The sequence below is a fragment of the Vidua macroura genome, chromosome Z (genome assembly GCF_024509145.1).
Source record: "Vidua macroura isolate BioBank_ID:100142 chromosome Z, ASM2450914v1, whole genome shotgun sequence".
NCBI classification, from domain to species: Eukaryota; Metazoa; Chordata; class Aves; order Passeriformes; family Viduidae; genus Vidua; species Vidua macroura.
In genome coordinates, this window is record NC_071611.1 from 37,001,525 (window position 1) to 37,073,613 (window position 72,089).

A 72,089-nucleotide genomic window follows, 5' to 3' on the forward strand; every position below is an offset into this window, starting at 1 on the left:
TCTTTTCTCTCCTTTCTAAATGCCGTGCATGGTAGTTCTGAACTACATCCTAAATGGTTTACACATACAAGCAGATTGCATCTTCTGTTTCTGGTGGTCCACTGTAAAATGCTGCAAGCATTATCTACTTCTGATTATCTCATCCATTTAATTCCTGCAACTTTCACTGGTTTTTCTGTGTATGGACTTGTTTTTATTTACCACTATGTGATAACACAATATATAGTCAATAAAAATAAATTTTTTATTTCACTTGGTTTGGTCTTGCATTTTTAACAGTATTTACCCTGCCTTGAACATTCCTAATTTCCTAATTTGTCTGTGCTAGTTACAACCCCGAAGCAGACTTGACATCATCCAAACAATCTTCTGGAATGTTTTATCTATCATTACTTTTTAGTGAAGATTTTAGTTAGACTGTTCAAAATTTTGTATTCAGGCAAAGGGCTGTGTTTTCTAACAAAACTATGTAGAGTCATGAAGTATCTGACTGCCTCAAAAAACTTCTCATTCCTTTTTTGACAGGACTGGGAAACATAACAGAGGAGAGGTTGTTTTGTGTCTTTCAAGCTTTTTTTAAACTAAAGGTAGATATTTTCATGTTGATAAGGTCTTTTGTGACCATGTCAACACTGTGTTGGGATGCTACAAGGATTATGATCAGCACTGATGCTTCCTTCTGCATTGCCTGTGGTAAGCCCACCACTAAACAATCTCGTATTTTTTTAGTTTTCAATAAAACAGCAGTTTTCTATCTAGAGAATGAGCTCACATTCAAATGCTTGAATCAAGCTTTGTCTGCAAATTCCTAACTGTGCCAAATGTGGAGCCTTCAAGTCTCAGGAACACTTACTCATGACAAAATGTTCATGAGTTTCTACAGAAATCTTTTAAACATGACCAAGTTGGTCTAGAAATAAAAAGCAATCTCTTTCTCACCTTTCCCTGCACCAAATTTGTATACTTTGCTGTCATCTGATAGCACTGTCTCTAAGAAAATAGGATTTTTCATGTTCTGCCACTGTTGTTCTTGATAATGCCATTAGTCTTTTCAGTAATGCCAACACAACCAAACCTCTTTGTTTTTAACCAAGTAAAAAGGTAACCACTGGTGTGCTTTGATGCTAGGTGAGGCCTAGTAGGATTCTGCTTGACAAAGTTAAAGAGAAAAAGACAAAATAAACCTTCTTCCAGAAACCTGAAAAACACTCTTCAGAAAGAAGTAGCTAAGGTGAAACTCATTTCCATCTGAGGACTGGATACAAATACTCTAATTTGCCTTTTATCCTGTTTATTTCAAGCTTCCAGAATCTGGTTAACTATAACAATCTGTCTTGTTATACACTTTAATTATTTAATTTTCTGTATATTTTTGTAATGTCTTTGCTTTGGTTATAAAGTATGCAAGTAAAAACATGTGTTATACCTTTATATTAACCCATCATCTTCCCAGTCAATGTAATTTACCACAAGACAGTAGGGATAACATTAGCATCATCCTGCCATTTGTCAGCTGCTTGGAACAAATATTGTTTCTTCTCAGATTCATTACTGGCACAAGCAAGGATGCTCTGGTTTTCTTAGTAGAGAATAACGAATCAGAGTACAGAATAAACCACATTTTCTTCTGCTTGAAAATCAGAAACAGATTTATTCTTTTACATAAAATGAAGAAAATACTATTTTCCTGTTTCTACAAGGTTTCTGACTACTGGAGAATTTTGTAATCTGTTTTGACAGGACAAATACCGCTAAACAGAGATTGCGTAATGAATGCAGGATGAGATTCTCCAAGTAGCCACGCATAGTATAAAATGACAACAAAATACCTGTCACAACTTCTAGTCACCCATATGGCTATTGAATAAATTATCTCATTCAGTCAATCCTTGACTCTTTGAGATTTTATGTACTTGTCCCACTTATTACACCTGTTAGCCATAGAAAGTAGCAAAACTGAGAATACTGTATATCCACTGTCTTCCCAAATAACAAAAATATAATTAGCAACTCAGCTGCAAACAACTGCAAGGGCTTTACTGCCCAAATGCTACTGATAGAGTCACTGAAAGTTATGACAGATGCAAACATGGGATGGCAACCAGGATTCGTTCTGAAAAACTTCTAAAAATAGAAATGAGTAGTAAGAAGGAGGAAGAAAGCAACATCAGAAGCAGAATCCACTGAAAAAGTTCAAATATTTAAATAATACCAATTCTTCAGTTCCAAGACTAATTTTGAATTCATTAACAATATATTTAAAGTAAATAAATAAATATTCTATATAATAGGACAGTCACGGAAATACAATGCCCCGTTAAGTAATTTTTTCTTTTACCTTTCAAAGTGGAATGTACTTTATGTAACTTACAGAAAAAGATCTTGTCAGTCCTTTGTTATTCACATGATTAAAATAGATGCCAAGGACATATAAAAAAGCAAACTATGTGATTGCTGAAATGAAAAAGTTTAACAGTGAATGTATAGTGTTAAAATGCTATTTTTAGGAGAATAAAAACAACAGTAAGTCTTTTTTAACAGTGTAATCAGTTTTGAATGCTGAAGCAACATTCCTATTGGCTAAATTACTCTATTTTGCCATTCCATGGAAGCAGAGGTGTCACTATTCAGACACACTGCAGACTGGAAAGAACACAGCACATGATGAACAGATAGCACAATTTCAATTTTCCATAGTTGTGAATAAAAGAGCAAAGATGGTATTTTCTTGTATCTTGCTTTTAATTTTCATTTTACCTGATATTTTTAAGATTTTAAATGATTTAATTCCCGGAATCTACTTTCTTTAACAGTTCAGACTTGCTATGTGTAAGGATTTCAATAATATAGCCAAAAATGTGATTTTTTTGTTTCTTACTGTTTTTAAATAGGATCAAAAGCTTGTATGGATATTCTGCCTTTGATTTACAGGCTATCATTTTTTATAAATCAGTGAAAATTAGTCAAATGACAGGTTCAAACTAAACCACAATAAGCTGCTATTTAATCAAGATAAATGTCTTGCCTTTTTTTACTAAACACCTCCCAAGCAGATACACAGACAAATGCTTTTCATACCACTGAAACACTGAAAGAAATACCTTTTTATCTGAAGTCAAAGCTTCCAAGTCAGTGTTTCTTAGCTTGCTCTGTAAATGTTTCTCACTTTCTGTCCCATAAAAGTCTCCTATCCTATCCCACCTCCCTTCAAATTATTTAAGCCTGTGATTCCCAAGTTCCTAGAGACTCAATGACAGATTTTAAGCCTGCTATCTTTGTAGTTACATTGCACTAGAAGCAGAGGCAGACCTCTTCAAGCATGATTTGTGTGAAACACGTTAGAGTGGGCCAGTTTTCATGAAGCAGAATATCCATGGTTTTAAAATCCTGACTATGAAGAATCTTACTTTGGGTATTAAAAAAAAAAAAAAGAAGATACAAAAGCCCGAATTACTTGCAGAAGTAAATGTCAACAAGTTTCAAGTCAGTACAGGTCTTCATTTACAGGTCTTCATCAGAGTAGAAAGCACTACTGAAAGATAGTTTTAATTATTATACATATTAATACATCTTAAAATGATGAGTTTGCTGGTATTTGTTTTATTTTGCTCTGAGCTATCCCCAAAGCTTCAGAGACCATAAGAGATCAACAACAGCACTAGCAACATATTTAATCTTTCAAAAAGATGTATACTTCAGTTTTCTCTCAGAAGAGGTAGGCCATATAGTGAAATGGATGAAAGTTCGTCAGCAATTTTCCAGGTGACCAGTGCAATTCATAAACAATTTTGCTCCTTTAATAAAAAATCTGATTTGATTTAATCATGTTGATAGCAACATTAACTGCGCCTTACTGGAATGCTCTTTAAAAATCTTGACATTTTTACTAAAATTTCTTCCATTCTTTGAAGATGATGTAATGTAACATCTTCCACCTTTATGTGAGTAATATCTTCCATGTTTTTTGTGAGGTTTATGTCTTCCTATCCAGGATGTGGATTTGTCTTTTTTTTTCATGCTTGCTAATACCAGTGATTTTGGAAGGGGCAGATTACCATCTTCATACACAGGATGCAGGACTGCAAAAACTTAACAGGCCTTGGTGGCTGTTTGTTTTCTCCTCCCCCTTTTTCACATATTGTTCAAATTAGACTCAACATCTCCCCCAAGGTCAACCATATGATCACATTTCCCCAGTCAAATCCCACCTCAAGAGCTATTCCTATTTCAAAAAGTGAGTCAGCAAAATTTCCTTTATTTAAATACTTCAGAAATACTCACTCTTCAAGAAATTGTGGCCAAAAGATGAGTTTCTCATCATACTTGCTCTGGAAACTTTATAGACAGAAAGAGAAGGGAGGGCTATTATTAGTCGTTCCTTGAAGTTTTTCAAACCCAGCTGTTATAGAAGGGTTTGAGAAAGAACACAAGCTACAGAACCAGAGCTGACCCTCATAAGAATCTAAGATGAACTGATAAAGTGAATCTGCCTCAATCATGGGTGTCCCTAGGCACTGTTTTTGACAGGTCCACCATATGAACTTCTACACAAGTATGAACAACTTTCACAAAAATGGGTAACACTGAAGGTGAAAAGACCACGTTTGTTCTAACAGTTCAAAATGGCTCAGAGAGCTTTACAAGGTTCATTCATTCATCCATCCACGCAAATGCTTCCTTACTGCCAATGCTAAGGTGTTTCTCCAAAGACAGGCTGGACATGATAATAGAAGATACTACTTTGGATCATCTTCAAAGAATAAAAAATTATTGCCAAGAAATTAGATCTCCGCGGCATGTTCAACTAAGGTGCACTGACTTTTTTTCGTGTGAACAACCCATTGCAAAAAGAGATGCTCGTATCAGGGGCAGATGAAGCTGCCCAGGAGCCGGCTGCGAGGGATGTCGGGTCCCGGCGCGGAGCATTCAGCCGAACCATCGTCAAGGTCAGGGAGGTTCTGCTGAGGCCCAGGGCCACCAGCCGCCAGCCGGGGTTCCCCTCGAGCGCCATCCCAAGCACAGAAGCCCGGCCGGCGGCAGCCCCGCGCTCTCGGGGCGGGCTCTGCTGCCGGCCCCCAGCCCGGCCCGGCCCGGCCCGGCCCGGGGCGCTGGGGCCCGGGGCCGGGGCGGTGCGGACCCGCCACGGCCGGGCCGTGACGCCGCTCCGTCCCCAGACCCCTGCCGTACTCGGGGCGGGATCGCCCACCGAGTGCCCGGGCCGAGCCCGGCGGTGCCGTCCGGCCGCGCTCGGTGCCGGCCCCGAGGGCTCTCACGCCGCGCCGCGGGAAGGCGGCGGGGACTCGGCGGGGCGGGGGGAGGCGGTGCCAGGCGGGCGGGGCCCGGGCTCGGCGAGGCTGTGGCGGTGGCGGTGGCCGTGGCCGGGACTGGGCGAGTTGGAGCGAGAGGCGCCGGCGGTACAGCTGCGGCGGCAGCATGGCTTCGTCGCAAGGGAAGAACGAGCTGCTTTTCGCCGACTGGATGGCAGCGCTGCCTGACAGCCTGCACAGCACCCCGCTCACCAACCTGGCCATCCCCGGTGGGTGCTCCCGGCTGCCCGCCCCGCGGCCACCCTGCGCCGGGAAGGCGAAGCGCTCGGCGCGGTTCAGCGCCCCACGCCGCTGGCGAGGCGGCGCGCCCCGGCAGTGCTGCCGCGCGGCTCCGCGGAGATCTCTTTCTGCGCTGCCGCGGGGGTCCGTGCCTGTCCCTTACCGCGCTGCCTTGCACTGCCTGTGGGAGTGGGTGGGAGCGAGCGGGGCAGGTGCGGGCAGAGGCGGCGGCGGGACGCGGCTCCGGCGGCTCCGCGCTGTGAGCGGCTGTGGGGCGGCGGGTGCGGAGTGCGTGGCGGTACCTGGTGTCGGGGAGGGAAGGGAGCCTGTTCCTGTACCGCCGGACTGGCGTAACAGCCCGAGCAGTAAACCTCGCTTAGGATCTAAATGCCACATACTGCCCTTTCCCCCTAAACTTGTGCGGCGAGGTCGGTCGGAGCGGGGACGAACGCAGGGCTGCGGCTGCGGGAGGGGAGGCAGGATGCGGCAGTGTGCGGTTTCATGTCATGTCGCTGTCAGAAAACGCTCGATCTCAACACAGTTTTAAATAAGATGAGGGATAGCAGGTGATGATGTTCAGACTACGAACTCTTTCCTGTCCTGTCTCAGTTTTTTGTTTTTTTTTTTGGTAAGATATTAAGTATGGTTGTAGACTTAGGCAAAATACATGTTAGAATGCAAACCAGTAATTGTTTCAAATCATCTAGGGTTTGAGGGAGCACCTCAAGGGTTTGCAAGACCTCTTTACCAGCATCCTTCCTCTCTAAGGTGTCTAACTGGAATGAGATTTCAGAGATGCTGAAGCTCTAATGTCTTTTAAGCTTCTTATGAGAAATGTTCACTTCTTGCAAGTTTCACGTAGTAGGTGCTTGTGTTAACACCAGTTTTTATAATACTAAAGATACTTTAGGACAATATAATAGCAACTGATATTTGGGAGAATGTATTTTCTATAGTTTCATTTAGACACAGGTATGCCCTTCTAAAATTAAGTGTCTCTTAGTTTCTTATAGTTTACACAAGCTATATCTAGCATTTTACTTGCTACACTGAGTGTTGCTGTTGGTTGAATATATCCTCTATAAAATTGTATCCCTCCAAGGCATAGGAACCCAGCATCTGCAATTCTTCCATCATATTCTGTTGGAGCTGTAAAAATCTTCCAGTGTAATAACTTTTCATTAATCCACAAACTGTGAAATGCTCTTATGGAATATTGGCATGAGGAGACATTATTCTCTTTTGGATGTGTGGTGGTTTTTCAGGTTAAATGTATTGTTTTAGAGACTTTTTCCACGTTTGAGGAGACATGATGAAACTTAACTTGCATCCAGATGCAAAAAATTGCCTTTGCTATGCATCACCATTAAGTGACTTCCTTTACCAAAGGAATCATCATGAGGCTGTTACTGGTACATCTATCTCACCAAGATCTCTCTTACTTTCTTACAACATCTTTCTAAAAACTGTCCACAGTTTTGCGAAGTGGACATTTCTTAGAGCTTTGGCATTAATAATCCAAGTTTTCAGACCTTGTTAACATGTTTAAATTAAAAACAAACAAACAAACCAATTTGTGGGCTGTGCTGGTTAATCCCAATATAGCAATTAGCAGTGGGCAAGTTCTGCAGGCTGTAAGTGCAAAGATTGAGCCCTTACATTGGCAGAACTATTTTGTTCATGTAACAGCAATGCACACAGACTTGCTTTTTGTGAAATTAGCAAAAAAATTTATATGATTTGAGTGGCATAGTGTTAAGACCTTTGAAATTTGTCCTTCTGTTAGTGTAAATTGACACAGACCTCTTATCTGCCTGTCTCACTTTTAAAATGCCAGTTTCGGCAAAGAGAGTCTTATGGGGAGGGTGGCAATATAGTTTGTGTGAATTTGTCAGCTAGGGAGCATGGTACACAGACTATAGGTATCAGTGCAGATTAAGCACTATCTTTTTACAGTAGATTTATTATTATATTCAACATACAGTATGGACATGCACAATTTTAAGGAAAAGGGCTAACATGGGATTGATTTCATCCTTTAAGAAGAAATAACCTTTCAGACATTCATAAAATTTATATAAAAGTTTTCTCCCATATGTCTACAGATGAGCATTAATAATATGTGCATAGTAGTTGTTAGCATATGCTAGTATTCAAAAGGAATGGATGTAATCCAAACCTTCATATGTCAAACCTTCGTAGTGTTAACTTGTGAATTTTTCACTTTTTTGAAGTTAGTGTTTAAGTATTAAAGTATTCATAGCATTTTATATACATTGTTTTTTTTTCTCCTCACCAGAAGAAGTTTTTTGGTTGGTTTTTTTTTTTTTTTTTTTTTTTTTTTCCCCAGCAGGATTTAAACTTCTCTTGCAGAGTACAAATACTGATTTTTATCTTATATCAGCTGGATGAAATTCAGTTCTGGAGCCAGAGTCCAACAATGCTAATGTTGAAGAAAACAAACTATTAGCTTGAAAATGTTAGAATGAATTTTCCATTACAAAGTGTGTTCCAGTGTATTAGGGGGGAAGTGTTGTTTTAAAAATCATTAGTACATTTCTCATTGTCTAGAAGGAGTGCTTGGAACTGAGGTGATGCACTCAGTTGTGTTTGCACAGACATGCTTGGATCATTTTAGCTGTTGAAAAGAGAAGCACAAGCCCATAATACTCTGTCATGATTGTATTTATATTATATTCCTGAAGGAATTTTCTGTTCATAATATGTTTAAAAATGTTGCTCACACCCTTTTATTTTTCAGTTGCTAATCGTATGCAGGTACAAATTTATACTATTTACCACCTCTTATACTTTTGTAAATAACAAATCTGTGCTGGATTTTTCTAGTATTTCAGTAAGTTCATCTATTCATTTAATTCTTCACAGTTCAAGCTGGGTCCTTTTGTTTTCCCAACTGCAGGAACCCTCTAGATGAGACAGAAATCTCTAATATAGCATGTGCCAGCTTTGTCTGTCAGAAACTTTTCTGTTTTAATTTCTTCCAAATATGATGATGAAGCATTTTCTATGAGTTTTTCATCTTTCTTTGAGCTGACTATGTCTGTGTTCTCTTATGCTGCAAGTGGCAGATTTTCCTCAAGTGATAATGGTAGAAAATAACAGTATACACTCCTCAGAAATAAAATGATCTGTTAGTTTCCAGAAAATGCCACACAAATTTAATCTTCTATTGCTATGATGATTAGAATAATGAAAGCATATATTCTTAGGACTTTGGGTAAAAGGTGTACGTCTTCTAGTGCTTGCAGACTGCCTCTTGTGTTAAAGGGTCTGCCTGGCTAAACTCTCAACAATTTGTCTAAGAAAAAGGTGGAGGACTGTGGATTATAGTCTTTGGCGGAAGGATATCTTTCAGTAGTTGATAAAATATGGCTTTGTCAGTGCCTGTGCCTCTTTGACCAGGATAAGAAATAGGTTTTTGGAGGCATTGCATGTTTATAGGGCTAAAATCTTCATGCTCCCAAGCTGAGGCTGAAAGGTGAGGTATGGAGAGCCTGTGTATTCTGCTGTGTCAATGCACCTTCCTTAATCTGAGCTGATCATATCATTTATATGCAGTGCAGTAAATAGACATCAGTAGGCAGCATTTCCTTATGAATTTTTCCACTTACTGATCAATAAACTTTCTCACTGACAGTCTTTAAATATATGTCTAGGTTAATATCAGAGTCTTTGTACAAATAATTTGTGCAATCATTGTTGCCTTTTCCCCTGGTGCTAATATTCCAAGACTCTGAGAAGTCCATGAGAATAATTTATGATGGAAAAGAGTATTTTCTTCCATAAGTAACTCATCCCTCCACCAAAACTGGTACTAGCCCAAGATCTGCGGTATGAGCAATCTTGATGCATTCTAGGTCCATGTCTGTAAAATGTGGGTAAAACCTTCTGAATGAATTTAAGACCTAGAATATCTCTTGAGTGCATAACTTTCCAGAGCTGTGATTCCTCAGGCTTTTGTTTCATAGGAGAGTTTCTGATTTCCTTGTGCAGATCAAACCTCTGACCTCAGCATGTGTTCTTGTTGCACAAAGATGCAATATGAACAATAGAATTCTTGTGAAAAGTAGTTTCCCAGGATCTCATTGGCTTCTGTGGTTTTTCAGATGGGATTTTTTTTTTTTTTGACATGTAAATTTTTTTGTCCATCAACTGGAAAGCAATTGCTAGACACAGCATAGCTAGCTTGGCTCACCTCAAATAAGAAGCAAGTTGTCAGGTGGAATTTTTTAATACTACCCATCTTTAGAAAAAGGCTCTGAAACTTGAAAATTCTATTTACCACTATCATAATACTTTGCAAAGACAGAGCAAGACCTCATAGGGAGTTATTTTACAATAAGGAGGATGTGTGGTAGTGTCAAATGTCAAAGATGTATTAGGATGTTGAAGACGGTATGGGGAGACTTGGGAGAAGAAAGTTAATGCAACTGGAATATTTTAGCCTTTTTTGTGAACAGTAGCACTGCTGTGTTAACATAACAGGTCTGTTTCAAATATTTTAACTTCCATTGTAACAGCTTGCAAATGTTCAAGTGATACTTTTTTTCTTGGACAGACATTCCCCGTTCTCAGCCCTCCGGGGAAATTCTTTCATCTTAAAAAAGGCTAGAAGTTCTTCCTTTTGGTTATGTAGACACACAGCATTTTCACTGTTTAAATGTTATTAGGAAATCCTTTAATTTTGATCTTGAATAGCCAATGATTTGGATTTGGCTTAAGAGTGAAGGGTGATTGTCTTTGAGACGCAGGATCTGTTTCACTCTTGTCTGTCTGCTCCCTGTCAGCAGAGTACCTCTGCTTCACTTGCCTGGGTCCAATTCTGTACAAAATTAGCCTTGCCTAAAACTTTAAACTGATGAAGCAGGTAAACTTATAAATAAAAGTGTAATGCAAGCCGCCCATTAGCTTTTGACATGTATATGTACCTAGAAGACTTCTTTCTTTTCCACTGTGCCTTGCACTCAATTTTCAGTGATTTTTCTACCAGAAGTAAGTACCTTATGCTTTCTTTTTTTTCAGATCAGAAAATGAGCAAATATCCTTATAACTTTTCTTTAGGATAGCTCTTTTTTAATTTGTTGACGATCTTTTTACATCAATCACTTTCATCCACAAAACATTTTCTCACTGGCCTTGCACGTGCTAATGTGTCATTTCCAACCCTTTCAGAAATATTTCTGTGTGATACAGTTTCCTGTGGCATTCACCATTAATTTGTGCTGCTGTGACATGTTTCTAGCACACACAAAATAAAGCTGTTTGTTTACTCATACTCCCGTAAAAATCAAGCAGTTCAAACCCTTTGGTTACTCGCCCATATGCTACCGGAGGTAATTCAAAACTGCCTTTGCTTGGTTTCCCAACAGTGGCTGTTTATTAGTCCAGCAATCTCTGTCCACTGTGTCTCCTGTGGCTCAGTTCCAGCAGAACTGCCTTCTCCAACCTGCCTTGCATCCTACCACTGTGGCAGGTGTGGCAGAGGGAACAGCTTTGTTGCCATCTGGAATTATTTCTGTCTTTCCAACTCAATGAACTGCTGGGGTTTTTAATCTCTTGTGTGAAATTTTCTTGACTGTTCTGTGTATCCAAACTGCCCTTACCTTCTGACAGTCTTTAACTTTGTGTTTGATGTGTGTTTTATGTTTGATCATTTCCTATGGTTCTTACTGTACTGCAACTTGAACTCTTGTCTTTCATGCAAGATGGATCTTGCTTTGAAGATGCTCAACTGTGACATTCACTCAACTGTGTAAGTAGTTTAAAATGCAGATCCTAGGTAGAGAAAGTTAGGCAGACTGTAACTTTAAACCCCCTAAGAGTGCTGTGCAGTATCTTCTACTGCTCTGGATAGAAATAATAATTAAACTGCTCACAACTTTTTAGAAATTAATTGTATATAATTTATAAGCAGCATTCAGATTTAGTAGACAGATTTGTGTTTAACCATTCTATTCTTCAAAGAGCAGCCAGTTCCAGGGAGAATAGCTTTCATTCCCGTCTTATATCCTTTCTTCAAAGTACATTCAAATTATAAGTATTTAATTTGTGAACAAATCTCCTTGTGCAATCCCTACAATATAGCCCTTGGGACACTGCAACCAATATAATTGGCAAGAAATGTGGTTCAGAATCTGAAGGTTTGGATTTTAATCTAAATTTTGCAAAGTTGAATGGTTTTTCATTTGACCCACTGTAGCAAACCTTGGTTTAATTTTTCCATTATTTTGAATAGCTATATAGTGTCAGCTAATAACGATACATAAAGGCTGAATTATATAATTTCATTTTAGAAAGTCCAGGTTTCTATTTTTCTGTCTATTTTAACACCATTTCAGTTTTCACCATAATCTAATTGAAAACAAATTGCTAAAACAGTTTTCAGATGCTTTGCCATCTTTTAAAATGGTGTCTCTATAAAGTTAATCTTTGGCTCATCCAGTCTCTTACCTGGTTAGCTTATATGCCTCATGCTTAAATACTTAAGTGTTTCAACTGTGAAAATAAAATGTTGCAGAATACTGAAAAAAGATAGAGGATGTAAAGAAGAAATGGATTTCCTTTGTTTTGGTTCCAGGCTTTGCTCCTTTCTGTCTATGTCACTTAGGATGTTTCAGATGATTGGAGATACGTGACATGTGCTGCTGCCATCAAGGCAAAAACCCATCCATGAAGTCTACTGCATTATGAATTTTGCTTGTAATTTAAAAAAGCCAGGATAAAGGGCACTGAACTAATCTAGCCTTTAATAAATTCTGTAGCCATTTTTTTAACAAAACAAACTCCAGTGAGATGAATAGTATACTTCAAGCTTTAGCTTGTTGTCATGCTGTTGTCCATAGTAGTTTTGATTTTTAATAGAATCTTTTTTTAAATCCTATTAGACTATAGGCTACCCTGGACCGAGTCCCGCAGGGTAACCCTCAGTCGGCTAGTCAACAGGTGCCTGGATAGTGTAATTAAAATCCCCACCAGGAAGATAGAAGGACTCTTGAGCTGCTGGAATCCAAGTGGATTTATTCAGAATTGATCGAAGGAGTGGGGAGGCAGAAATAGGAGCAGACAGACAACCACACTCAGGGGAGTGAGACTCCGAGAGCCCCGAGGAAGGAGGGGCCAGAGTCTATAACTTGGGAGGGAAGGAGTAACTAGGGTACAAATGATCCAGTGGGAAGAGGGTGTAAGGGTTGGGGTAACGCAAACTGGGCCAATGAGGGAAAAGGGAAGGCATGGTTTACAGATGGAACCATTAGAAATAACGAGAACGGGGAACTTTCCAGAACTTGGGGAGATGACAACCATAAACTGACAGGTGATGGGCATGTGCTCATTTGCACTGGGGGGCAGAGGACTCTGGGGAAATGCCTTATGTTAAATGACTGTAGTTTCCCATAGCATTCCCACACTGTCCTTCCTATGGGCACATCCTACATTAGACACTTGGCTTTTATTTATACATTGGCAGCCATGCAGTTTGGTTTTATAATTATGAAAGCTTGCTCAACTGGGATTTAAGTGAGAGTAAGAAAAATGTAGAAGAGTTACATGTAGTGCTATGCAATCAAATTTATGCTTTAGCGCTTCAAAGGTTATTAGTTTGTTAGCTTTCCTAAATCCTGCTGTTAGAACTTGGACCTTCAAAATGCATATTTCAAAAATACATGCTTCAGGCTAGTCTGGGTGTTCACACCAAAACCAAATGGCATGTTTGTACCTCTCCTGAACCAGCATGTGACTGGAACGGTCTTCTGGTGTTTCACTTAGATACCTGCCACTAAAATGTGGAAGAGATATGGAAAAGTTTGACACATTTTAATTAACTGTGAAGCTGCTGGATGATCTTAAGACAGCTGTTAGAAATCTTAAGACACCTGCTAGTAATCTCTGCCATGTTTTCTGATTTGTCATCTGGGTCTGGTAATCTCAAGGAGACCACTGATACAGAGGCTGGCCTTGCTCTTAGGAGGAGAGCTGGGTTAGGAAATCTGCTCAGTGGGTTGTGGAAAATTTCACTGATGCCTAGGCTGTGCTTTGGAAGAAAAGGTGTTTGTTTTATACTGCAAAGCTCACAAAAACTTTTGATGGAATGCTGCTTTCCGTCCATTGGGCATGCTACCCAAAAGTGCTTTGTCAATGGGGAAGTTTGAGCAGGTGCTCATTCTAGGTGCTACCACAGGAATCCCAAGAGATTTGCTATTTTATGATTAGTCTTCTTTCTTTCTGTTGAAACTCTCAAATTTTGTGGGACTGTTCTTATTGTGTAGATAATGTCCACAAATACTGTATGAGAAGCCATGCAAGCTGAGGTAGTGGTGTCTCTTGTATTTCATGTGTGAGGATGTGTATTCCTATCATGTGATCCAAAAATAGGAGACACTTGGATGGATTTCCTCAGACTTGAAGTGCCTGCATCTCCAAAGGGGCTCATCTGTGTGTGGTGGGCAGATCAGAAGGATCACTTTGAAGCTGCTGCAGGAGGCACCTGCCAGTTGCTTTTTCCATTGCTGGAAATCAATTAAGATTGTGTTGGCACTCTGCATGCTACCATGGTAGGAGTAATTACCTTGGGGTAGGAGTTTACCCTGGGGTAAACAAGCTGGATGAAGCTGGTTTTGGACAGAAACTCCCCAGTTAACCTAAGCCACGTAAAGGGAGAGGATATTAATTGGAAGAGGCAAAGATCTAGCTTGGACACTTGAGTAGCAGATGCTGTCTTTGACTGCGTTCATCTGAATCCTCATTGCACTAAAAAAAAAAATCAGTTTTTTTTTTTTGTTTTTTTTTGTTTTTTTTTTTTTTTTTTGTATAGACAACCTGTATATTTAAATTCAGGACACTTAGACCATGTGAATCCAAACCTGGAATTGTCTGGCTTGGGCCATGTTTGTGTGTTTGTTTGGTTTGTTTTGTTTTTAATGCTTTAACTTTTCCTCCACCTTGTATAGTTATCTCACTGTTTCCATGGTTGAAGTGAAACTTTGAAACTGAATATGGAAATACTCAGTTTTGATGAACTGTAATCTGCAAAGCCTTGCTCTGTTGAGTTCTGCCTTCCTTTGCTTCTGGTGCAAAATTGACAGCCATTCTTCTTTCAAGTAGGAGAGATCACCTCAAAACAGGTGCTGTCCAGGATGGGAATGGGGAACACATGTGTAGACATGCCTCAAGGCTTATCTAGGAGTGCAGGTTCTTGCTGTGAGTGGGAGCTGGTCTCATGCCGTTAGCCAAGTGTTATTTAGTGCATGTGCCGAGTGAGTGTTTTGAGAAACATTTTATAAGTTGACAATACATAAGGAGAAAACAAGCCAGCTTCAGTAATTTTTGGATGTAGCTGTATAATGGGGAGAGAAGCCAAGGGACACTGTGAAGGACATGAACAGCACATGTACAAATGAATGCTGTTGCTTCTGGTGTGCATTAGGCAGGATTTCCTTTAGAAATCACAGTGTGGAATATGGAGAAAACTGGGATTTCTAAGACCAATTTTAATGAACTGGCTAGCAATGCGTCAGACTCTCTTTGCTGAAAACAGTTCATGAACCATTAAAATCAATACTGACTTCTTGGAGAGCTTAGGATGATGTGGTGATGGCGGTGCTGCAAAGAAATAGTTGGCTTTTGTGCCATTATGTATTTGGCCTTGTCACATCCTCTTGCCCTGTAGGGGTTGGAAAAAGTCACTGTAAGGTTGGGTGATCTGGTCCGTGTTGGGATTTCAGTTCCTAGTTGCTTATTATATGCTTTGTTCACGACAATTCTGACTGTTTCCTTTGAGGCTGCATCCTTCACAAAATCAAGAGTAATCTCTGCTATCAGAAAGTGACTTCAGTTTTGGAGGAGAACCCTGTTTTGTGTCTGGATTGAAACAGGGTTAAACTGGGTGAAGGTGGAGGTCTAGGGTCAGGGAGAAGTGCTGTGCTGAAGGGAGATCAAAGGTACAGTAAGTTCAGTGCCCTGGCTTTGGTATCATCTCTGATCTATATCATGGAAAAGGCTCAAGGACAAGGCGAGAATAAAGGCATATTCCCCCCTACACTTTTACTCTTCTGGCCTGTGTACTTTTCAGAACTGTATTTTTACCTTTTTTCAGCATGGCTCTCCCAGATATGCTAAGAGAGATAAGGTTTCTTAATCTTCAAGCCATCTATCTTAGGCTGTGAATTACCTTGAATTTTCCCATGAAGAAGTAAGGTGATGGTGTTTGGTTGTAATGTTTAGGTTTTATTAATTGGTTTTGTATTTCAAAAGGTATTCAGAAGTGCTGATAAAAAAATTAAATTCCTTGGAAGCAGCTTCTCCAAGTCAAGTGAGAGATAATGCCTTTTCATTTTGAAAATGCTATTGTCTACAAGAGCATACTGTTCTTGCAACACAGAAGCCAAGAAGCAAAATGCAGTCCCTTTTACATCTCACTTTCCATCAGGTGTTACTTCAGCTCTGTCTTAAGAGTGGGATACAGGCCAGAAATAGTAAGGGGATATGTAAAACCAATAAAGATATGGAGAAGTATTCTAATTGGAAATGACACTTGAAAGTAAGTGGGGATAGGATAACATGCCTGTTTTTCTGCCTGCTAGATTAAAACAGTGCTCACAAGTTACTATGTAAGACAAAATAATGTGCTTTAAAAATTTGCACAAACTTACAGACAAACCAGGAAGGATCCAGGATGAGAGAAGGGAACTACTGTGTTTAAAGTGAACTTTTTTCTTAAGTTCTACTCAGTTCATGGTTCAGGTGCTCTTTTTTCCTTTGGATTAATTTTCAGCAGTTTATTGGATAACAGGATTCACTCACTGAGAGGTGAAATTTTAACATGAATCCGAGTCTGGTTTTCCACTGCCTTATACCATGTGTAAATGCAGATCTGTATGAAATGTCACTCAATCAGAGCAGAAACTGTATTTTTACTTTATGCACTATGCAGGGTGGAACTGAGTGTGCCTCAGTTAGCCCTTGATGAATAAATTGCTCTGAACAGCTGAAGAAAGCAATGCTGACTACATGATGAGCTTAAATATGGCCCTCTAAAATACCCATTGTAAAGCATTTGTCAGAAAGAAAAGTACCGGCTTGTGTTGCTTATAGTCTTTAAGTGAACCATTATTAAATAGCTACATTAAAGAAAATACAATCTATCTTCAGAGTGAAAAAATGACAAGATTTACAGTTCAGCTTTATAAAAAATTCCATTGTCTTTGCTTATGATCTAAATATAAACCACGGAACAACAAGAGAAAAGCAGGTTTGGGGATTTTACCTATTGCATTGCAAAGTCAGCTGACACATACACTGTGATGACTAATGGTGCTAGATCAAACCCTTATGTACAGAAGAGGAGGAAATAGCATATAGTCTAATTGATTATTTTGAGGCTGAAATGCCACTAAGTAGTATTTTGGGTTTTGTCTGTATTTTAATGGTGTTTGAGGTAGCAGGCCTTTCACAGACTTGCTCCTTTTTACTGTAGAAAATATGGTGTATTAACATTTATTTGTAATAATATGCTTTAATATTTAGACCAAAGTATTTCAAAGACAAGCTAGCTTATTTTCGAAGTCTCAACGTATCTTTTAAGATGTTGACATTATTGAAGCCTGGAGAACTCTTGGATCAAGAGTAAGTAAAGGTTGAAATTTCTGGGTTTTGTCTCACAGTGCAGATGTAGTGATTTTTGTCCCTGGAATTATTATGGAATTGAGATAGGCATTGAAACAGAAAACACTCTTCAAGAAAGGGCTTTAAAATTTGGGTTATTTAAGGCTGCATACAGTTGTTTCATAACAGCAATATTGCTCTGTCTTCTGAAGCCCTCGAACACCAAGATTCATCATACCTCTTTTGAACAGCTTCTTCCAAAAGACCAATCCTCTTCCTTTGGTCTCTGATCTAGGCTGGATTTTCATATTGCATTTGTGTGTGATGGCTTGAAAACAGGTAGTTTAAATTATGCTGGGGAGAACAGAAGAGTAGCTGTCAAAAACACTGCATGGATTTCTGTATTGCATAGAAGATAAGGATTTATGGAGTTTTTAATACCTGGACTGGGCACTGAGAAGAGTAGTAGAGCTGGAGATTCTTGAGACAAATGATCAGACATGGTGACTTTGACATTAGTCCTGCCAAGCAGATAGAGCTCTATACCAGCATGTGAAAACACTAGTGACTGGCGGTGGGGCTGGTCTAGGACATGGCTTCTCACTTCTGGCTTTTGCTAATGCTTGAGCCAAAGATATAGGCTTAAAGCTTGTCTGAAAGAAATGGTCAGAGCATGGAAGGTGTGTGCATGTTTTAACCATCTCCATAGCCTCCATATTAAACACAAATTATAAAGGATTCATTTTCTCTATTATGACAGGATGTTTTGCATGTTTTGATGACAGGAAAACGAAATTACTTGATTAAAATAAGGAATGCTGAGGCAGGAATAGAAAATGAACCTTTGTCTTATAGATCTTAATTTAGTGACTTGACCTTTAAGCCATGCATTTTCCCAAGCATAGAGGAGAAAGAGGCATACGAAGCTTCTCATGACAGCAGACGTGTCAGGTTTTTGTGTCTTGTACATGAGATTTGTTGCTTTGCACTATGTCATACCAGCAAGGAAAGGAAACATTTTTTCACAGAAAAGCCACACATGCATCAAATGTGATGGCATACAGAGCACTGCATTGCATCACCCACCTCTGAAGTGGTCTCTGAAAAGAAGGCCCCATCAGAGGTGAAAACAGGCTGTGGTTTGGCAGATCTCCATGGATTAGAGGGTGAGCAGGAGATAAGGTTTCTGGCCTCACTTGAGAATCAATTAAAGGGTTACAGCAGCTTCAGCTAAATGGGAGGTTTGCAAGCTCTGCAGAGCAAGGGAGGACAGTTAGCAGCACATTCTGACTTACATTAGGGGTTGGGTGTGCTGTCTAGGAGCACTGCCTCAACACTGCACTGGATGTTCCCTAGCAGCATCTGGCAGCACTTCTTCCCCTTTCAGTCTAGGAACCACAGGCAACTGGTTTTATCTGTGTCCTTCAGTCACCTGTGCAAAGAACCAAAGTGTGGGATTGTTTCCTGATGTGAAGGTTGTTAAGCAAGTTGCATATTGCTGTAATCTTGGAGCAAAAAGTGGGAGAGAGGCAAGGTGTGAGCATTTGGAAGCCTCATAAGCATTGCCTGAAAGCATGAAGGTACCATGCTCCCAAAGTGATGCAAGAGAGAGAAAAAAGTGAAAAAAAAAAAAAAAAAAAAAAAAAAAAAAAAAAAAAAAAAAAAGAAAAGAAAGAAAGAAATATTCTGAAGGCTGGAAGGATGCAGATGAGCCATTTAGGTTACTACCCTAAATCTTTGCCTGGAGATTAGGGGGTGCCAGATTTAGCTCCATCTCTTTGCAAAGCATTGCTTCAGAAAGCATCTAGAGCATAGCCCAGGAGTCTTTTGTTGGCTGATTTTGCTTTGAAGACTTCAGCAAAAATTAAGGAAAATGTGTGCTCAGAAAGAAGGGACACAGGTATTAATTACACAGCTGTTGGGGAAAATAAGTGAAATTTACAGTAACAAGGTCCACATTTTACTACCAAATAACAGGATATACCCAGACATTTCACCAGCTGCTAAGTTTTTTGTGGGTTCTGAAAAGACTATTTTACTTCTGCTGTTCTTATGTGTGTTCCAAAAATATGCATTACTGCAATACCCCTATCTAGTAAATTCTGTACTCAGCACTCCTATTTGGAGAGAACTGTGCATATACCATTGCAGTCCAGGCCTCACTTTAAAAAAAATGTGAATGTGAGAGAATTTGCTGTGAAGTTTGAGAAAAGTGAATGATAAACCATGGAGGTAAAAGGTTTCTGCAAGCTCACAGCAGAATGGGGATGTGTTCTGACAATTTGGTACTGTGATCAAACAACGTTGCAGTATTGAAATACTTTATGAGTGCCAAACTAGGATGTTTAAAGTGAAAGCTGTTGACAAAATTTTTTTATAGCTGTAAATTTTTTATAGCTTTAATTTCAATCAGAATATCAAATTACTGAAGCCCTAAAAGGGTGCTTGCCAGTAGGCTTATGCCTACTGTTACTTCCTGCTGCTCTTCTTGGCAGTGAATTCACGATGACTTCAGAAAAATAAGCTTCAAGGAATTTCTTTGGGGATAAAGAGCTAGGCTGATTAATGACTTTGTCAAAGCAATAGGTTAAAACTTCTTTACAGTTGTCCTGCTGTGTGTGATACTTCCTAAAAATCCAAAATAAATCTTGGATTTATTTGCATCCAGTCAATCTGAATGGCTTGCTGGTGAAAGCAGCACTGAACCGGTAAAACTGGGTACTGAACAGGCACTTCTTCATTGCTGCAATGTTTGGGACCTGTTTAATTTAAATTTTTTTTCACTAACAACCTAGCTGAGAACAAGCTCATTATTGAAATATACAAGGAATGCTAATGTAAAAAAGCACACAAGAAAAGTGGCCTGTATTGCATCACAAAGAAATAGACTTGATTTGGATAAAAATAAACTGAACGTCAGGGTTTCTCTTTTTAAGGGGGATTTAAAACATGTTAAATTCAGGAAGAGACTTGGAGGATGGCAGAGGCTAGGATTATGGCAGGTGAGGCAGCTAGGAAGAAATCACCACTGCTGTTGTTAGCCACTCTCTGGGTTTGAAAAGACAGGTGTCTGTTAAGGAAGGCAGGAGCCCCTCTTGAAATGGAAAATGTAAACCCCCTCCCTCCAAATTACTATAATTTTGAAATTAAGGGCCTCTCAAGCAAAGATATGACAGTAGGAATAACAGTTCTTTATTAGGAAAAAAAAAAAAAAAAAAAAGCAGTAATACAAAACAACACTGACAGAGTCAGAATACAGCCTGATACCCTGTGGGTCAGGGTGTTGGTAGCAGTCTGATTCAATGGTGGCTGCAGCCCTCCTGGAGTGATAGATGCAGTTCTGTTGAAATAATGATCTTGTAGAAAGGGTGCTGTTTTCCTCTGAAGGTCCAGTGGTGATGTAGATGGGCCTGGTCATCTTTTGAGAATCTAGTGGAAAAGAAAGCTGGTCCTCTGGTATTCCAGTGAGAAAAGGCTGCATGTGGTGTTCAAAATGTCAGATTATATCCAGGTAGGAATGCTTGGCTCCTCCCCCTGGGTGGAGCATCTCCCAGTGGGATGATGTGATTTTATCAGTCAGGCAGTGACACTCAATGGCCCATTAACAGAAGATATTTCCCTGGAGGGAGGATTGGTTGTGGAAGAAATAAAGAAAACTGCCCCACCTGGTTTTAACAGGTGTCCCAATTAACAGAAGATGACTGCCCCACCTCTAACAGATGGCAATAGAATACACACCCCCGGCCACATCTTGCATTTCCAACCTAAGACAGCCACATGCTCAGAACCGTGATGGTTAATGAAGAGGGGGAGAGTCTGGTGTGGCTGAAAATGAGATGCAGTATTCACAGACTCAGCTGAGTTGGGAGGGACTGGCAAGGCCCTGCATAGGACCATCTCTAAGAATCACATGCTATACTGCATGTGGATAATGTCAGATGGATCTTAGGAGCACTGGTCATCATTTGCTGCAGCTGATGCACCTGTCTGTTGCAGGTTGGCAAGATGTTGGTAAAGTTTACTCATGAGGGAACTCTCCACAAAACACTTCCAGAAACTTCTTAAGAGATGAAAAGTGTTCATCCATGCCTTGTTGATTTCTCTTGAATTGAGATTACTTTCTGGAAGAAAGCATTTAGAAGAAGTAGTTCAGAGAATAGCAATTCAGGGACAAGTTTGGAAGGGTATTGTAAATTTAGAGAATTTGCTGCTAATCCAGACTATGGGTGATTTACCACAACTGTTACTGTATAAACTTGATGCTATGAATGCCTTGGTAAATGGTTTTCCCATACCATATGAGAAGCCTGGGCAGGCACTGGAAGACTGAATTTTTTTTACATGACATGATTTGTTCCCTGAGCTCTTCTCTGCAGGGGGCATCTTAAGCTCTGTCAAAATGCAGTACTCTTTTATAGTGAAGTTTTGTTGCCGAGCTGTGGGGGCTTTGCAGCCTCTCAGCGCAAATGCTCGGATAGCTGGAAATTGTGGTGGTCCACCAGAAGAACAGGAGGGACACTCGGAACTCTGAAATCCTGCTCGTTTATTGAAGGGATCGCAGACGGGGCAGAGAGGGAGACAACGAAGCAGAAGGGAGGCAGGCTCCGAGAGCCCAGAGGGGCAGGGTAAAGGATCTTTTAACTGTGGGAAGGTAGGAGGGTCCAGGGTACAAGGGACCAACAGGGAAAGGGCTAGAGAGTGGGGACATACAACATCAGCCAATGAGGGAAGGGGAAAGGAGTGGTTTTGGTGGAGGAACCAATGGGGAAACATGGAACAGAGAAGATTCTAGACTAAAAGGCAGACTGAACAATAACTGACAGGGCAGGGGGAGGATACAGTTCTCTTACAAGGGGTGGGGAACTCATACAACTGCTGTTTCCCATGGCAACCCTAGGTTGCCTTCCCCAACCCCTCCTCCTACATTTTGTGATGAGTAGCTCTGGTAAAGAGCCAACATCTGTGACCTTGGAGCCTGTGTCTAAGTTTTTGTGTGTGTGTCAGAATCTGAACCAATTGAATTACAGCCTGATGATTATGCAGAAGTCACTACTTAACAAACAGCAAATTTTGGATCCTTTTTCTCTTACCAGTGAGGTCTTTTACATGAACCAGCCTACTGATAGAACTGTTTATACCATGAGAAGCCTTTCCTTAACTGGAGGATGACAACTTCCAGTTGGGCCTTAATTAATCATTGGTGTAAATCAGTGACAAGTAAATTTATATTCTAGTTATTTGCTGGAGTGACTGCACATTTTATCCTAGAAGAAAATGTAAAGCATGGAAGATGCAGGGACATATATTAACAATTAAAAGTAATGCTACTTTTCAGTAGACAGTGATACCTGTCCCTGACCCATGGGACACACCTGAGCACATACTGTATCAGGCAGTTCCCTAGCTGTTGTCTGTAGCTCACTTCCCGTCAGATTTTAGCTAGGCTGGCTCAACTATAATTTTTGGGTACTGCCTACACTGTTGTTGTTCTCTGGCAGCATTTCATCCTTAACCTCTGCAAGATCCAGACAGAAAATCTGATCTCTCCATGAGTTGTTCTGGGGTGCTAGTCACGTTTTGTGTTGTAGAAATAGTTCCATAAGATGAAGATAAACGAAAGGTCTGGTGATGTGGAAAAAATTATTAGTGTCTCCGTCTCTGAAGCTTTTCCTGTAATATGCACTGAAAGATAATTCCTGTTACTTTAAATTTGCAGAGTTTCTGAATATGTGTGTTAAAATGCTGGAGTACATATTGGGGAGTCCACTTGATACCAAATTATCATCTTCTTTTTTAGGCAGTGATGCTGACTTTCTGAGCTGTCCTTGTATCTGCAAATGAAAGAAAGAACCAAGCCAAAACCCCACAATTACCACAATATTTGTTACTCTGTTCATTCTGCTTGAACAGCCCTTCCACCCTTAATGCAATCCTCTTTTTACTCTCATAAGGCATTATGCCTTTCAAAGTGTGTTCGAAGTCCAGGTATGTGACAGTGTCATTCTGTATAAAAGTATATTTTTGCCTATGCTGTGCTCCATAATCACAGTTCTCTGGTTGTCTAGGAAGAGGGTATTGCTGTTTAGTAGGTTAAAGGTGAATTCCAAAGCCTCAAGAAGAGCAGACGATGAGGAATTGCTTATCCCAGCTAAAGGGGAGGAAGCTGGCGATACCAGAAGAAGATGCTCAGATCTTTGCCCTGCCTGTGCATTTCAGTCTCTGTATCCTTGGATGTCAGTTGAAGATGATGTCCCGTAACTTATTCCATGAGATGTTCTTTTAGAGCTTTTAATGACACATTTTATTCTGATACTAGAAATTATGAAATCCTGAAGAGACCATTTGCTACATCAAGACCATGAAGTAAGTTGGTGTTAGAGACCCTGTGAGAGTCATATTTTTGATGGAGCTGTCTCTTCCTACAGGGTATGAAAATGTTTCTGAGTCTGATTAAAGAATATGAGCAATGATTTTTCAGAATGGCTTTCTGGTAAGATTATAACTATCACAGCATACTCTGGGGGTAGTCAAGAAGTGAAATATAAATGTCATTTTTCTCTGTATATATTCAGCTTGAAATTAAACTGAATGTTTTTACTGATGAGACTGCTAGAGCAACTGATAGATTGAGAAATCTGTTAAAAGTGAGATCAGAGTTCTTTCCAGAAAAAGCACTCCATCTTAGCATGAGGTTTCAGAGTTGCTGTAGAGTCTATTGAATTGAATTATTCTATGGCTTGAACTGATTTCTTCCATGCAAGGCAACAGTCCAGCATCAATAACCATTACTTACTCTGGCCTTAGAGGTAAAGCAACCTTGATCTGAAATGCCCTTACTGTTGTTGTCCATTTTCCAGTAAATGCTGTATTGTGAGGAAAAAAACTTGGAAGCTAACAAATGTGTTTCCTCATCTGCAGTTGATGAAGACAGTGAAAAAGGAATACTCCATTTGGGATGGATTGGAGGCATTCTCTCATTCAAAAATGGAAAGTTTTACTTCAGTCATCAAAAGTGTATTATTTCAATCATTGCAAGCTGTATCAAACTCAAAGTATTTTTTTCAAACTGAAATGTTATGTTTAAAGTGACATGTAAATAGCAGTATTGCCATCTCCCCATTGTCCTGCTCTCCAGAAGTGACTGTATGCAGAGTTACAGGGAAGAGCAGGGATATATCTGCTAGCTGTTTTGTATACTCTTGCAGTTATGTCAGCTACAAAAACTAACATAAACTTTGCTTTTCTTTTACTGAAACACTTCTAAGTATTTTGTTGGTGCTGAATGGAGAAATGCATGCTTTTTCAGGACCATGAGAAATGTCCATCTAGTTCTGTTCAGAAAGTCTCTCAGGTCATCCTCTAAGGGTTTTTATTCTGTGACTTTTTCCATAGCTTGAGTGTTTTCTACCTTGTGTCTGGGTCATTTTATAAATACTGTATTTATTGTAAAGGATTCATTTATGGGGAGCTGAATGCCCCTGTACAGAATGCTGTATTTTACTGAAACTACACATATTAAGGTTTCTATTTGAAAGCTTCCCTTTCTGTGATGTCTGAAATACAGATTTTTTTAAATTTTGTTTTTAACTGCTTATGTTACATATATCAGTTTTTTGTGAATATGGAGTTAGATCAGAAACAGGAATTGTGGGATGGAAGCTCCTGGCAAAGAGCCAAGATGAGCTGGAAATACACAAGAATTAAAGTATCCGGCCTTCAGTGTTTTAAAGTGACTTTTGTGGAGCTAGTTGTTGCAATCTATGTTTGTTGAACAGTCTATTCTAATATGATGTTGGTGTGAATCTATAGATATTGTCTGTTAATCCCCTTGAGTTTTTCTGTTCTGTAAACCAGCCATGTAAAATTTTTATTTTCCTGTAAAATACTACCTTTAGGGCACTCTTGAGTAGTAGAATGTGTAAGTTTAGATTGATATTTGAACACACATAAATAATTAATGTTATTTCTTAGCGAATTAAATTATATAGGAAATATTTTATGAAATTGACGTGTTATGTTAATCTAGGTCTAACAAAAGTAAGCCTTTTTCTGTTACCTACATGTCCTGGAAAGTATGGTAGTCTCACCACTTTGCAGAGATTTCTGTTGGAAACCAAACCATTATCACTATTTTTTATTAAATAAATAAAAATTTTAAAAATTCTTCAAGAAACAGAGGCTATTTCTGGCAAGGTTTTGAAAGGGATATTTCACCGCAATGCCACTTCTGCTGTCTGCTTCAGGAATATCACCTGGATGACTAAGTAATTGCTTCACCTGTACATGCCCTGAAGCACTGAATAATTTTTTGGCTTTTAGGAGTAGAAATTACATTTTTAGGAGCCAGAAGTAGGCAGTGATATCTGAAAATATTCACTTAGACATTATATAGAGAATATGTAGGCTGGAACAATATTACTCTCCAAACTGAACAAGGAATAGTAGTTGTGGAATAGTTAATCAAGGATATTTAATCATGGCTTCAACAATTTCTTATAACTATTTTTTTTTTCCTTCATAGTTATTAGATTTAATTATTTGCTTTATATAACAGATAGTGTAATCACATTGACTTGTAGAATTTTTGTTTTCCTTACTCTTACTGTCTTTTCACCTTAGTTGTGATTTTTTCCTCTTCAATATTTTAAAAATCAAACTTTTATTTTGTAGCATTGGAATTAGGTACTTTATCTTCTAATCCTTTTTTGGAAGAAAAAAGTAATGTTTGTTAAGGGTTTTTCTTTGGATTTTTACATTCCTTGCAGCAGAGTAAGATGTCAAATATAGACTCTTTAGAATGAATTTATAAATATAGACTGCAGTGGGGTAGATTGGGTTAGAAAGAACAAGGTATAGCAATAAGGAAACATGTTGTTTTCAGCAATACTTTGTATTCAGTTTTTCTATCTAAAGTATAATACTTTCATCATCAAAATTGCTTAGGTAGAGTTTTGTTCTCAAGATGTTTTATAGAAGCTTAAATTCTAAATGCTTACCCATATGCTCAAAACAGGAAAAGTCAGAATGTGAATAGGGTGCAGTGTGGCTGTGACCCTGGTTCAGTAGCTTACAAACATTTGGGAGGTAGTAAATTAAAATTACAAAAAGGTCCTTCTTGACTGCACTGACCAAGTGAACTTCCCTGAACCCTTGCCTAACATTTCTTACACAAAGCAATTATGTGTGGGACAACAATTAGCGAGAGTTTACTCACCACTGCTCATAGGAGAATAAATTGATGAATCTGACTGATAAATAGCCTGCAAAGTTCAGACAGTACTATTAGTCCCAGCCAAATTCACTGTTTCAAAGCAAATTGTGGACTAAGATACATAATATGAATAGAAAATCCTATGACTGGAGTGTGAACATCTGAGTTTTAACATAATGAATAAAAACATACAAGCCGTATGAAGACAGGGAACCTTTTTGGTAGGTGGTCAACGGAAGAGTAAAGTTAATGAAAACATTTTTAATTCCCTGTTTATGACTAGCACTGGCATCAGAAGAAACAAATATCTATATATACTTTCAGGGTTCCACATGTTTAGTATCAAGTGAATATTAACAAAATGCAAATATTTTTCTGTGATACTTGATGTATTTAACAAGTGCTTTTGGGGATTTTGTCTGACTTGCTCAGGTAACATGGGTATATGATATTAGTTTCATGGGAACCAATAAAACTTCTAATTTGAATTTCTAAATGCATCTGGAATTCATGAAAACATGCTCTCAAGAAGTCAGAGTTAGGTCACTGCTGAGGTCCATGTACATGTTGTCCTAAGCTGCACCGTTTTTGTCTGTTCCTCTCTTCTCCTTGTAGACTGTAAGATATCTGTAAGCAGACACTGCCTGTGGCTTAGCAAACTGAAGTTCTACACAGGGGTAATTTTGGTAACATTTTTAATTATTTATAAAAACCCCAATAAACAACAAAACAAAACCACAAAAACTCCACAACACAAACAAACAAACAGAAAAACCCCACTCCAACACCAAACAGGATAATGAGCCACACTTGGTGTTGGACTGGCTGCTGGGCTTTTTTGGATTGCGTGAGAGAGAGTGGAGATCTCAGGAAATGAAAAACTGTTCCTGGGCCAAATCCTGGTTGTTTCAAAATCTGCGTTTTTGAAGACAACAGAAAACTTTTCCTGCCCAGGAAAGCAGATTTCCCTGTTAACTTATAAACAGCAAGGTTGCACATGATGTAAAGTAATCACTTGGTTAGTAGGTATAATAATTTGGATGTGTTTTAATCATTGCACTGATTCCAATGTGTATGTGTATATGGGTGTGTTTGCATATATGCACATATATTTTTCTGTGTTTTTTTCATTCAGGTGACAATTCCCTGTTGAAATTTTATAAGGCATGAAATTAAACTCTATTTTGCAAGCTGCACAAAGAATATGGGACAAATCAAGTGATAGATGAAGAAGTTAGAAAAGGAGGACCTGTTTAGAAATTTTACATCTTTGTAGGAAACCCTGAAAAGCTCAACAGTCTTTTTCCAGAGTGAACATTGCCACCGTTTTCTGCAGTTCTCTATTCCTCTGTTTTCTCTGTGTGTGGCAGTTGGACACATGGGTGCCCTACACTGACAACACTACACCAGGTAGTGCAGAAGCAGATGAGCAGCAAGAAGCCATGTGGAACCTCTCAGAGAGCATGTGTAAGTTGTGTCTGCTCAGGTATCTTATAGTGATTCCTGTACTGTTTGCCAGAGAAAAACAGCGTATTTGTCGAGGCAAATTATTTACTAGGTATTTAATATCTTGACCTCTTTATCACTTGTAAATGCCAGAGAAGTTATTTAAACCACCAGTTCACATAGTGTCTGGACAACTCTCATTTGAAAGGTACATTATAGTTGTTTCCTTTCTCTCAGTTTATTTCCCCCCCACCCCGTACATGACCTGTCTGATTTGGCTGGAGAAATCTGGTAGGGGGGAAAAAAACTAGATATGGGAATGAATTGTGTTTTGCTGTGGTGGGGCTTTAATTCCCAAGAAGTTCTTTGTATGAGAGGTACAACCTACTCTCCTGCTGCAGGTGGGTACCAGGCACTTAAAGCATCCCCATGCTTTGAATATACATTTTTGCAAGATTATGCTTCAGCTCAGTAACCCTGTCAGAGACATGTTCCCTGTGAATGACTTGGAGTTGATGCTTTATCTCTTGTGATAAAACTGTAGGATTTAGGGCCACAAATCAAATGCCATTTCTCTGCCTCCAAGCCTCCTTAGTAGCTAAAATGTCCCTGGGAAAGTACTGTCTCTGTGTAGTCAGCAGAGCAGGGTGAGCTCCTTCAGGACTTCTGACCAACATCAGAGGGAACCTTCTATGAAATGCACAGATTTTATCTGTGTCATTTTATCTGTGTCATTTTATCTTGTGTCATCTGAAGCAATGTAACTTTTAGCAATTAAGCAGTAGATAACTCTGTGCCCTTCTAATTTCTTCAGTTAAATGCTTGTCATCCTCTCCAGCTTTGCTGTGATTGTTTTGTAAGGACATGTGCTAAGGACATTCTCTACTGAATGGAACCTAATAGGGCATTGAAATATTGATGAGTAAAAGGTTAATTTTTAATTCCCCATCAGTCTGAACTGCTAGAAATTCAGTCTGCTTCTGTCCAAGAGACTTGCTGACATTAAATGGTTTAATGCATCTGCAAGTTAAATGAGCATGGAGCTACAGGATTTTATTTTGCCAAAATCAAGGTGCTTTGTGCAATAGAAGAAAATCATAGAATAATTTCAGTTGGAAAAGACCTCTATAATTATCAAGTCAACCATTAACCTAAAACTACCGGATTCACCACAAAGCCATATCCCTTAATGCCATGTCTGCCCATCTTTTAAATACCTCCAGTGATGGTGACTCTGCTGTTTCCCTGGGTAGCCAGTTCCAATGCTTGCAATCCCTTAAGTGAAGAAATTCTTCCCAATACCCAGTCTAAATATTCCCTGACAAAATTTAAGGCCATTTCTCCTTTTCATTTAATTTGTTACTTGGAGGAAGAGGTGGACCCCCACCTGCCTACACCCTCCTTTCAGGGAGTTGTAGAGAGCAATGAAGTCCCCCCTGAACTTCCTCTTCTCCAAGCTAAACCACTCCACTATCTCAGCCACTTCTAACAAGACCTATGCTCCACACCCTTCACTTTGTTGCCCTTCTCTGGATGTGCTCCAGGACATCAAAGTCTTTCTTACCATGTGCTACTATTCGTAGTTGTGCCTATGTCCCAAATTCTGTTCTTGCATACCCTTTGATGGTCATCACATAATGCTGCACCCATTGAGCTAAACCAGCCATAAGGTCTTCAAAAGTTTATGCCAAAAATCATATGTTAATACATTATTATTGAGCATATCTGAAGAATAATATAATGTAGGCACAGATACAGAATGTACGTAGTTGCATATTCCTTCTTTGTGCCAGATCAATGGCTTCCAGTCTTGAATACTTGCATTTCTGGTAGTGTCTTGGGTGACCTGAGCCAACTAGAGTGATGGTTGTCTCACTTCTGTCCTCATTTGTGTTTTGGTTGTTTGATGGCTTTGCCTGATTAAAATGCATTAATTTTTATTATGTTTGTATTTTGAAATACATGAAAATGGTCACAAATCCTGATTTTTATTAGTGAGCTATAACTTAAGAAAATATAATGGAAAAGAAATGCTAGTACCTGCTTTTCATGGTCAAATGCTTTCTCATTGAAATGGATGAAACACAGCTAACATATTGGAGCCTCTTAATGCTCCAAGATAAAGTAACAGTACAAGAAAAAAGGACAAGGAACTTAAGAAGGTAAGGAAATTGTTCCTACTGCCCCAGGAAAATATATTATTCAGTGACTTCCCCTGTGCCTGACTGAGCTAAAACTCATCAGTCAGTGCTCAGGTTGCATTTCTGTTTGAGAGAGCTTGGATTGCATTTGCATGAACCATGGACTCTCAGTAGATTTGACCACAAGGAGAAGTTGCTAAGGGTATGTCACCAAAATATCTGCTTCACTGGTGACTGTCCAAAAGATCAGTTCCATTTACGCATTTGCCATCAAAGCATTTATGTGAGGCCATCTCCGGCATTATAAGTTTAGCTTATAAACCTTCACTGCCAGAAGAGACAGACTTGGACTGTTTTGCTCTTGCCTCCTTAATGTTTTTTTTGTGTTTTTTTATTTTTTCCCTGCAAAACCAGGGAGATGATTGCTGGTATATGCACAGTAATAAAGCTTGTCAGACACAGACAGTCAGAATTCTTCTGAATTCACATTTAATTTATTCACAGCACTGCACGCAGCAGAGCTGATGGCAAGTTAATGTGCTGCACTTTAATGAGATAACTGTTTCCCTCCCAGATTTTGAGGTTTTTGCTAGTTTTATTTGTCAACCTGGCCAAACCCATACAGAATCACAGCTCTATACTAAAATATTTTATTTGCTTAGCTGCTGCTTTTGCCAGAGGAGAAAATGGTGAAGTAATTAAATAGCACTGCTTTCATTTTAGAACAGGAATGTTTTTTTGTTTTTTTTTTTTTGAGTTTACAATATGCCCTTGTCAGAATTCTGGCTCACAAATACTACCTAGATAAAAATATTCTATTCAAAATTTTCCAGTTTTGGTGGAATTAAATTTCCATCTATTTTTGAATTGATGCCCTCTTCTCTTTTCCTTTAGAAGTATACATTTCTGGGGAGGAGGTGCGGGATGGAAAGTGTATCTGTACTATCAAGTGCAAATGCAGAAACTTTAGTGTGACAGAGAGCTGCAAAGTCGCCCATTAAACAACAGATGATATGGCTCCACTCAGGTTACGATGTATCATTAATGAAACCATTTCTATGGCACGGCGTGGGGCGGGGGGAACACACAGGGGTTGGGAGGCACCTGGCTGCATCCCCTGCCAGGTGCCTGTGGGATGCCAGTCCCTCGCAGGGTGGATGGGGGAGAGCACAGCGTGTGGACACAGTGTTCTGCAGCAGTCCCACAGTCTGAACTGCATCCATCAGTGTCGGTGTCCTCTGACAGGCTTGCATTTATTTATCTAAAGCCACTTAAAATGTCATTTTAAGTCTTGCTTGTGCTCGTGCCTCTCTTTGGTGGGCTCGGAGTCCCATGTATGTTGTTGGATTTGATGATTGTGAAAGTTTTTTCCAACACAAATGATTCTGTGATTCTATATAGAAACATTGTTTCTGTATACAAAAGAGTGGTTGGAAAAGGGGCTTTGAGACAGATCTAGCATCTTCTGGGTGTATTAACCTTTAATGTCTAAAACCTGTCAAAGTGAAGGTCAGATTGACCTTTCAGTTCACCATTGTACCTTTGCATTATGTTTTCTGCAAAGCTAAAGCCACCTTTGCAGGAGGAAGGCAGCCAGATTAAGAAACTGTATTGTTATCTGTCCATTTTGTGCACCCTTTATGGTACAAACCATTGCCTATTTGGCTACAAATGCATAAATAATTAATTAATGGGAAATAACCAAGAGATTTATGGAAAAATGCCCTTATAGACTTCACTTGGAATGTACCTGATGTTGGTTATAATTTCCTCCTGTTTCTTTGCTGGCAACAGAAGGTTGAGAGAATTGAGAGGGATGGGGAGGGACTGTATAGGAGTGGATATGCCACTGAGCATAATCAATTTTGGGAAGAAGGAAAATCAAATTTTGTCCAGCCCTTTGCTGAGACAGTTCAGAAAAACACATGCAAGGTCTATATTTGGAAATACCAAACTGTGTTTGGCATTCGAGTCAGGTAATATAATCCATAGAAATCACAAGATCAAGCCAACCTTCTGTGTGTTTCTTCAAGCAAATTGAGAAAATGTTAATTTCTAGTGCTGTGCAGGTGGGAAGATGAAAACAGACAAAATATCAGCACATTTGCCAATGTGTAATGCTTTTTATTTATAGATGTGTTTCTTTTCTGTTGGACCATGAACTGCCTGTTAGGCTGTCTCTCCCCTCAGATGTTGATAGCATATCAAAGCAAAAAGTCAGGCATGTTAGTAGGGAGGGCTGGTGGAAGTGACTGGGGGAGAAGGGCTCTACTTCCCAAAAAGTGCCACCACTGTACCCTGACAATTCACACATCTTCTGTCATTTCTTTCTCATCTGAAAAATGAAGCCTTTGATATCAGATCAGTCTTAGTTCAGAGGTTATGTACTTGGCAGAGGGAAAATGTAAACTTCTAGCAGAGGCTGCTGGGTGTTGTTACCTGTATTGTTAAGATCTGGCAGTTGAATTTATTGACCAGGCATTAAAGGGATTAGCTTAATGAAGAACTTACCGTTAACAAAAAATTTTAAAGGTTTAAGAGGTTTGGGTTTTTATTAGTCTCCTTCTACTGAAGAAATTTTTTAAGGACTTTGTGTCCAAGGGTATTGATCATGACGTTGTTACTTCTTGATGCATTTGTAAGGCTTCCAGGTTATTGCTGGCAGTGGCGTGTTTTCATCTTAATAAGATTTTTTCCCCCCTTTTTTTGTCTTTTTTTTGTTTTTTTCCCCTTGTTTTGTACCAGATTATTTTGGCAGTGTAATAGGCTTTGCTGTGTAGTGCTTGGTTTTGCTGCATGAATGTTTAAGTGTTTGGGAGCACTTTTCTTGTTTCTGTTATTTCCTGAGTTGAGTTCGCTGAGTGAAACAGATGATTTCTCAGTGTTTGAAGTTCTCTACTTAGTTGTATATAGTAGTTAAAAATGAGTAATACTTAGAGGTTTAGGGGTATAGGTCTTCTGGGCATGGTGTGCAAATTTGAGAACTAAGTGGTAATGTGCCTTCATTTTTCTTCATTTTGGGCAATCTCTAGTCAGACACCAAATTCAGTATCTTCCCATATTGCAGTAGTTTCCTTATGACTGTGATGGTCCCAGGCACGTAGGAAAGGTAATAACTTTTGACGACCAGCATCTATAATTGGAAAAAAATGGATAAACTTTTAGATATAGAAAGCTTTCTCAAGACCTGAAATGGAAGCAGCAGACTTCAAGCTATATACAAAAATACAACCTGACACTAATACTAGTGCTGTCTAGGAATATGCTCAGGCTGAATAGCTCTGTCTGTGAAACCTGAAAGTGTTACTGTCTGGATACTGAGTGTATTCCAGCCTGGGTTGTGCTGACTGTGTTCCAAAAAATGCTTTCGCTCAGTACACCAAGGACTGACTGTCTGGGCACTGTTCTTGTGTCATGGTGGGAGAAATACCAAGTTGGCTTGTGTAATTTTAGTTTGTCAAACAGAAAGTGTTATGGGGGGTATGCTGTTTCTCCAAATAGGATTTCTGTTTCTTGTAGCTTACAGAGAACACTTGGGGGTTGTAATGGATTTCTCTGGGCTGTGTGAAGCCACGTACATTTGTCTCAACACCATGCACGTACAGCAAACATGCAGAAGAAGGGCGTGTTTCCCTATAGGTGTTTCTGCAGCATCTGTAGCAGCAACTCTGGTCTTGTAGGCTCTCCTTCCTTTTGTTCTTGTGCACACGTCCCTGCCCACAACACCAAACACAGGGTGCTTGCACCTATTTTCAGAGCCCAGCTTGCCTCTGCCCATCTGGTGAGTCCTGGTTGCTGTGGAGAGTTGGTTCTTGCCTGCATCCCTTTACTAATGGCCTCTACTCTTGAACCTGAATCAGCATTTCCCACAAAACACCATTATCTTTTATCTTGTGTATTGCTGCAGTGGAGAAACACTGTTTTGGACTGGGAGTCTTATTCGAGTCTGTCATGGTTTAACCCCAGGCAGCCACTAAGTACCATTCAGCTGCTCACTTGTTGCCCCTAGCAGAATTCACTAGCAGAATCAGGGAGAGAATTGGGAGAGTAAAAGCTGGAAAACTCAGAGATAAAGACAGTTTGTCAGAGAAAGAAAAACCCACATGTACAAACAAAGCAACACTAAGAATTCATCCACCACTTCCCATGGACAGTCAGGTCTTCAGCCAGCTGCAGGAAAGCAGGCTTCTATCACATGGAATGTTTACTTCGGAAGGCAAATGCCATCACTCCAAATATCTCCCCTACTCTCTTCTTCTTTCCCCCTACCTTATATCCTAAGCATGTTGTCATATGTCTGGAATATCCCTTTGGTCAGCTGGGGTCACCTGTCCTGCCTGTGTCTCCCCCCAGCCTCCCATGCTGGGTCCTTGCTAGTATAGCACTACAAAAAACAAAAACAGAAAAGCCCTTGGTTCTGCATGAGCCCTGCCCAGCAATAACAAAAATATCCCTGTGTTACGTCTCTGTAGAAGTTTATCCAGTTCCTACCTAAAGCAAAGCAGACATGCTTGTTGAACACTTCTTCAAGCTGCCCTGTACAGGTGTAACTGCTATAATTGGACCTCAGTGAGACAGAAAAGAGGTAAGACTTTCTATTCATTAACTACCACAGAGGGGTTTTCAGGGTTACAGTTTTAGATTTTAAATTCTTTGAAAGTACAACTTAGAGCCTCTCAGGACCCTAATTTGCCCATTAGTAACAAAGGGATAATATTTCCCTCCCTTGAAGACTCATTTGTTAGTAGCAGAGATATCTATGCTGGGGTACATACATCTCACCTAATTTTAGCTGACTGAAGTGTGCTATTTTTTCCTTATTCGAAGAGGGAGTAAAAGAAACACCTTCACTAATGAAGTATCCTAACTTACATTAGTCACAGATATGTGAACAAGGTAAATAGACACCAGAGGTCTTTCTCTTTCACCTCAGAAGGAATTTAGAGAACCAGTATCAGTTTAGACAAGAGGCTTCATTTTTAAGTGGTTGCAACTTGATGAAATAGTTGGTGTGATAAGCACGGGCCAGCTAAGTGAATGTGCTACTGTGTGATGAAATTAAATACCCAACAAATTGCTGCTTTTGCACACACAACTTCTTCAGCTGAGGGCAGTTTAATTCAGTTTTAATTTTGTAGTGGTTTCCAAGTTCCTAATTTTTAATGGTGAGGATTCAAATCCATCCTAAAAGTCTCTAGGTCTAAATATCACTGTACAATTGTAGGGGCAAAGTCATAAAAGCATATCTTTCCTTTGGCATGGTTTCAAACAGGGTAACATAATTTTTATCAAACTGCCTCTATTAATGCTTTAATTCAGAAGAGATTGCTAAGTAAGGTTCCTTTTCTAGCCAAAATGTCAATCAGAACTGTATGCTCCACAGAGTACTGTACAAATTAACATTTAAACACCACTAGTGTAGTAATTATTTTGAGCATCTTTTTTTATGACACTCAGAAGAAAAGGGATGACTTTTTGGTGAGTTTCCAGACTCTAATTTTCTCCCTATATAAGTGTTCTCTGCTGACATGTCTTTCTCCTCTGGCTGTGCCGTGTTTCTCTGCTGCTGATACCCAGCTGGGAGCTCCCTGTCTTAGTTATTGAGCTGCCACAATAGAGGCAGGAAGGATCCAAACAGCCTTTGTATATGTGGTTTGAATGTTCAGGGGATTTGATGAATAGACAAACATATGATCTGAATGCTAGGGAGATGATTTGATGGCAAACAAAAGGTCACATACCAGCAAAACTGTTAAATGGTGCCATGAGGGTGGGAACTGCTGTACTGCTCACTGTTCCTTTTCCTCCTACACTCAGGGCCAGATTCTGCCTCCATTGCAGCTGCTCTTGCTGCACAGGATGGGGAAGCCTTTTGGGTGATGTGCCTGTGAACAGCCACTAGAAGGAGCATGCAGCAAGGGTGGGTTTCAGCACAGATTGCCTCCTATCCTTCCTTATGGGCTGTTGATGTGTGGCATCATACCTATGTCTAGCACTTACGCTTGGCTTATCATCCTTGAATATTCATTAACTGTCCTGAGTGTAGTGCCCTTTTGTGCCTCTCTTTTGCTTGGCTGGGGAAAATCAGTCAGTGCCATGAAATCTGGCTCTTTGTATGCAAATAATTGAACTATTTTGTTTCTGGAGTTCTTCAAAGGATGATGATTCGTGAAAGAAGGAAACAGTTAGTGTTTAATGTAGATTTGTATCTTGTCCCAGATGGGTATGGAAGATTAAATAAGGCAAAAGGTGGAATATATCTTCTGCTTTTCTGGGTAGCTAAGTGCATGGAGCAAGAAGTTCCTGTGCTTCAAGTGCACTTCAGCAAATATAGAAGGCATTGTGTTGCCAGTCTCTTCTCAGACAATAGAGTTAACAATTTGAAAGCCTTTCTTCTCAAGATTTTCTGCTGATTATTCCTTTGGCTTGCACTTACCTGCACCATGTTTGGTTTTTGTAATTAGTGTTTCACGAAGATTACATTTCACCTAGCAGATCCAGCAAATGAATAAACCTCTGCACTTAAAAACTGAGCTCAAATAAAACTGCCTGGAATAATGCTTGGAAATCAACAGTGGATGCTGAAGAACTGTATGAGACCTGAACTTCAGTAACACCAACAGCTATATCACTATTATAAAGGGTTGAAATCTTTAATTTCAAATTTAAAACTGTGTTTCCTCAATAGGAGTATTAGTGCATGTTTAGTTAAACACCACCAGGCTTAAAGCCGTCTCATTTGGAAGAGCCTAGATGTATTGACTCACAGCAATAGATAGATACCCACAAGTCAGGGTCTCGAAGGTCCTTGGGAACAGAAAGATGGAATGATACACCCAAGAGTATTTTGTAAAAAAATTGATGATTAGTTTCTACATCATCTTGAAATGTATTTGAGAAAAGTAGCAAAGGAGTGATTTTTTTCCCTTTTTTCTTGATTGTTTCCAATGAACAGAGATTTTAATGCTTTTAGCTAGTAGTTTGTACATGATTTTCAGAAAACTGGAGTACTTAAGCAGAAGACAGGTATGTCATAATTCATGACGGAAAAAGATCTTTTTTTGCATTAGTGAATTCTGTAAGAATAAGGTGACTGCATGTTGATAAAGATGAACAACTGCTTTATAAAAAGTGTGTCACAGTTTTTCTATACAGTGATTATAATTTGTGAATTAGAGCTAATTAAATAGGGCAGTAAACTAATGTAAAAAATGGCTGATTGCCAGTTATAGAAAAAATTTTGGAGTTCCTATAAATTTTAATTTTGATGAATCAATTTAGATCTAAAAACATGCACTCTGATAAGAGGCATGTATCCTTTGTTTATATGTCAGTGATATTGTTAATAACAGAGGATTTACAGACTAGGTGCTTTCATAGGTGAGAAACAATTTGCCATGCAATTATTTTTATACTTCCTTTTTAAAACACTAAACATTTTACTCGTACGCAAGGTTTACTGTCATGAGGACAACACAAAACTGAACTTCAGCAAAAAGGCCTTCTCTGTTGTACGTGGGATCTGTCAGCTCATGAGGCTTCCAGGGTGGAAGGGGTGGACAACGTCCTTGCAACATCATCTGGAGCACCGTATGCCTGTAAGGGCAGAGTACAGCTCTGCAGCTGCCACTGCCATGGTGGCTGGTTTTGGCTGGATGAACTGGCAGCAGTGCTGAGGGCTCCTGGCTGCCCGTAGTGTGCAGGTTTGCAAGCTGAAGGGTGGCAGTGCAGCTGCACCGCTGTGGGCAACGCAAATATTTTTATGGTCCATGACTGGCATTTATGAGAATGCTGTGAAGACATTGACTGTCTATTTGCACCAAACACTGCCCCAGCTGAAAATCCAGCAATACCTAATTCCTATGTGGCACTTCTTACTAGGACATTACTGTAATGTGGGAGAGTGTATTCTTAGCTCAGTATTGCAGAAATGACTATTGAGCATTTAAGAGATTTCTACCGAAGCTATGTCCTGAATTTGTCTTTCACACCTCCCTCTGGATCACAGCTGTGTTTGGAGGAATGAAAGGTCCTGGGAACTTTGGTTTCACATGCCTCACAGCTTCAGTAATGTCCCAGCAGGAAGGCAGTTCTATATCCAAGAGAGAGGTTAAAGTTGTGGAAAAGCTTTTTACACAGTTACATGTGAAGATCTGGGTCTCTTGCCATTTGGTCCTCTTTAAAGTAACTGCAACTCAATTGCTGTATTGTTATTTTACCCAGTAGAGCTGATCCTAAAATGAGTAAACAGGACTTTATTTTTCAAAATATCTCAGTTGCTCAAAATTTTTCAATTTGCTGAATTAATGTATATGTCTGGAGGAAAGCTAGAGAGATATAACTGGAGGAAAGGTAGAGAGATTAAAAAAAAGCCACTGATCATTGTGCAACTTCAACAGTCTCCTTGAAAAACAGCACTAGCAGCATTGTGGAACAGCTGCCATTGTGTTTGGCAATGAAGGGCAACCATTGAACAGAGATGCTGTCTGCCAGTGTCATTTTATTGAAGAATTACTTAAGGATTTAAGGAAAAGAGTCTCCTTCCATGCAGGCCACTCACATTCTCATGCAACAGGGTCATAAATTAGCAAGTCCTTGCAAGTACCTTGAAAATATTCAGGATAACATAGAGCTAAAAAGTGGAGAGAAAGAGGATGTTAAGGCAGTTTGATCTGTGATATTCCTGACCAAGTAATAAAGGCAATCTCTATCCAGAAGAAAAAGATGATACATAGGTTGTTTGAGAATTCAAAGGAAGCATGGAAGAATATGTGCTGGCATCATCACCGCACTGTAAATGCTATCTTTGCTAATAGCCTCAGCTTTACCAGTATCACCAGCTGTGGAATTACTGCAGATAACAATATTTTGACTTCTAAGCTGTGTATCACACTGAAGCCAAAACACTGTCAGTCTAGGTGGACTGCGGTCATTGCCATTATGTTCAGAGAAGACATGGTTTCTTTTTTGAGCATATGCAAGACTGAAAAAAATTCCATTTTCAGTCTTGAAATGTCCTTACAATACATTTACTAAATTTAAGTTTTACAGAATTAAAGTTAGCTTTTGAATCCTTGAAAACAGCTGAAATTAGACTATGACAATAATATGCAATTACATGCTAGGAAAATACTATGAAATGATGGTATTTTACTTAGTGTTAGTATGAAACAGCTAAACTAATAATTGCTTTTGAAGACACAAGCATATAGAGTGTAAAGTAGTTGTATCCTGAGTTTGGAAAAAGGACAGACCATCTGTCTATTTTTTCAGTTAATCAATAGTACCACCTGTGCTTTTTCATTGACTTCTTAATGCTAAAGTCTAACACTAACAGCGAGATCTGCAGCAGTCTAAATTGGCCTAATGGGTCATTAGAGCTATACTGATAAATGCCAACTGGGGATCTGGTGTGGACTGTAGGCTGGAAACTTAGGAAATGAAATAACATCAATACTGTTTTATATCTGGTTTCATTCATTTCTTGTAGCTCTCTCTATTGTGTAGTGGCTTATTTGATTGCTGTGTTAAATTGAGCAGGGATAATGTTAGAAGCAAATAATGTAAAAAGAACTGATTGAAATTGGATTGCTAGGTGTTACAAGGTGTTTGACAGGAGTCTAGGTTGATTGATCATGCAGACCTTTAAATTGCCTCTTTAGAGATGTTAGAAGATGTGTAGAGGACAGGTATTGACAGTTCAAGTTCTCTCTATTCTGTGTGTCTTTACTTGTCTTCATTCTGTTTGCAAAATGAAATTAAAAGTGTTTTTATGTTACTGGTGGCAAGGATATAGACCAGGTGATGAGGCAGATAGATACATTTTTTAATACTAGCTAAGACTCTTCCAAGACTGGCATTTGTAATTCTTTCGTGTATCACAGTGTGGTGGTTTATTTTGATGGTTTGTTTGTTTTTTATTTCATGTATAGGCTAAAATAGCATGCAGGTGTGTCCCATCTCCTGTCTGTTGATTGAGATTGATACCTATGGTGTTTTCCTGTGTTTTCTGTTCTTTTTGATATATTTTCATGGCTAAAAAACCAGCTCACCTTTGCTTATATTTCCATTTAGCAATGACCAAATAAATAGTTTTATTGAAAGGTGTTCTCTGGGTTCTTCTTTTCCAAATGGGTGCATCTCTCTGCTGCTTCCCTTTATAAAGCCTCTTGGCTCATTGTCTTCCAGTTTTTGTGCCACCTCACAGCAGGAGGCTGTTTCTCTGGCATTGATCCTGTGTTTTACAGATGTTGTAGTTGCTTTTCTTCATTCAGTGCCTAGCAAGTCACATTTTTATCTTCCACATGTGCTCCTAGAAAAGATAGCCTACAGTGACTAAACATGACTGGAGAACTTCTGGGACAATCTGAGGAGCAAAGCATGGTGCAAGACAGGACTGAAAGGCGTGAGGACAGCAGTGTCTGAGGAGGACATGCTCTGACACCTGCTGTGGGCTCTGGATGGCAGCAAGCTCAGAATGTGTCATTGCCTGATGACTCATGAGGTCTTGCAGCTGACGAATTAGGAAACCCATGACTTGAACGCTCACGTACAAAAAATCTTTGAATGAGACTGTTTTCCTTGTTAATGCAGTTAGATGTAAAAGACAAATACTGATTATGTGGAGGAGACAGTAAGGCCTCCTAGAAAGATTTTTTTGTGTGTGGTTCTTTCTGAGGCAGTCATGTTGTAAAGCAGTCGTGTATGTAACAAAGCAGAAGCTGTGCTGTTATTTGCAGACCTCTGGGCTTGAGAAGGCCAATGACACCATGGTGTGGTAACTTGGCAGAGGGGTTATATTTATGGCCAGCTGAATGATCCCGTGTGCTTCCTTGTGGTGATACTGTTCCACTTGCCCATTCCTTTGCCCAGTCTCTTGAGTTACAGAGAAATAAAGTGACTGTGTGGGAACCCCTGGGCTGGAGGGGTGCTCCATTTTAGCATGTGTAGCTGGTGAATTCCTAAAGTTCGGGCTTCAATTGCTTAAGGATATTTTTCTAGAGTTTGGCAGGAAAAAAGTGCTTTGGCAGAAAGGACAGTGTTTTCTGCGGGGATTGCTGGACTCCAGGACGGTTTGGGTGGGTGGTAACGAAGGATCTCTGAGGCCCGGTCTTTAGAGCATAGGGTTTATTATAAAGGATGAAGGGCCCTGCTTAGAGTTGCTAGCCGCAACTCGTGGCAGGCCCGGGGAGAGCGGGGGGAGAGAGAGCGATGGTGCCAGGTGGGTGTCCCAGCAGGAAGGTCCGAGAGAGAGAGCGTCCGGTCCCTCGGCCACACCTTATCAGGGGGCTTCAAGGTGGGCTGGGACAGGACTTGGGCCAATGGGGTTACAGACATCGGATACTTCAGGGGAGGGTTACAGGTATGGGATGAACCATACATTGGGGGGTGAGACAGGACATTCCATTTGACCTTAGGATCTATCAGAAAGGGGGGATTGCATTATTGTTTTCGGGATGCTCAGTAATGAAGGTTTGGTATTTCAAACCTCGTTTTCATCTCGATATCTGTATTCTCTGATTCTTTTGCCAGGCCCTCATATTTATAGGGCCTTGCTATTTCATCTTCCCCAACATCTCCCCCGTTCTGATGAACAACTAAGATGCTAGATACTGTCTTACTCATTATGTTCTGCACACACTGAAGTATACAGGGTACTGCTACTAAAACTACAATTATCACTATCAGAATAATCAAACCTACTTTACAGAGTTCCTTTAGCCAAGGTGCAAAGCTCTAACCATCAAACAAATCGTCTAGCCAGGATGGATAGACAGATGGTATCAGAGCCTGAAGACTTGGCTAAAGCAACCCAGACACTCGTATTTGATTGACTTACAGGTAAAGCTTCACTACAAGAACTAAAACAAAAGAACAAAAGTAACATGTACGCGCGCAAACGATAAAACTTCATTCTTTTCTTGAGCTGTTCCTGGCAGATCACTTTCTCCTGATGATTTTGCGCAGCTCAGGTCTGGATGCTTGCTTCTTGGTTTGTACTTGTGGAAGTACTGGCTGATGTGAGGGTGTCAGCGGGCTTCACGCTTTTTGCTGGGACCTTAGATGCAAGGCAGTTAGGATTTCAGTAAGTTTTTGGTCTCGTGCTTCTGCTTGTGCTGCCTGTGCTTTTGCTTGCGCTACTTGTGCTGTAAGAGCCCTTTCAATTTTCTCTCCCAGAGTTTCTCCAAGTTCATTTACTCGAACTGTTGCTACATGCTGTGGGCTCCCAATTTTGCTGCAGGCATCAATCATTTCAGGCACTGTAGGTCTTTCTTTTCCCAGGGCTTTGATGACTCTCTTGCATTCCACGTTTGCATTATTTTCAATGATGTCCCGTATCACTATTGGACGGGCTATATCATCACCGCATTGTCTTTCTGCTGCTTGGATCACCCGGTCCACAAATGAGGTGAATGGTTCAGATGACTCTTGACTAATTAGATTGTAGGCTTTTTCAAAAGTTCCTGCAGGCTGAACTTGCAAAAAAGCTTTGCGAGCCATCTTTTTTATGTCATCTAACACCATTCTGGGTAAATTCACTTGATTTTCATTCTGGTCATCAGGTGGATCACCTATTAGCTTAGACAGGGTGAGGGCACAAAGGTCTGCATCAGTACATTGTCTATAAGTGTTTAGTACCCCTGTAAGCAGTCTCTTCCATTTAAGTTCCCATAGTATATACTGTGAGTCTGTAAGAATTATAGCAGCAAGATTTTTACAGTCATTTGGTGTGAGTGTATGTCCTTCCAGGGTACTTTTCAGCAGTTGTCTAAAATATGGAGAGGAGATACCATTGTCCTTTATTGCTTTTCGCAATTCTTTCACCTCATGAGATGGGATAGCTGTCCAAGTTCTGGGACCACCGGCTTGCTGGCTGAATACCACAGGCAGTGCTATAGGGTTTAGGCTTTCCTCTTTGCAAATGTCACGTGTTATTTGATTCCAGTCTGTCAGTTGAAGATTGTCAGAACTTTTCTGGGGATTTTCTAAATTTGTGATTGATGCTGGTGACTTTTCAGCATTAAGAGGGTTGGCATTTGGAAATGCAATACAGTTCTCCATGTGTGTCACATTCGACCCTCCCCCTTCTCGTTGCACGGTTTGTGTGCTTGGTTGTAGTCCAGTCCTGCTTGGTCCAGGTGCAGGATGCGGTGGCTGCAGCACGGTACCCGGTGGCGATGGAGGCAGGTGAAGGGTGGCTGGAGGCTGCGTCTGCGCAGGAACTGCTGGTGGCTGTAGCGTTGGGGTTTCCAGAGGCTGTGCGAGGCGCGCTGCAGTGGGGGCCACTTGTGATGAGGCTGTAACAGGCTCCGGCTGGGCTGGTGGTGTGGGCGGAGACACTTGTAGATGCGGTGATCCCGGAAGTTCTGGCGACGCAGGCTGGTGTCCTGCGGCTGGAATTGGGAGCGATGGTGCTGGCGTGGGAGGGCACGGTGATGTCGGCTGGGGGTGGACTGCAGCATGGAGCGTGTGGGTGCCGGGAGGCTGGATCAAAGGCGTGGCGGAGGCGGCGTGGGGGGGCGGCGGTGGTGTCGCGGCGTGAGGCAGGACTTCCGAGGGTCGCAGGGACTGCGCATGCGGGGGGCGTGTCACGGGGTCCGCGTGGTGAGGCATCATGGCGGCCGCCTCGGGGAGCGCAGCAGGGACTGTCTCTGTGGCCACAGAAGGGAACGGCAGGGCGCCGCCGCCCGCAGGGGGTGGCAGCGCCGCGGCGTGGAGCCCCGGGGCATCCCTACGCGATGGGGGCGGGTCGGGCCACGGCGGCGCCGCGGCGCTCCGAGCCGGCAGCGGCGCCGCAAACAGCGGTGCACTGGGGGGCTCGGAAGCAGGGGGCTGGGCTGCTGTCGCGGTTCCGGCGGTGGCCGCGGTCCCCGGCGCAGCCGCAGCGGTGGTAGGAAGGGGGGGGCTGGCCAGGGATCGCCGCGGAGCGGGGACAGGGCGCTGGGGGCAAGCCGGCGTCTGTGCCGCGGAGCTCAGCGGCTGGTAGCTCGCAAGCTGGGCTGGAGCAGGGGCCGGGCGGCCGGGGAGGCACGGGACCATGGCGGTGGGCGTGTCTGAGGGGGGCAGTGACAACGGTGGGGGAGCCACCGCGCGGGAGGCGCGGGGCGGCTTGGCGGGCTGGACCGCTCCGTCCCGCGGCACAAAGGACGCTGCCGTGTCAGCCTGCGCCGCGGCAGCGACGGGAGCATGAGCTGCTTGCAGAAACGTGGCCGCGTGACTCTGCAGGAGGCCGGCGATGGCTGTAGCCACAGAGACACAGCACGTGGCTGGGGGAGCGGCGGGACTCGCGGGGGGGAGGGGGGGTACAGTCGGGGCCGCGGGGGGAGGGGGGGCCGGGGCCGGTGCAGCGGCCGCAGCGGGGGGTGTTGCCGCGATCACATTGCTGGGCGGGCTCGCTGGGGCGGAGGCGGAGGAGGGGCCCGACACGGAGCGGGGGGGGCGAACCGCGCCAACCGGAGCAGCAGAAGTTAGTGGAGTGGGGGGTGCGGGGATGGAGGGGGCGGCGGGAGGGGCCGCGGGGTCCGGTGGGGGGGGCCGGGGCAACGGACGCCGCGATCACGAGGGCGGGGGGAGGGGCCGCGGACGCCGCAGCCGCGCGGCGCGGGGGGGAGGCGGGGGGCGTGCCCCGCTGCGGACTCGCGGCAGCGTGGAGGGGATTCTCGGGGACAGCGTGGCCAGGCTGAGCGGCTGCCGCGGGCGTTTGCTGTGCAGCAAAGAGCTCAACCAATGCTCTGCACGCCGGGAGAAGGGGAACGCCAGTCAAATCCCGGCGCGAAATATCATTAAAGAGTCTATTTCCAACTGAGTCCCAAAAGTCTCTGGTAAAGACGGCTGAACGGTCCGCATTCGGGAAATTAAGTACAGTCCATTCTAAAAGGTTTTTTAACTCTTGTTTAGGTAAAGTACTGTTACTGCAGCGTAAAGAATGCTTAAGTTCCTTATAGAGATCCCGATCAGGGGCAGAGTGGGATTGTCCCATTTTTACACCAGTGTAGCTCACCTCGATATCGCAGGGGCAGGGTCCTCACTCAGAACTCCGACGTGGGGGGCTGGCCAGGCACTCCAGTCGACGCTCAGGACTCTGCTTGAGGTCCCCCTCAGAGCTCCGGTTTCAGGCGTCGCTCAGGAACGTCTTTCCGTGCTCGGGGCCTCCAGACTCCACTCAGAGCTTCAGTGCGGGCAGTGCAGAGCAGTGCTCGCCTGTGCTCAGTGCACGTGGTGGGGTGCCACGGCAAGCTTCCTCAGAGAGCTCTAGGTAGCTGCCGCACAGCAGCAGCCGCCTATGCTCGAGGATTGCCAGGCAAATTCCTCCAAGAGCTAGAGGTACTCGCTACCTTGTAACGAATTCCCCTGCTCGAGGATTGCCTCGGCAAAGTTACAGAGCTCCGGCTTCTACGCTGCTCAGCAACGATACGCCGTGCTCACGACACCGATTAGGAGGCTACAACTGGTTATTTAGTTACCGTCCATGGAGAAATCTCCCACAGGTAGAAAAGCTGAAGAGGTCTTCAGACACGTGGGGTTGCCGGTCTGTGGGGGTCGGTCTTCCTCGTTGGGCGCCAATCTGCGGGGATTGCTGGACTCCAGGACGGTTTGGGTGGGTGGTAGCGAAGGATCTCTGAGGCCCGGTCTTTAGAGCATGGGGTTTATTATAAAGGATGAAGGGCCCTGCTTAGAGTTGCTAGCCGCAACTTGTGGCAGGCCCGGGGAGAGCGGGGGGAGAGAGAGGGATCGTGCCAGGTGGGTGTCCCAGCAGGAAGGTCCGAGAGAGAGAGCGTCCGGTCCCTCGGCCACACCTTATCAGGGGGCTTCAAGGTGGGCTGGGACAGGACTTGGGCCAATGGGGTTACAGACATCGGATACTTCAGGGGAGGGTTACAGGTATGGGATGAACCATACATTGGGGGGTGAGACAGGACATTCCATTTGACCTTAGGATCTATCAGAAAGGGGGGATTGCATTATTGTTTTCGGGATGCTCAGTAATGAAGGTTTGGTATTTCAAACCTCGTTTTCATCTCGATATCTGTATTCTCTGATTCTTTTGCCAGGCCCTCATATTTATAGGGCCTTGCTATTTCATCTTCCCCAACAGTTTTCCATTTGTATTTCAGGGTCCTAGCAAAATTGCTTCAGTATTTTCCTCTAAGGCGTGTGAAGTTGAACATTACAATGTCTTTGCTTACAGTTGAGGAGACCTTGGATGAGAGACTTCTTTTAGAGCACCTGGTCTCAGAGGACGAGTCTTGCATTGAACAGATTGGCTTAGGAAGTTATTTTGTTTATAGGTCTTTGTCAAATCTGCCAAGCAGTGCACAAAAGTAGAACAATATCTAATGTGAACATTTGAAGCAACCAAATGATAAGGAAGGGTGCCTAGCAAGGGCAGTAGTCAAAATATAAAACACCTGGCAAGCTTCCATCTTAACTCTTCTTACTTTGCAGTATTTTACATCCTTTTGTTATCTCTCAGGCATGGTGTAGTCAGTCAGCTAGGTCTTTATGCACAGGTTTTTAAAATGATATTTTAAGAGTGTTTCTTTGTGAAAGCCTTTGCAAACTGACTCAGAAAAGGGTATAATATTTCTCCCATCCCAGGGTATAATATTTTGCAGCTTTTCCCCCCAAGCATCAGGTGAGTTGCTCAGATTTGCCTCAGTTTTTCAAACTCAGTGATTGAGAAAAAGAAAAAAAAAGCTATCCTGGATTTCTTGTGTGGTAATAGAAAACTTCATCCATATTGTCTTTAGGCTATCCCATTCTAGAATTCTGGTAAACTGACTTCCAGTACACTCATTACAGTGCAGGAAGAGTCCTTTTTCTCTGCATTGCAGAGGTTCTTGCAGCACAGTTTGATATTTATAAATTGAAAAATCTTGCCTTTTAAATTTCTTGTGGTGATCCATTTCAGATGGCAGTGCTCTTAAAGTTAACAGGAAACCTGATTTAAGTGATCATTCTTCCCACTGGCTTTGCAATGTGGTTTCATTTTATCCAGACACACCTCTTGTTGTCCTTTTCCTGGCCTTAAAATTATGGGTAAAGATGCAGAAACTACATATGCTGTGCAAGTAGTTTCTGTCAGCTGCAAGATCACTAGAACTGTTTAGAAGGGATGCTCAGATTTAGTAGAAAATACTGCACCTTTTTCATTTTGTTGGGTTATTAAAACTCCTGTTACTGGTTTTTAAATAGAAAGAAGAGCTTAATGAAATAAGAACTATACTGAGGTTAGTAGATATGTCAATGCAATCATGAGTTAGGAAAAGGCTGTACTGTGTATGTCAGAGAAAAAAAATCAAAGAAGGCATAGGCAAGAGGTGAGGGAAAGGCAAAATCAAGTATCCAAAACCTTCTGCATTGCCAAAAAATACAGTAGGTGGCAAAAGATATATCAGTGTAATGAGAGGCAATTATTTTAAGGGAAATTTCTCATGTTTCAGATATTAAAGAATGTTCTTCATGAAAGTAAATAAAATAAAAGCTCAACAAGCAGAAGTTGTCTGATTTAATGCTATTTTAGAGTGTGAACATTGAATTACCTGCGCTTTTTGTGTACATGGAGAGGAAGAAATATGAGCACTCTCTTTTTTAGAAGCCTTCACAGGTGCATGCTGTCCTTCATGGCTTTTCTGTCAATGGCAACATTAATATTATGAACCAGAATTGAGGTCGGAAGGTGCTTACTGTTGGCAGGTGCCATTTCACAAGCTTAGCAAAGCTGCCTGGGATCATGACAGCCTCTCACTAGTCCAAAAGCTATCGGCTCACAATTGTAGTGCTTCTGATTGCCCCAGGAGATATGACTAGGATGCTGATGACATACTCAGACTGAGCTGTTGCTGGAACAAAATATGCCCCAAACTATTCCTGGCACATTAATTTTATGCTTAGAATCAGATATACCTCTTGCTATTTTTTTCTCCCTTTTTCTTTCCTTCTTTCACATTCTTGTCTGCTAGTCCCTAAATTAAGATGAAAAATGCTATTATGGTACTTCTGAGACTAGTGTTTAACTAAGATGTGAGATCTGATAGAGATCTCTGATGCATCTGAACACACAGCAGTGAGCTTGCAGAGTAAAAAGGTGTAATACTAAATTTGTTTCCACAGTTCACATAAAAGCAAAGACTTGAAAGAATTTTCATTTGTGGAGTTTGGGTAATAGACAATAGCAACAGCTCTGCTCCAATGAATTTTATTTCCAAGTGATTAGGTAGTTAATTTGTCTTCAAATTATAGTTGGGCATAAAATACAAAGTTATATGAGATCCTAATTTATGTGATTTAGAATATTCTATACAATATTCATATATGTAAACACATAAACAAGAAGACCGTGGCAGTCTGCATACTACAGCACTTGACCTGCACCATGCAAGCTGTGGTAGTGTGTCCAGTCTGCTGCTGAACTTATAAATTCTGATGATCTTAAACCGTATTTTTTAGGTGCTTGCTCAATACTGATGTAAAGATTATTTTTTAAAACTGTTTTGTTTTTTTTTAACTCTTGCTCTGCCAAAAATTAGGAGCTGATTTATTAATTTTAGTAAGTTTAGGTTGAGGTTTTTCCATTAATTCTGCTGCATTTTAGCTTGATAGGTGAAGGGAGACTTCTATTACAGAATTTATGCTATGTGTCTGCTCACAAAACACTGTGAAATCATGTTTACAGTTTTGCTTGACTGAATAAATAAAAATAACTTTTCTAGTGGATTGTTATGGGCAGGTTTTTGTTTTTGTTTTTGTTTTTTTAAAGTTTTAAGCCTTTTGCACCTTTTTAAATTTTTGGTGCAGTGCCCAAATGTTCAACAGGGGTTTTTTTTGCATATGGTATATGCACAAGTAGTATCACTGCCTTTCTTCTTCACCTTTTCTTCTGTGTACAGATGAGAGGTTTAGACCACATTCAGAAAGAAGACACACCAGCTGAATCTCTCAGTCCTCAGCATGATCCTTTCCACTTTTACAACTATCATGCAAAAATGTTCCCCACACTTATGTTTGCCTTTGAGTGCCTGCAGGAGTTCTGGTGGCCTGACTCGCTCTGGATGAACAGTGGGCAGTGGCTCTGGGCATGGACAGCAGTGCCTGCCCTGCGGCCCCACGCCTGCCCTGCTGCTCTTGCAGCACTGGGCGAGGGCTTTGCTGCGCTGGGCAAACAGGAGAAGGAGCCTGCTCCACCCTGTGCTGTGTCCTGGCCTTGCTTACCTTTTTCTGGTTTCCATCTGTGTTAATCTTATATTTGCCTGTGTTTAGAGCCTGCATTTGATTAGCTAGTTATTCACTTAAAGGTGAGCTTTTAGAATACATAATCTGTGACTCTTACAAAGCCCCTGCTGTCCATGTGCTGCTGCACCATGCTGCCTTCTGAGTGCTGGGCTGCATGAAGCCTCCAAGGAAATCTGTCAGGAGGTGGTTTGCCTGGGAAGAAATAGGACACTATCTGCACTTGGCAATGTCTCAGAAAAGGTACTTAATCTCATCCTACACAAACAATTACAGGACAGTAAAGAAGTTATTAAGTAAGAGGGAAAACTCTCAGGAGGGCAGCATGTGCTAAACTTCTGTTACAGAACAGTTTATTTAGCAAAACTGAGCTTGTGCTGGCCTTGGTTATGAATGTGCTCACACTGTTTGAAGAGCTAGAAATATAATTAGAGTTTGCTTTTTTTATTCCTTTACTTTTCAATGCACTACTGGGGATTTGAAAAGTAGAATTGACTGATACAGTGTTCTAAAAGAAACGGGAGTTGGTCTTTGTGTTGGCAGGAGGGAACTTTGAAAAATTGCATGTGGGTACTTTTCTACACACCAAACATATTAGTATGAATTGAATAATGAGTAATCTAATCAGATTTGTAGCCAAGCTTGTCTGTCATACTGTGATAATTACTAGCTACCCAGGGCTTTAATACCAAGCAGATCCCTCCCCACCTCCCAACCTGTTTTATTTTTTAAAAGTGAGTTCTTTATAGGAAAGAAGCAGTGCTTAGGCAAGACTCATCTTGGCTCAATTCAGTGACCAGAAACACTTTGCAGTGCAGGCACTGCCATATTCCATAAGCAGTTTCTTAACAGCTTCAAATGGTAACATCTTTGGCCTGAGTGAGGAGCAGTTCCTCATGGTCATGGAGGACTGGCAATATCAACAGCAGAAGTCTCCCTGTGGAAGCAATTATAGCCATGTTCAAGAGTACAAACCAAACTGATTCTCAAGAATATTTCACAGGTGATAAGAACATGTAAGAGGAACAAGAGCAAGTAATTGTTTAAAATCCTCTCTTGTTGCATGAAAATTTTCTTTGTTTATAGGGAGGACAAAACAAAGTCATTCCAGGTCTGAAAGTTGGTCATTAGATATGGAATGTCATTTCGAGACTGATGGCCTACCAGTTTTGTTTCTTCCTGGCTAAGGAGCTGCTTCAGCAAGGTATTTTGGAGAAGTCTTCAATGATCTGTTTTCAAGTTTGCATATTTTTTTTATTTCACTCTGGAGAAGGGAGGATTGAACCAGATGATCTCCAGAGGTCTCTTTGAAACTCAGCTGTTCTGTGAATCCCTGAAAATAAACTCTCTGTTCTGTATTACACTGAACAAGAAGCAGATGCTTTGTGCTGGGTTCTGAAAGTTTTGTATGTGCAGTTCTAGGCTGTGTCCTAGATCAGTCCAGTAGCTGGTGAGTCTGTTGAAGTTGTGCTCGGACATTTGATGTGGACTGAGGGGCTCCAGCTGAGATGCTTTGGCTGGGAAATGCTGAGTTCCACCCATGGCGGTAGTAGCATTAGAAACCCAGGCAGAGGTTGCAAAATACAATACAAAGTAGTTCTGCTCACCCTTGCAAGCAAACCATGTTAAAATGTTTGCATGGTTGTTACTGTGCTCCTGACTGGTTTTTTAGATTGTCGCTTTTGTCTGCAGGACAGTCTCAATAAAGCAGCACAGTCCAGACTCCAAGTGATGTATTCCCAGGCATAGGACTAGGGTCCAAGTTACCTTTATATGCAATTCCAGTGGCTGGTCCAGAACTCACCTGGTGGCGAAGAGAATATGCAGGGGGAGGAGGGGGAATATTCCTTCTGGGAAGTTATGGGGCAAGAAGGAAGCAAACATTTCCTTTCCTCACTGTTTCACATACTGTAACCAACATCTTCAAGGCAGAATGAGATACAAGTACAAGAAGAGTGCAATTTCTTGGAGCATATGAGCATAAATACATATATATATATATATATATGTATATGTAGTATACATGTACATGTATGTCAATTTTTAATGTCATGCAAGTATTCCTGTTCTCAATACTTGTTCAGTATCTGGATTTTTGCTTTATGGGAGGTGGTGTGTACCTCTCTTCCCGTGCCTTTAGATTGTGCACTCCTGAATGTCAACATGTGACTGAGCCCTGTGATCTTCATTTGGGGTTAGGGACACACAGCTGGTGATGAACACTGGAAGAACAACTGGAAAGTGAGGCAGTTACTTGTGCGGACACTTGGACACTGGGCAATCCATAATCTCTCTGTTTCTCCCAGTTTTGATTTTGTTTTTCTGTGTAGTGTTTTTATCAAACAAAGCTGATATCACCCAAGCAGTTTGTATGCTAAAGGGAAATAGACTGTTTAGTCTGAATAACATTGATCTTGGCAGCACCTTTTGACTTCCTGAGGTGTGCTGGGGCTTTGATGAAGAGAACAGCTCTCAGCCATCTCAAAAAGAAGGCAAAACACAATACTGAGTTGCATTAAGTCTAGTGTTCATGACTAGGCTTTCACTGTTCCTTGAAGTGGCAGTGCAACTAGCTGACAATTCATAGGGCTTCTTCCTTGACTGATTGATTTTTAAGGTAAAAAAAAACAGGGAGAAAAGACCAAATGAGATTGCAAGAACATTTGCATTGAACTCCTGTGTACCAGAGGTCATGGACTTTGTCCTAGCTGTTCTCTACACCATTCAAGAAACATGTTACCTGCTGTCAGTCACTATAGAGCCTTCATTGTTAAGGACATCTTTAAAGAAATTATGTGGCAATGCATGTGACGTTTCAGCAATAGTCACAAAGGGATGACATCTCCTAAATACAGAAAGACAACAGGTAAAGCTTTTAATGACACCCAAAGCACTAAAAACATTCCACTTCCAAAAGCTATTGGATAACTCCTAGCATAGAGACAAGAGATCCATGGAAGAAGAAGAAGAGAGCAAAACATGCTAAAACCTGTGAACTGTTGCTTCTACTTGTTTGTGGGTTTTTTTCTGATACTTGTGGATCATCAGGGTATGATTGCTGCTGTCGGAAGCATATTGGTCAGTGCTGTTCAATTCTAGGTGCTGTTTATAAGGCTGTATTTACCAAGGGATGGACAGAGATGACAGGGAAGCAAAGAAAGGCATGGCAAAGTTCAGCTACACTTGTTGGTTTTGTGAATGATATATTTAAGCTTAGCCACCAAAAATAGTAGATTTGCCATGCCTCTCTGTAAATCTCCAAGAGACTGAAGAAACAATTCTGACCTAAAATGTATTCTCCTTTAGGGACTTCTTTCAGCACCAAGCCCAATTACTTTTTAAATGGGGGGGTTAGCCCTCCAGGGAAGCCATAAATATGACCATAGAGAGCAGTAGTGGGTTAAATATTCCAAATTGCCCTATTACAGGAATCCAGTAAAGAAAACAGTAGATAGTTCTCCCTAGTAAAAATTCTAGCAGGTGCTTTCTAGCAATCTAAGTGATACTGCAGAATTTATTCTTTAATATCCAGTTTATGAAGTTTTAGTGTCTCAGTGGTTGAAACTGGCCCCTTCTGTTATTTGAGTCATGGCTGGTGTAGACATTTTAAGTGCCTCTTGATAATTTCTTATGGAATAATGGAATGGTTTGAGTTGGAAAGAATCTTTAAGATCATTTATTCCAGCCCCTTTGCTGAGGACCAGATTACAAATGCTATCCAGCATTTGGCCTTGAATACTTTCAGGGATGGGGTATCCACAACTTCCTTGGGCAACCTGATCCAGTGCGTCACTGCCCTCTGAATAACACTGCCCTCTTCTTGACATCTAATCTAAATTTCTCCTCTTTTAGTTTAAAACTGTTCCTCCTTGTCCTATGGCTGTCCAAGTGAAAACTTGCTCTCCCTTTTCTAAATAAGACCCTTTTAGGTACTGGAAAGCTGCTATTCAGCAGCTTTCTGTTCTCCAAACTTAATAACCCCAGCTTTCTCAGCCCATCCTCAGAGGAGAAGTGCTTCAGCCCTTTCATCACCTTCATGATCAAAGGTGCTGCTCTAGACTTACTCCAGCAGGTCCCTGTCCCTCCCGTGCTGGGAGCCAGAGCTGCATTCAGTGCTCCAGGTGGGTCTCAGCAGAGCAGAGCAGAGGGGCAGAATCCCCTCCCTGCCCTGCTGCCCACAGGGCTCTGGATGCAGCCCAGGACACGTTTGGCTCTCTGGGCTGTGAGTGCCATGGCCGGGCCATGTGCAACCTCTCACCCACAACACCCCCAAGCCCTTCTGGGCAGGGCTGCTCTGGGTCTGTTCATGCCCAGGGTGTGCTGATACCAGGGCTTCCTTCTACCTGGGTGCAGCACCAGCACTTGGCCTTGTTAAACCTCGTTAGATTCTTATGGGTTAGTTCTCAAACTTGTCCAGGTCCCTCTGAATGGCATCCATCCTTCAGGTCTCCTGCCCTGTTCTGTAGTGGATCAGTTTTCTCTGTGCTTTCTTTTGTTGTTGACGTATCAGCAGAAGCTGTCTTTTGCCTTTCCCATCCCTTGCAGGTTTCCCTTCCCAGCTGTGCCCTTCTGAACTCCCTCTATGCCTTTGTCCTCTGTACCTCCCTGGCAACCTGTCCTTGCTAAGACCTTCTGTAGTGGCTTTTTAAGTTTGATGCCACTCAGAAGTTACTCCTTCAGCCAAACTTGCCTCCTGCCTTACTTGTTTCTTCATGCTCTGTTCATATGCTTTAGGGAAGTTGCTTTCCAAGCTCAGCCCTTTCTGCTGCGTCTCTTGGCATTTAAGGTAATTGAGTTCTTCCAGGCTTCCACTTACCAATTTCCTGAACAAGCCAAGACAGTTGCTCTGAAATCCAGGATCTTTATTCTGCTTTTTGCCTTCATTGCTTTCCTGAGTATTTCAAATTCTTATTTCTCCTCGTAGTCACTCAGTCTAAAGTTGTCATCAGCCTTTATGTCCCTATCCATTTCTTCCTCAATTCATACAACATCCAGCAGTGCAACTTCACTACTTAAAGGAGTACCTGCAGAAAAAATAAGTTTCTGATGCTCTCTGAATCTCCTGCACTCTGCTGTTCTGCTCTGCAAATGTCTCAAAATTCCTCCATGGAAACATGTAATTATGAAGTTTCTTCCAGTTGTTTAAAGGCTTCATCCACTTTCTCTTCTTGACTGGGCAGTCTACAGTGTGTGCACACCATGTTAACCCCTTGTTTGTTACCCCCATCATGCTGATCCATGAGCCTTCATCCTTGACTTCTTGGATATGCTGGGTTGTTGGGAAAACAGTGTGCAATATTTTAAGAAAATTTTATACACTAAGTAAACTGGTGAGAATATATGTTTGCGCAGAAGAGGAATATCATCTTTTGCTCCCTGAATGACTTGGGATGAGTAATTTCCCCTCTTTGCTTCTCCAGGTCTCAGACTGCGAAGTCTCTGTGGTATAAACCTACCATAACAGAGATACATGATGTGCAAGGACTGCCAATTTCAAAAGCTTGCAGGCATCATTGCATTTGTGTTCCTAAATGTCACTTGCATTCTCTCTTCATGGGGGCTGAAGTTTGGTGATACAGAGAACCTGCAAGAACACGTTCCAGTGAAAATATAGGAGGGGAATGTCCAATGTCCCTATGCACAAAAGAAAGATTTGGAAGGAAATGTGGTTCCAAAAACATGTTTGTACAGGATTCCCTCATTACCAGGAATATGGTGATTTTGGGCATGACAGTGGAAAAGATCATACCCTAATTTGCTCTGCTAAGTGTAAGGATTTTGAATTTTTGTGAGTTACACAAGTAAGCTGTTTGAGACAACAGGGCAGGATTAAGGCAAAAAGAAATGTGGATGAGTGCATTGTGGAAAATAATATTTAATTGACCTGTTCAAAGTACGTATGCATATGGAAAGACAAAATATTTGCTGTATTTTTTGTTTCGGAGGAATCTTTAGATACTTATGAACAGCTGACCTCTGCTTCATTTTGCATCAACCTAGTTAAGCCTTATTTCCTTTTTGTATTATGCTGTAGGGCTTCCTTGTTTGGGTTACAAAACATGAAAATTCTCAGAGCACTGTGCAGTTTTCTCATTACCGTCCACATAGGAATATCTATGTTTAGGCTCAAATATGTGCACGAAGACTTTGATGAGGAAAATTATTTTTCTGACTTATCCTACTTGGAGTGTTCAGGTGTTTCTAACTGTGGTGTTCACACACACACACACAAACACACACTTCTCTGTGTTTTTCATTACCACTAGCTAAAAGCTACCTGTTGACAGGTTGTTCACCTTAGTTTTCTGCTGTGAGAATTGTGCTGCCTTTCTTGACTAAAGTAGTTTTAAGAAGTATTTTAAACCAATATGTGCCTACTGGCAGTGCTGTAGTCAAGTTTAGCTACTACCTTTTCTGCAACTTCAGGTTGCCCGTGTCTGCAGATCAGAAGATAAAAGACAAGTGGTTCAATTAGTCTTAATACCGTTTTAAGCCTACTGCTCATCAGTTGATCAGGTACCTAACCTGGCATAAAACCCTACAAAAATAAAATAGGCTTCAATGGACAAAGTGGGGATTTGCAAATTCCATCCCTTCCTAATATCAGTAGCTGTGCCTTGTTTTAAACAAGACTAGATTTACTTTGATTTCTAGATTAGTGCAGAACATTTAATGCATCTCATTGATTTTCCCTGTAATACTGTTGATACACAGGTCACTGCTCTAATGATTTGTTTTACCATTAGAATTCTGTATGCAGATCTAGTCCCCAAGGATGTCAATGTGTAACCAGATACTGCGTGATCTAATCAGGTACTGCAAGAAATATATTATCACTTCAACACCTAGCAGTAGAAAGCTTCATTGAAATGGAAAAGTGATCTAATGTTTAAAGCAAAATGCAGTTCAAAGAGACAGCCATGAGAAGCGGGTGTGTACAAAATTTAAAGACATTTCTCAGATTAAACAAAGCCAAATCCAAGCCAGATTCTAGGATGATTTGTCATGACTTTATTTGTTATTAAAGAAGAAAATGTTGTAGCTGCTGCTTCAGTTTATAGGGTTTATTCCAGTTCAGGTAAAGCAGCATTGCTCTCAAAAATGACTGACTAGCGGAATTTCATTAATGTGATACTTACTTGCTACAGCATACGTGCTCTGGAAAGCAATTTTGAAAAGTACCTGCAAAAGCATTGGAGACAGACAAGACCACTGCTCTGAACTCATTTTGATGTAGGATTTGGATCTCTGAGCACCTAATACTGCAGTCCATTTCCAGAATACAAGTCCTGCTAACCTTGAAGGAGTTTTGCAAGCATTGTGTCTCAGACTGAGCAGCAGACCTGCTTGCTGCTGTGAGTCTGACCAGAAGCATCTACGGCTGGAATAGCAGGAGTGTGGCTCTGCCAGTAGCTGGACAGACAGTGTTTCTCTGTAAACAGCCAGGTACAAACACCAGGTGTTCAGCAGGGTAATGGTTGACAAAGATGATAAGCATCTCCTAGGGTCAGCTCATCTCTCCATAAAACTGTTTTCATGTCAATGTCTGAATGCTGAGCGTTGTTAATTGTGGCTTTTGTTTTGAGACTGTGGGCTTTTACAAGTGGACATAACTTGAGACACAGAATTTTGTATAGCAAAATGTATAGAATATGTACGTATAGAATAGAATATGTATTTGTATTCAAATTTATGTTGTAGAAAATGGTAATTCCTATATATAGGCTTGTTAAGTTTTACGTCCCATTCCTCTGAAGAGCAGGCAGCAGAGTTTCTGCTTTTATCCGTGGCTCTATCTCTTGTACTTATTTAGCAAAGGATAGTAAAGAATTTTAGAAGTAAATTTAAGAAGGAAAACAGCATTCAGTAACATTGTGGATGGCCAGATGAGACTTGAAATTAAGATAGAAAGGTTATGTTCCTTGACATTTTTCCAACTCCTATTTTATCTGGCTATAAATGTGTGTGTGGAAGGATGTTGGTTTGTTTTGGCTTTTTCCTTTGGTTCTACAAACTAGACATTGCATGATTCCGTGTGCAGGGCCAAACTCTCCTCCTTGGCTCAAGGGACTTATTGTGTGACTAACTTTGCTACCAGAATTGCTTGGATGTTCAGAGACCACTGGGTACTTTGAGCCTAAAGGCATAAGTAAGAGCTGGAAGAGAGTGACTGAGCATGCAAACAAGCAGTGAAAAAGACTTTCTTTCAAGTTCCTACAATGTGTTGTTGGGGCAAATGCTGCCAGACAAATGTACCGTTGTTGAGAGAAAGGGTGGGGGAGGTGGTTGGTGGGTGTTGGTACAGGTCAGAAAATTATTTTCATTAAGAAAAACCCACTAAATGCTTATAATACATTTTTATAATTTTTCTCTCTTGTGTTTTTAGGGTCTCATGACTCTTTTAGCTTCTACATTGATGAAGCCTCTCCAGTTGGGCCTGAGCAGCCAGAGACGGTCCAGAATTTTGTGTCAGTTTTTGGGACTGTGGCTAAAAAGCTGATGAGGAAGTGGCTGGCTACACAGACCATGAACTTCACCAGCCAGCTGGGGGCAGGTATACGGTATTTTGATCTCAGAATTTCCACCAAGCCCAGAGACCCAGACAATGAACTCTACTTCGCTCATGGTTTATTTAGTGCCAAAGTCAAGGAAGGTCTGGAGGAAATCAACACGTTTCTCACTGAGCACCCAAAAGAAGTGGTCTTCTTGGACTTCAATCATTTCTACGGGATGCAGAAATGCCATCATGAAAAGCTTGTTCAGATGCTCAAAGACACATATGGAAACAAAATGTGTCCTGCTATATTTGCCCATGAAGTCAGCCTTCAGTACCTGTGGGAAAAGGAGCACCAAGTGCTAGTGTTCTACCACAGTCCAGTGGCTGTCGAGGTAGCCTTTCTGTGGCCAGGCCAGATGATGCCAGCTCCCTGGGCAAACACAACAGATACGGAAAAGTTGATTCAGTTCCTGCAGGCATCAATCACTGAAAGAAGAAAGAAAGGCTCCTTTTTCATATCTCAAGTAGTGCTGACACCAAAGGCTAGTACAGTGGTGAAAGGGGTTGCAAGTGGTCTCAGAGAAACAATCACAGAAAGGTGAGTTTGTGGCTGGTAAGGTGTGCTGACTGTGCTGAATATGTGTTAGTAGTGCTCTTTTTCCAATTCCTTTTAAAGGCACTCTAGCAGATGCATTTTTTCCATGCTACTGTGGGCTAGTCAGAACTTAGCATAATCCTAAAATGTTTAAAGAGAAACACATTGAAGGACAAGATTTTGCATCTTGAAAGAAAATCTGCCACTGAAGCATAATAAGATATTAGGGGATTGGCTTAACCTTTTCTTTTTTCTGAATGCAGTTTTTGCTAATTTGCTTTGTTTTCCAAATGTGGTTTCTTACCATAAGCATTGAATACCATGTCTAGGATTTCCTTACTGGAAAATCTTATCTGTATGATCTAGACAAATCTGTCTGTATGATCTAGATAATTAAAGTTTTTATTTGTGCATCAGGCTTCAGATATGGAATAAAAAAAAAAATAAAAAAATTGCCCTGGCTCATCAGCAAAGCCTGATGCTGCAGGATTTGCCGTTACACAGCTGAAAGATGCATGGTTTCTCTGTCTCTATACCATCACACATTGTATCAAAGACAGCAGGACACCATTAGAGAGAATTTGACTCCTTAAAGTCTTTCCTCATTTACGATACAGGAAAGAGATGGCAGACTATTGTATAGCTTCTGTACATGGAATAGCTTGTTGACAGGCCATTAGTTGTCATATTACAAAAAAAGCCACCTGTGCAAGACATGCATTATTTATACCATTCTGACTTTGATAAATCACAGCCAGTTTTGAGTTTAAAGGCATATATATGTGACTATTTGTTGACAACTTGGTAGGAAAACTGAAATTTAATGCCAAGACACAGGAGCTATTTTCTTTTTCTCCTTAAAAATAAAGAAGGGTTGCAGAGTGGAAAAAAAAATTACAGTGGGGGTCAGTGGCCTGCTAATGTTTTGCTCTCTGCATGGATGTGCATGTGACAGGAAGGTCTGTTGGCAGCGTAGCCCCTTCTGTGAAATGAAAGATACAGTGTCTGCAAAGAAAACATGCCTCATATTTGAGAAAGGTCGAGCTGTTTTTACAGCAGCTTTCCAAAACAGCTCTTAACTTGAAAAAATAGGTAAAAACTTTACCTGACATGGTAAAACACTGACATGGAAGGTTTTATGAGCTGTGGAACGTGGTTTAGAAGCGCTTGTGCGACTGCACTTGCAGCTGTTGGTATATCCTTCATCTGTGTTTTAGGGGCTCCATCAGTCTGGGGAGTCTCCCTTGCTCCTGAGTTTGAAGAGCACTGCTCTATACTAAAACACTGCTTTGTTGATGGATTATACCGATAAACACCTGTTGTTATGGAACTTTTTCCTCTGGTAAACATCTTCCTAAGTGTTCTTCAGAACATGAAGTAGCACAATCAGGAAACTAACAGGTTGTTCTTAAAGCTTGTTGTATCAATAAAATAGCCATCAAACCCCATTTTCTTCATCTTTAGCTTATAATGTGCTTTTTAGAAACTATTTGTAAAGCAAAGACTTGAAATAGATGCTGAATATGCTTGAGCTTTGAATGTCCAGAGCCGTTTAACTCTTAGTATGCCTTTCCGAACAGCAAATCTTGAAATTGTAACTTCCTTCAAAAGTCAATAGATCATTGGGCTGAAAAACCTGGAAATATTGTTTTGCCAGATTTCAACTGAGATTTTTCCCATTATCCCCAAGTGTGTAGTCACGTTTCTAAAAGAAAAGTTGTTTCCTTTTTTGTATAATTCTTGTAGCCATTATGAGAGAAATAGACCTTCAAAATAATCTCCAAGGCCAATATTGAGTCTTCCAAGTATGGCATCTCATTTTGAATTTTTATTTTTAATACAAAAATAGACTGTAGGAAGAAACAGGCTTGGAATTTATGATAATGTTGATAGAAACTGAGCCTGTATTTTGAGTTAACTGCTCTAAAAGTAAACATCAAATATATTCAGAACTGCTCCTCATTTTATGATGATTCTGTTAAAAATAAATAGGCAAGCAATTAAAAGATAAAGTACAGTTTACACAGTTGCCTTCAATTCACTGTGTTAATGTTTCAGTAGCTTAAAAATATATAATCCATACAAAAGGTAAAAAGATGTACATTCCAGCTGTGCTGTGTTTGCCACTCTGAACCATCACTCAGTAAAAATATTATTTTGTCCTTTTCAAAACAAATACCCAGATCAAATCCCATCTTTGTGCTGTAGGTAGATAACATGCTTTTGTTGCCAGTTACTGCATAGACTTATACATTATACTGTTTTCTCCTTATTAAGAAATGCTGGTGAAGAGCCTTACGTTAAGAATCCAGTTATCTTGATTTTTGTAACCATACTTGGATGGGGTTCTTCCCTCCCATTGAATTTTAAAAGTTCTGAAAGCAAATGAATAAGGTTGAGTTTTTCAAATACTTCTGGCATGGAGGTTTGTTGTTTGGTTTAGGTTGGGTTGGATTGGGTTGGGGTTTTTTTCCTAAATTAAGTATTACATTTAAGAAATATTCCTTTTGCATTTTGAATAAAACATACAGTAATTTCTTTTGTTTTGTTTCTCCACCTGCACAGTGGCCTTTTACATATTGACTTAGTTTTGAAAATAGGGCAAAGTTTAGATCCTCTCAGATGCAATGGAACATGTCAGGTTTTGATCTCTGAAGTTGTTTTTTAATAATGAAATTGTCTATTATTTGAAGAGCAGTGGCTGCCTTAGAGGGAGAGCATGGTTTCCCTCAGTCACAACATCCACTGGACTAGGAAATCTGTGAACAGACTCTATACAGCAATCCCATCCGGACTCCATTCTGCTGTTCTGCAGGTTTCTTTGGGAAAGAGCACAGTGAAATATTCCTCTGTAGCCAAGATGGTTGGTTTAATGGCTTTTCATCATGATTGCCTGTGGTGATGGAGGTCCACATGCACACTGCTGTAGAGCGGCCTTCCAAGGCAATATATTTCAGAAGGAGAAGGGCGTTATTCCTTAACCTGTTCCCTAGAGCACAGATATGCAAGCTGTGAGGCCCAAAATAACCTTAATATTAAAAATCCCCAAAAGCAACAAAACATTTTAATGCTCCTAAGACTCAATTCAGTGAAGATAAACCAGGAATTTTCTACTTGTAGTATTTGTTCACAGGCTTTGCTGTCATAATAGGTAGTGTTCTGTGGCACAGTAATTAGAAAGAAGGAGAAATTAGAAGTTATGAAGCTTTCTGTCCTGCACAAATATGTGAGGGCAAAGCTATTTCTTGTGAGGTCTTCCTAGGACCACAGTTCAGTGTAACAAAACTTGGTAACACAGATTTCACCTTCACTACTTGAATGAGGAGAATCGCTTGAATGTGTGCACATTATGTTTCTTGGATTTGATGAAAAACTTTGAGGACTATCAATGTGTTTCCAGGCTTAACATTCTGTCACACATGCAGTTTAGATGCCAAGAAATGCTCTTTGATTAGCAAACAATATATGCCAAATGAATTACATTTTCTGTGCTCATTGAATTAACTTCACAGTGAGACAGCTGCCTTCAGTATATCTGAAAGTAGGTTGTGAGACACCCTTTTGATTAGTATAGAGCTGTTCCAAATAATCTAGTTTGCTTTCTGATTTGCAGTGAAATTACTAATTTTAACTATGACACTTGAGACAAGCGTGATACTCTGTTGTCTCTGTCGTTTATTAATGTAGCAGAAGAATAGATCTCCTTCATTCAGAGGATGCAGAAATCCTGTGGTACTTGTAAAGCTTTCAAAAACTAGAAAGTAAACACATACCCCGCCAATTGTCACTTGATTTCCAAATTAATCTCTAAGGATAATGTTCCCTGTGGCTCACATATGACTAAATCCCTGCCTACCATGCTAAAGCTTCCTCCTTAGCAACCAAACCAAATTAAAAAAAAAAATATATCCTGCACATGAGAATGAACCTTTTGAAGTGGAGGCAAAGCATCCAATTCACACTATTAACAGAAGGGGTGGTAAGTAGGGCACTGTCAGAAGAAAATACACCTCTGGGTACAGTCATGAACTAAGTAGAGTCAGATTTAGCTAGAGTATGGATATTGTATGATTAGGTGGATATTGTATGGAAAATTATTCCTGAAGTTGCAAGAAGTAGGATTTTTTGAGACAGTTACTGATTGTGCCACACCTCCGTCAGCTGAATTTATGTGTGACAGAAAGAGTGGGAATTGATCATATTTTAATCCACATTCCATACTGACTGATGCCATTCTTAAACTATTTTATATGAAAAAGAAAAACAACAGCAATGGCAACTGTTTTCTCTGAATTTTCTGCATCCTTCCTGATTGTAAACTTGATGGCTGTCTCCATTATAGGCTGCAGAAGAGCAGCAGGCTCCAGTGAGCTGGTTCTAATTTTAGGGCTTGAGAAGCTGATGTGTCAGCTCTTTAGCTCCTGAGAGGTGAGGGGAGACTCAGTCCCTCACTAATGTGTGTGGTACAAGCATGCCTGACCACATATGTTTGCCTTGGGACACAGCTATCTTTTCCTTTCTTTATTGTGGGGTTTTTTTTGTTTTTGTTTTTGTTTTTGTTTTTTTTTTGGTTATTATTTCCTGACCACAGAAGGCACCAGAGAAGGCACCAAATGGAATTCTGGTATATTAGTAAGCTATTCAAAAGAACTCTGGGCAATCCAGACAAATCCTTAGTATTTCTGTTCCTCCTCAAACTATCCTTAATTACTTTTCCAGTCTTTCTACACAAAAGGCAATCTCTGTGTTTACACACAGAACAAGCACAGGGAGATTTCATTGAAAGAATCTGTCTACCACATCAACAGGCCTGCACAATGAAACCCCTAATGGGCTGTGTATGTGTAGTGGCATTTCATCATCGGAACACCTGTCTGCATTAGAATTTTAGTATAGCATTCCCACAGGAAGGGCTGTGTGGTTGTGTCTGATGGCTCTGGTCATGAACTTGGAACAGTATTAAATTGTCGCAAAATACAGGAGCACAGATTCTTAATAACTTTGCTAAGTATTTATCTTGATACCCAGTAGTAGCCTGTGGGATTTGGTGGAGGAAAAGGATTGGCGTGACGGTCACCACAGTGACCTCCATGATCAGTGGCTTGGCTTTTGGGTGTTTGTTTGGGTTAGTTATCCTGATGTTTTCTTGTGGCAGGTATGGGTGTCTGACAGTTTTTCCCTCTGCTTGGTGTGCTTGTGAGTTTTATAATGTTGGGCACCTAAACACCTTCTTACAGTTACTGTGTGTGCTGTGTGACTACTTGTAAATACACTTTATGTTTTCCTGTTGTTGCACTCTGGGCACAGTGTGACCCTGCACATACAGACAGCAGCAAGTGCTTTTCATCACAAAAAAGGAAATGTTCATTCTCTCAGCTCCACTCCTGTAAGCTGTGTCTTACACCTACTTGTGTCAAAGATTTCACACTTCAATCTTTATGGCTGCTGTAGTGAAATTGCAAATGTCTCATTAAGTCGCTTGGGTTTTCTTTGATCTTTCTGCATTACTCAGATCACTAAGGAAACTCAAAAGCTAATAGATGCTAACAAGTGCTGACCCCAGGGAAAATGCATTTGCTAATGTTGGGCCTAGCAATGTTGTCTGCATAGCTGCTTCTACCTCACTGTGAAGGAAATGGCTTGATGGGTTGATCCTTCTGCTCTTCATTTATAATGTACAAAATGAGCACAGAGATTTACACAAACAAGCTTTTCCAGATGCATTCACAAGGTGATGTTCAAGTTGGTAATAATTTTCTGTAAAGCAAAGATGTTTCACACAAAAACAAGCAAATACAAACTCAGTAGATATGGCAACGTCCATGTCTCTGTGTTGTATTTGCTCTTGCCTGCTGCAAACCACTGCTGCAAACCATGCTAGTCTACTTATAGGACTATATAAGTAGATATATATGCACATCCTTGTCAAAGTTTAAGCTGAGAACTGGACAGTTCTGCACAAACTAACATACTCATTATATGTTTGGAAGTTTGAATTTTTAACCTTCTGTCACTGCTCCACGGTCCTTGAGGGGTAGGATGTGAATACAAATGTCAAAACAAAATCCTGTCAGCTTGTAAAACCATGTTGAACATGCTGTATAATTTTTGATGGTTTTCAGCAATTCTCAGCTGCCTCTAAAACCTGAGAGGGCTTTCAAATGCAATCTGGAGAGAATTCATCCACACTGTCCCTGGAGAAGTCACCTGCATATCCCCAGCTTTTGCAATGGGTATCTCCACTTGGCTGGTAGGAAAGATTTAAGACAGGAAGGGGTGTCAAAGGACCCTTAGTGACAGAAACCCCTTAAATCCATTTTCAGGAGATACACCAAGCCTGCAATTAATTTAATTAAATGCATCCCTGTGCTTACAAACAAGTAGCCTTTGTGGGCTGAATTAGCAGTTGGCCATGCAGGCTACAGTCAGAGATGTGTTGGATGAAGCATGCAGAGGAAGCAGTAGGGATTCTGGCACACTATTGCCACAATTGTACAAAGAGATCACTGCAACAGGGGGCTGGAAATTGTGAAAGCAGGCAGGCCAAATGTCTTCTTGATGTATCACCTTCTGTATGATGCAGAATTTGCATAAACTGTAAAAATGCCCATGCTTTTCTTCTGTTAAAGCAGATGTGATATGGTTTTTTCCCTAAGAATTTCGTAATGTTTGTGGGTTGCAATGCAATTTTTTCTTAAGGAGCCACTGTCACTAGAAAGATGCTGGTTTCATGAATACAAATCCTTCAAATATATAGCCTTCTTTTATTGATCTTTCCTTTACAATTTTAATTTTAATAATAATATTTTTCTCCAGGAATGGTTTTTGGTTTTTTTGGAGGGGGAGGAGAGGACTAGGTCTAATACACAAACTTGATGTTGTCAAAGATTGTAATAAGAATTTCACTGTAATTATAGTGATATAATTGTGTGTATTGTCCTGAGTTTTACAGTTGCCCTAGAGAGCACAGCCTATTATATTAAAATGTTTTTCAGTAATTATTTCAAACACTAAGAAAAATAATAAAAGACATATCTATAAGATACTGAATGATCATACAGTGGGATTTGACCTTTGGCAATATTTTAATACTGTAGCTGTTGATCTGAGGGTTTTTGTAGCTAAGCAACTGTCATCCAGAATGTATTATATCATAAAAGAGTATTAAGATATGAAGGAGACTAAGTAGTTAGAGTGAAATAAGAGCCATGGTGAGATGCAGGCACTTTCCTATTGAACATTCTTGTTTTCAGAGCTATAGCACAAAGTATGAACCTTACCATGATTTGTTCCATGGTGGGGCATTGAAACCTGCACCCTGCACTCTCAGTTCTGTGAGCAGACATTGTTGTGTAGTAAATCAAGTATGAAATTAGATCTTGGGTAATGGACACATTAATTTTGCTGCTGGACAGCAAAGAGGGACTGCCATGGATCTTTATTCTCTTCTTACTTGGATTGAGAATCAATAAGCTTGGAAGAGATCTCCAAGATCATTGAGTCCAACCAAATACCATCATGCCAAGTAAACTTTACCACAAAGTGCCATGTCCAGTAGTTTCCTGGACACTTCCAGGGTGGTGATTCCAGCACCTCTTTGGGCAGCCAGTTCCCATCCCTAAGCATCCTTTGAGAGAAGATGAACCTGAACCTCCTCTGGTGCACCTTGGGACCATTTCCTCATGTCCTGTCGCTGGTTGCCTGGTAGAGCAGGTCAACCCCACCATGTTGCAACCTGCACAGCTTTGTAGAGAGCAAAAAGTTGACTGCTGAACCTCTTTTTCTGCAGGCAAAACAACCCCATTCACTCAGCCACTCCTCATTTGACTTACTCTCTAGAACCTTTCTCAGCTCTCATGCCCTTCTCTGGACTCACTCCAGCACCTCCATGACTTTTTTTGGAATGAGGGGCTCAAAGCTGGGTGCAGGATTTGAGGTGTGGCCTCACCAGTGCCCAGCACAGGGGGACAATCCCTGCCCTGCTCCTGCTGGCCACACCATTGCTGATCCAGGCCAGGCTGCCATTGACCTTCTTGGCCACCTGGGCACACCCTGGCTCATGTTCAGCTGCTGTCACCAGCACCCCCAGGTCCTTTCCAGCCACTCTGTCCCAGCCTGTGGCACTGCCTGGGGCTGTTGTGACCCAAGGGCAGGACTCAGATCTTTGCCTTGTTGAACCTCACACCACTGGCCTCAGCCCATCGATCCAGCCTGTCCAGATCCCTCTGCAGAGCTTTCCTGCCCTGCAGCAGATCAACACTCCCACCCAACTTATTTATCTACCCTGATGTCTGAAACTGGCTTCTTTGCTTTTCCAGTGAGACCTGTTCAAATTACAGCTCTGAGGCAAGGCTGTAATCCCAAATGATTCCTGCAGATATCGTAGTGCACTGTGTTGCTTGAATAATGGGAAAGTGGTCCATTTTGTCCAGAGTGTTCACTGCTGTTTCTCAAGGTTTGAGTGGATATTGAAAAGAAACTTGCCTCCTTCTGAGCAGGCTTTTTTCTCAGAGGTAAGTTCATTATGATTTGTCTTGGATTTGCATGTCTTACCAAAGAAAAGCAACTTCAGGGCCACCTCTCTGTTCCCTGCTTTTGGCTGAATAAAACACTGAAACAGTGAGGACTTGACTCCTCACAGCTTTTCACACTCTCTCAGGTGACCTCCAGCTGTGTGGGTCTTGTGCTAGCCACCTCGTGTCAGGAGGAGGATCTGCCTCTGCTAAAGGAGCACTGTTGTCACATCCTTTCCTTAGCCCCTTTATTTACCTCTCTCCTCCCACATGCTCTTTCTACTTAGATTTGCTTTTTTCCTCTAAGCTATTGCAAATAGTCACCCCAGCAAGCTTCATTTCTCCTTCAGCTGCATGTGAGGTGCTGGTTAGGGTTTCGGTAATTAGGGTGAAAATACAAACCTGAAGCCAGAATGTTACCAGCCTTTAAAGATGGTAAGGATTTAGGAAAGGATGTTTCATACCCAGGGATGCTGTTTCAGGCTGTTTTCAGGTGCCAGGCGGGTGATCCTGAAGCTCATTGCTGGAATGTCATCAAGCTACTTGTGTGTTGTCCAAGACTGATGCTGTTTCTGTGAAGAGTAGGAGCATGTGGCATAGGGAGTGTCTGTGCCCAGTTTGTTAAGTGTCTTTCTGCTGAAGGTAAAGGATAGGACTCAGCTGAGAGAGGTGAGCAAGGTCACTGTAGTGGCACTGCAGACAAGAGCACTGCCTTGCCTCTTGCCCTGTTCTCACACCATCAACGAGTTCTTCTGAGCCTGTTGCTAATTGCAGCTCAGAGCATTTGGCTGATAATGATCTGTCTTGCCGAGTGTCATTTGCTGCTGGCTTCTTCTCTCCATCAGACAGTGTTTCACTACTGCTAGTGTCTGGCTGTGCTGGAACAGGAGAGACATAAATCCAGATTAATGTTTTTTTATTGGGGGAAAGCACCCTCATTTGAGCTCTGCAGTCCAAGGAACATTAATACTTCCATGGAAGTATTAATCCATATGATGAACACCTGATTTGTTTGTTTTATTTTTTTCTTCTAAGCTATTTCTCATAAGAAATACAGGTGGTCTGTTTGAAAAATATTTTTCAGCTCTGGAAGGACATTGCTTTATCCTTTATAACTGGAAGTATAAGTATCCAAAAGAGAGCTACAAAAATGCTGAAGAGTCTAGAGGAGATACTGTATGAAGAGCGGCTGAGTTCGCTTGGCTTGTTCAGCCTGGAGGAGTCTCAGAGGAGATCTCATAGCAGACTGGAGCTTCATCACAAGGGGAAATGGAGAGGCAGGTACTGATCTCTTCTCTCTGTTTACCACTGACAGGACCATGTGAAAGGCATGAAGCTGTGTCAGGGAGGTTTAGGTAGGGTATCAGGACACCCTCACCTGGAGGGTGGTGAGGCACTGGAACAGCTCCCCAGGGCAGCGGTCACAGCACCAAATGTGACAGAGTCCAAGAAGAGTTTGGACAACACTCTCAGGCACATGGTGTGACGGGATTGTCTTGTGCAGGCTAGGTGTTGGATTTCGATGATCCTTGTGGGTTCCTTCCAAGTCAAGATATTCTATGATTCTGTGAAATAATGCATTGGATGGACTGATATTCAGGGTCAGTTACTGTAATTCCTTCTCAGTGACTTTCTGGATTCCTATCCTGCTAACAGCCAGCACTGAGCATACCAGCTGCCCAGCTCTTCTGAGAGTGTGTATCTCTGGAGATAAAGATTCACATCGGCTTGTTGAAGTGGTGTGCGTTTTCCTCCACAAAGGCCACACTTTGTGAACTCGTGTTGTCTCTTAAATAACGTCTCTGTTGACGTACATTATGCCAGTGCACTGGGTCACACTGACAGAGGTTGTGCTGTCCAGCTGATCTACCCCAGTCTGTGCTGAGGCAGAGGTGTGCTAGGTCTGTCTGCCTGGTCTTTGGTGCAAGACAGGTGCTTAGCCAAGACTGACCATCATCAGCCTCTGGTATGAGAGGTTTACTGGAGGAAGAGGACTGCAGCATCTCTGTGATGAATGTGCAGTTTGGTCTGTATTCCATAAGATGAGCGTGAGCCGCTGCAGGGACTCTCAGGCACCATGTATGGCTGAGGTGGCAGGTCTGCTTTTCCTTGTGCTGATGAAGCAGCATGACTCAATGCTATGATGATGGAGAAGGGAATGACTTCTCTTGGCAGCCTTTCTTCCTGGATAGCTTGAGTGAATTGGCATTAAAGCAAGGGGGAAAACCACTATAAGAGGAAGATCAGATTTGTGTTCTTTTCAGGAACTTGCTAGTATGTAAATATATAGGACCTGGTGAGATGCATCCTAAGGTCCTGAGGGAATTGGAGCTGCCAAGCTGCTGTCCATGGTGTTTGAAAATTCATGGCTGTCAGGTGACGACACAGGTAACTGGAAAAAGGGAAATGTTGTATCCATTTTTAAGAAGGGTAGAAGGGAGGATCTGTTCTGGTTTGAAAGCAAAACCAGTGAGAGACTCCAAGTCAGAAATACAATTTATTGGGAAAAGGGAAAACAAAAGACAAAAATACACACAGTGATACAAAAGGAAAACCACTGGCAAAGTCAGAATACAACCTGACACCCGCTTTGGCCAGCGTGCTGGTAGGAGTCTAAATTGGAGTGGCTGCAGTCCTCTTGGAGTGGCAGATGTGGTTGCTGTGTCTTCTTGGAAACCTGTGGAAAGGCTGCCTTTCTGTCTAGAAATGCCTGGATTTATCCAGGTGGGAATGCCTAGCTTCTCTCCCTGGGCGGAGCATCTCACAATGGGTTGATGTTATTTTGAGTCACAAGGTGTGCTCTTAATCACCTGTTAAACAGAACTGGCTCCTGGAGAGTGTTATCTCTGAGTCATGTGGCAAGACGTTGATGGGCCTATTAACAGGAGATAAGGAAAACTGTCCAGATGCAACTGCTACTCGGATGGTAATAGGAAACGTCTTGGTGCTCAGTCTTGGACAGGATCCTGGGAACTCTGACCTGTCACCCTCCCATCCCTGTGCCAGGGAAGATGATGAAAGAGTTCCTTTTGGAAGTTACACTAAGTCACAGGGAGGACAGGGAGGTGATTCAAGACAGCCATCACAGTCTCACTGAGAGCAAGTATTCCCTGGCCAACCTACCAGGCTTCTATGATGGAGTGGCCACAACAGTGGACAGGGGATGTTATCTGTGTGGGCTTGTGTAAAACCTTTGACATGGTCTCCCACAACATCTTTCTATCTAAATAAGAGATGGATTTGATGAGTAGACTTTCGTGAATGAGGAATGGCTTGGATAGATATCCAGAGTGTAGTGGTTAATAGCTCGGAGTCCTCCTGATGGACACCAGTGACAAGTTGTGTCCCTTGGATGACTTTTAAAGATCCATTTCAACCCAAACAGTTCAGTTATTCCATGACCTCTTTGCTGAAGTATTTCCCAGCCAAGTACCTCTCTTTTCTTCTCTCCATGAGGATTTTACTTTATTGCTGATGCATCCTCTGTAGTCCCCTGATAAATTTTTACAATATATATAATGTATTTTTTAGTCTGCCTTTTCCCTGTGGTTAGTAACCATATTCATTGCTGTGGAGTTCTTGTTAAATAAAATATGAGATCAATTCAAAAGTTATCAGTATTACTGGAAACATGAGACTTCTCACAATGTCTGCCTATTTTTAGTGCTGATCAGAACCAGTAAGAGTGCTCCAAGTCACTAAATATTTTTTTTATTTTAAAGCTAATTTGAAATCACATCAGTGGTATATTGTTTAATATTTTATTTCCTTTGTTAAGATTTTGGTCTATACTTGTTAGTTTTTAAGATGTGACATCATGTGGATGTTTCTGTGAATTTCTTCAACACAGAGATTACAAAGCCATTTGGTTTTTTTCCCATCAATGTTACTTTTTATTGACAACTGCAGGTATTTGAAATTCTACTCTCTCTCCCTGCCCCCCCCCCCACCCCCCGCCCCAAGAATGCTCCTTTTAGTGTTTTTCCCCAGGGAAAAGTCTATTTTAGCAAAATACTTTATGTCAAAACATTTTGATTTTCACTTCTATTTATTCTGTCTTGTCTTTAGATTTATGTTACACTCTTAATTGCAATATTTAATGCTGTTTCTATATTCACAACATTTCATTTTTTTTGTGCAGAAATAGATAATGGACTTTATTTTCTGGAAAGGCCAGAATTTTTCTTTTGCTTTGTAATATGAAACGAAATCACATTTTGAAATGCTGGAGTTTCATGGTTCTCGGTTTCAGAATCTTGGTTTCACGTCTGTTTAGTACCACAGTGGATGTCTAGCACCGAAGCATCCAGCCTTCACCTGCCCCTTGGTATCACAGTTGATCAAGTGACAGTCTTTATGTCCCATTCTCAATATCCATTTTAACTTTCTCATGATTATTAAAACCTACAGTTTTATCTGCCACCTATAAGGTGAATACCACCAGCCAAGCAAAGCAGCATTATTATTAACAGTTTCAGGGTCCTTTACTTTTTTGCAGGCAAAATAAATCAGAATCTGTCCTTAATTTTTCTCTGAGAAAGTTCAACTGCTTTATTTTGGATAGGAGTGAAATGATCCAACTGCTTTATTTTGGATGGAAGTTAAATGACCCAACTACCTTCTCTAAAATCTAAGTTTATTTGAACTCAAGGCAGACAGCATATTGGCAGGTGTATCTAGAGGTAGTGATTCAGAACTATGCAATGTGGAAGAGTCTGACTTAGCTTTTTGACTGATCTGAATTTTGCAGTCTGTCATGTTATGATGCCATTGATGGTAGCATCTTGACTTTCAAGACTGTTGGCTATACGGTTGAGTTAAAAGAAAAGATGACTATTATTGTTTGATAACAAAATATGCCAGTAATGAATGTTAGAAAGGGTTGCTCAGAGGTCAGCAGAATTATCTAACAGAATAAAAGAAGCAGATATTATTTCTGCCAGTGCCTCCCCTAAGCCTTCTCTTCTCTATGCAGAATAGCCCCAGCTCTCTCATACTGTATTCATCGAGGTGCTTTAGTTCTCATCATCTTTGTGGCCTCCTCTGGATCCACTCCAACAGGTACATGTCTGTCCTGTGCTGAGGACCTGAGAGCTGGACACAGTGCTCCAGGTGAGGTCTCATGAGGGCAGAGGGGCATAATTACTTCCCTTGACCTGTTTGTCACACCTGGGATGGCCCAATGCAGCTGGTAAATAATGCATAATGCAGTTGGTAAAGTGTTCAGTCAGTATTACCGACTGAAATGGAGTTTGGAAATCAGAAATTAAGTTGGACTTGTTAGAAGTGCC

The 72,089-nt window shown here is 41.2% G+C and overlaps 1 protein-coding gene across 1 annotated transcript; it reads left to right on the forward strand.

Moving 5' to 3' along the window:
* Nucleotides 1-5,433: 5,433 nt before the first annotated feature.
* On the forward strand, nucleotides 5,434-58,292 carry PLCXD3 (phosphatidylinositol specific phospholipase C X domain containing 3). Its single transcript, XM_054003298.1, has 2 exons — nucleotides 5,434-5,536; nucleotides 57,580-58,292. Exons 1-2 carry the CDS (start codon nucleotides 5,434-5,436, stop codon nucleotides 58,290-58,292), a joined length of 816 nt encoding a protein of 271 aa, XP_053859273.1.
* Nucleotides 58,293-72,089: the final 13,797 nt, after the last annotated feature.

What these genes read in the sequence shown, in the direction of transcription:
- PLCXD3 (XM_054003298.1), top strand. Translation starts at nt 5,434, where the DNA reads ATGGCTTCGTCGCAAGGGAAGAACGAGCTGCTTTTCGCCGACTGGATG. An exon ending in CACCAACCTGGCCATCCCCG is followed by an intron (nt 5,537 to 57,579) that starts GTGGGTGCTCCC and finishes TTGTGTTTTTAG; the next exon opens with GGTCTCATGACTCTTTTAGC.